General features: G+C 29.2%; 1 protein-coding gene across 1 annotated transcript; it reads left to right on the top strand.

The window, feature by feature from the left end:
* The first annotated feature begins 6,231 nt into the window (after positions 1-6,231).
* LOC136982338 (nose resistant to fluoxetine protein 6-like) lies at positions 6,232-59,330 on the top strand. Its single transcript, XM_067278812.1, has 14 exons — positions 6,232-6,572; positions 24,462-24,703; positions 27,963-28,083; positions 28,162-28,249; positions 30,430-30,524; positions 31,958-32,125; positions 34,120-34,213; positions 42,878-43,049; positions 43,128-43,207; positions 52,538-52,657; positions 53,232-53,355; positions 56,928-57,114; positions 57,226-57,372; positions 59,239-59,330. Exons 1-14 carry the CDS (start codon positions 6,269-6,271, stop codon positions 59,328-59,330), a joined length of 2,034 nt encoding a protein of 677 aa, XP_067134913.1. The 5' UTR covers positions 6,232-6,268.
* Positions 59,331-72,089: the final 12,759 nt, after the last annotated feature.

Below are 72,089 nucleotides of genomic sequence, written 5' to 3' on the forward strand. Positions count from 1 at the left end.
TACTTGAAAACTTATTTTATTATACCTTCGTGGGTATAATAATAAATATTTTATAATTTATCTTAATTTCAATTTTTCGTGATAACCTGCCACTCTACTAAGTATATTAATGACTATTACAGGTTATTCTATTGTAAGATTAAAATTTAATTTATTTAGGCAAATATATCATAATATTTAGAAAAGTTATAAAGTTATCCTGCTGTTGTTTTCGGAAAAACAATACATATGCAAATACTGTACAATACGATTTTTATATTCATAATAAAAGAACAATTATTTATTGTGACATAGTTTTACCTCCGGGTTCAGATTTTTAATTTATTTAATTTAAAATATATGGTTTGTACCCGATATTGGCAGTGCCTTGCTCCTGTGTATAATATTTATCATGGTAACAACGAAATCATGGCGGTCATTTAACAACTTTCAAGAATAATATTTCAATTAAAATCACGTGACTTTCTGTGCAAACAGGAAGTTCTCGTATAGTTAATACAAGCTTACTCTCCCTTCTCTTTTCATACCTTGTCTCCACTTTCACTTATCTGACTGGTTTTCGAGAGTAAGTAAGGACAAAGAATAGGAGTTTATAAGTCTAGAATTTTTTAAATTTTTTCAAATTGCAGCCAAATAATATGTAAATAATGTCTCAAATAATATTAAATCGTAAAACATGTTTGCATTTCATTCAAGTGATTATGAATTGATTTGTTGAGAGATTTCCGAAACGTTAAAACACTATGCGTGTTTTTTACCTACATACGAATTATTTTCTACGACATATTCTAAAACATACAAATAATTTAACAGAAAAATATGCACATTATCTCAAATTCTGAGCGTAGTTAAATATAACTATAAAGTTTTCTAGTAACTGTTTATTGGTAATATTATGAAATCGTTTTTAAATTGATTTTTTATTCTATCCAAGAGTGAAGAACCAGTACGCAATACAGATACATTGAGAGTATAGCTAAAATACGTTAAAAGCCTTCAGGTATATTTTACGATATAGATAGAACCCTAAATTATAATTTTAGTAATATAACACGAATTTCAAATATTTAATAAATTCACAATAAAATATAAAATCAAATTCTTACATGTACAAAGTAATTAATGGGAACCTTCGTAAGCTTTATGCTTTACGTGATCGTCTCTCTTATCTTTACTTTTTTTTATATAAAATTGCCGAAAGGTTGAAAAAAGACAATGGATTTATATTTTATTTGAAAAATTGTTCGTTCAATCAAACTGTTATAATCGGTTCAGATTTTCGGAAAATTTCGAAAAGGACAAATGATTATATTTTATAAACCAAAGAATAAACTATTTATTATCCGGTGACATTACTTTATTGCTGCAATGGCTTGGCTTTTCATTTATAATGTTTTAATGAAATTTTCTATATAGTTTGTTTAATTAATTGTTTTATTTTATGAATTAAAGTAATAAATTAATATCCTAGTAAAAACGCTGTGGTGAAAATTCAGTAGTAAAACGCCGAATAGTAATAATAACATGCCTTGATATTATAGACAAGCTAGCAGGTAAACCCGGCGTTGCCCGGGCAAAAAATAAAACAAACGTTAAGATTATTTTGTATTTTTAGCTCTTCTATTATCTTATATTTTAGCATTTTATTTATATAACTACAAAGATCATCTTATGTAAGAGTTTACACTACCAATTGACATACCTAACACATTTCACAAATTATTTATTCCTCTACTGTAAACAATTAAAAAGTCTTTTTTATGTGTTAGGTTAGTCACATTGTGTGCCAAGTGACCAATCTAACATATTGAAACATTTTCTTGTGATAAATTCTTATGTACGATAACCGTTGTAATTATATAAATTAAGCACTATAATGTAATATAACAGAAGAATTAGAAGTACGAAAATAACCTTATTCATTATTTTTATTTTTAGCTTGAGAAACACCGGGGTTAGCCGCTAGTTTGTCTATAAAATCAAAGCATGTTATTATTAATATTTGGCATTCTACGACTGAATTTTTACGACAGCGTTTTTACTAAGATTTTAATTCATTACGCTGACTTTAATTCATATAATAAAGTAATTAAACAAACTATGAGTAAAATTTCAATATAAAATTATAAATTAGAAGCCAAGCCATTGCAGTAATTAATGTCACGGAATAAAAAATAGTTATATTGTTTCGTTTATAAAATATAATTATATGGCCTTTACGAAATTTTTCCGAAATTTGAAAAGATTATATCAGTTTGATTTAACAAACAATTCGTAGAATATTATGTAAATCCATTGTCTTTTCTCGCTCTTAAAATAATTTTATATAAAAAATAACATAATAGATTGAAAAGTCACGTACAACTGCGAAGGTTAAAATTACAATACTTATTTCGATATTTACTGTTTCTATAGACTTTCCTCTGTAAGGCCGCGACTCCACTAGCCGTAAAAGGGCCGTAAAAGCTTTTAATCACGTGACCATGATATTTTACGCCTGAGCAGGTCGTAAAACCAACGTAAAAGCGAGTTGAACACTGCTCAACTCGCTTTTAGGCGTAAAATATCATGGTCACGTGATTAAAAGCTTTTACGGTGAGGGGTTTTACGGCCCTTTTACGGCTAGTGGAGTCGCGGCCTAATTTATTTTAGTAGCTAAATATCGAAACATCGAAAAGTAACATTATATTATATAATTATATATCATAAAATTTATTTAAAAAGATTTCAAAATAACAATGAATAATTTAATTATTTTATGATTTATTTCGCAATTAACACAATTAAAATCAGTCATTTATATTATTATTTGCTCCTAAAATTAATTTCCCAAGCAATCATTGGCTCTTACTCATCAGGTAAAATTTTCGTTTTTATTTATCCAGCTTCAGAATCGATATGTAATTATGAAGCAATCAGAAAAGTTACTCATTATATCGAGCGATGCGTTTTTTCTGACATATAAATACAAATGTCATTTTACTTTCTCAGCTGTTGCGAAAAGAAAAAAGTGGAATAAAGAGTTGCGAAACTTTTCCGGCTTTTGTGAAATTTTATTTAAAAGATAACTTTTATATTATAAATTGTAATAAATGAAATTTTGTGGCGCCACTTGTTATGAAATTTGTAATGTAAACCTAATTTTTGAATAAAAATTTTTTACATGTTATTTCTGGATTTTCATTGTAAGAAAATTGGCTCTAAATATCTGGCATAAAAGTTAATACTTTTTCGCAGGGAATTGCGATTTTCGTCATTGAAAAGCCTACTTTAAAATATCTTCTCAGTTACACAGAATATAATGTATAATTATAATCATATGTTCTATGTGCTCCATCTAAGTAAGTTTTGTAAATTGAGCCTTCAATATTTAACAAGCATTTATTTTTGAAACAGTAATAATAATTATATTAGAATCAGCACCGTCAATCAAACCTGACTCTTCTGATTTACCTTGTACTACATAATACGTAAGAGTTATTTTCTGTTTTTCTGCATTATCTTGGAATCATAATTTGAAATTTAAAACATTATATTCATTCCTTCAAATAAAGTTACTAATATTTAAATCTTTATTTATGTTTTGTTTGTTGCTTTTTCCTAGTAATTTCGCAAGAGCTTTTGCATCATTAGAATTTATAACGTTATGTAAAATTCTACCTTCACTTATGCCGTTAATTAATCGAATTAAAGGTATAAATCATGTATCAATATTTATTAATGCTGTACACTGTTATATAAAAAAAAACCTTAAACTGAAATTTGGAAAAATTGCAGATCTATAAATTTACGCTGTTGTCAGTCTGCTGTTTGCTCTTTCCTAATCTCGAAAACGCAGTTAGGATAGATGGAAGTCGACACCAGATGTAGAAATCGTAATAGAAATATGGCCAGATTAATTATATACCAACTTTTTTTAAATACCGAAAGTCATGTCATTTGTATTAAAAAATTTTTTCCCATACGGAGTTAGATACGTAACCGGCACCACTCTATCGCTAACGGAAAAAGTATGATGTACAGGGGCAAAACACGGTTATTGTTACTTATGGTTCCAAAATGGCGGCTCGTCTCTGATTCCAGCAAATAGTAGAAAGGAACACAGTTGGGACACACGTTCTAACGTAACCTAACCTATTCTAATGATTTTGTTGGTAATAATTATGGTAATTTATTAGAATAAATTAGGTTAGGTTAGAACGTGCGTCCCCACTGTTTTCTTTTTTCTATTTGCTGGAATCAGAGATTAGTCGCCATTTTGGAACCATAGGTAAAATTAACCCAAGACACTGCGAAACTTCACGTAGGCAAGTGCTACCTGTCGCGGTAATGGCGTAATGGCGAATATATTTCGCGCTATATCACTATCGCTGTAATTTAATGAATACACTGTATATTATTTAGAATTATATCCTTTTTGTAAAAATTATATTCAGATAATTACTATGCTAAAATTTTTTTTAACAGATCGCGCTACATGTACAGCCAGCAATCGAATGTAGATAGAAATTAATCGATATATATATATAAAACTAATCAATTTTCTGGAGATGTTCTAAGATAAAAGTTGTGAACGTAACTTGTGAGTTTCGTGACAATCGCTTGAACGGCCTAAAAGCGTATACCGAAAAAAGAAATAAATGTTCTCATTTATATATATAGACGATCGACTAATGTTGTCTTTTTGGTAAAAGATTACCTTGGCAACGACTGTACTAATCCTTGACACCTTGTAAACTTTTAAAATGCAGACTGTACGATCGCGTGTAATATTCTGATAGTTTTAGAAAGCAAGATTGAAGAAAGAAAATAAATAATAATTTAATATAAACAAAAAAAAATATTGCAATTTTAATTTTCAGATTTTATAAAGTTTGTAATATAAATGTTTTAGTAAAGTAACGAAGACGTTAAATGTTCAATATCCACTCGTTGATATGATTCTATTAAATCCGAAAGTGCACTGTAGACGTTTGTAACTGATTTGTCTGCTGAGGTTTGTTAGGAATTTGTAGCCACACTCGTGTTTTCATCTCGTTGCGACTACGATTAATCATTTTGTGCGTTTTACTTTTATAAAGTTTGAAGATATGTTAATTTTTTTTAAATATTATATTTCCTCGACTCCTAACGTCTCCTATAATTATAATAAGTTTCAGATATATGGATTGATCTCCTCGAAAATCTTTTAATAATTTTTCTGTATGCTCGTGGGCACTAAAAGAGGTTTTTTTCTGGCAAACATATGCTGTCCCAGGCCACATATTCGGCGTCAGGGATCCTCACATGAAGAAATTTGGGGTTCATTTCCTAGACTTGATCCAGGATCCCGAGTTGACTTTATTTTAACAGCCTTGAAAATTTCACACCTTAACATCGTATATCAATATCTATTAACTTAGGGCTTAAGTGAAACGATGCAACATTACACATGAAAAAAATTTAATGGGATTTAAGGGAAAAAATAAAAAAGTTGCTTATAAACCAACGTCAGTTTATGAAGATATATTTTCTAAACGTTATGTATTAATATACACAAACAAAATTACTTGAAATATTGAAATTATAAAACTTTAAAGTATATTTTTATATAAAATAAATAAATAATACATAACTGTTGTAGAATTTTTCAAGAGTTTACACGAAACGATTCTAAAAAATGGATAAAAAATGATTAAATTTAAAGTTGTATTCTGTGGCCACTGCATCTCTAATAAGTTTTAAACCACTATTTCGATCTTTTCAAAATTTCTTGAAATAATTTTCTCTAAAAACTAACCGTCCGTGAGAAATGCAGAGATTTTTAGTATAAAGCACCGGACACATTAAGCGAAAAATTAGTAAAACAAAGTCTTATAAACACACTAACAACCATACATAAACAAAAAAAATCTAAACGTTTTTTTGCATTTATTGACGTTACAATATCCGCTGAGACTGGAAGATCTGTCTGTTAAAGGCGAGAGTAATATTTTTGAAATAGTTAAATTATCTTTATTTTTTAGGAGTAATATCAGTCCTACTTGTAATTTCATGCGCATTTGCACACAGAAAGATAATATCAGTAATTATCAGGTATAAAAACAACTAAACAATGCCAGGAAAATACAGCACAACGATGTCACCTGTCTTTATAGAGTTATTTCACAACACTTTCCTCAAAAATGAAAAAATAGAGATTAAATTTACAGTTGTATCGTAGTCGCCATTTAATAAAAAGCACTTGAACTTAACGTTTGTTCCAATCTGAAATCTTATGTTTTGAGCGATGAAGAAAAGAATTGTTCTATTCGTGTTATTTGTATTCATAATATTTTGCAAATCAAACGAAGTTCTTGAAAAAGAATCAGGATATATTACAGAAAAAATGGATTCGAGCGAATTAGATAAAACAGTAAAATTTCTGAATGCAGCAGAAAAGAATTTGAGAAATTTGGCAAAATCGGTGGTCAAATTCGCTCTTCCATATTTAATGAAACTTTCCGAAAAAACGAATTTAACGTCGTCATGTGTTAAGAGTGGAGTCATGTTCATGAGAGATTTAACACAGTTGAAAAAATGGCCATTACAAAGTAAGAATTTTAAAATATCTATTGTTTGTAGTTTGATTATGTCAGAAGTGTGACTGGAGGGTCGCACCCCTTTGGTGTCTCGTGATGTGTGACACCACCGAATCTCGTTTGATCCGGAATCCGCGACGGCGAGGTTTGTTTTTAAAAGTAGATCACGCGAGCGGCTGCGTGCATGGGCGATCGAATTAGGGATGGAGGAAATATGAAAGACGTCGCACTCACTCGGATGCCAGGTTAATAACCAATAATGATTTAATTTAAAAAAAAAACATGATATAATTTACAATTCAGGAAAACATTATATATAAATGGTTCGAGAAACGGACGACGACTGCATCTATCGAGGGACTGGCGACAATTCCTTGACTGTCCGTTTGGTATTATTTTAAAATGATGAAATCGGGACAGCAGGTAGGGAGGTTATGAGAAAGCATCGTCTCTGACGCTGGAAACTAAAAAGACGATCTTCTTCCAGTTGTGAATGTTGACAGAAACTTATTATTAAAAACATTACGTTGTGATTTAGTGACGTTGTTAATAAGTACTGATTTCGGATTCTCACAATTATTTTAAATAGAATTATTTAAAATTTAATTATTTATAAGTAAAATGTGTTCAATTAAATGCTAGATAATAAGAAATAACACTATTTTAATATATTTTAGAAATTTAAAATAAAGAAAAAGGTTTTATGGTCGTATGTTTCGAGAATGGGAGGGCCGGTGGAATTGTAGCTTTATCAACACAAACTTCCATACAGATTTATACATATATATAGGCCTAATGATTAAACTTTACATTTGATTATGTTTCGTAATGTTGGTATTGAGAAGGCAGAACTGTCCCCATAATATGATTAAAATTTATTGTCATCAGACTTAGGAACCTTCTTACGTTTGCCTTCCTTAATTAGAACTTTGTGAGATTTAATTCGAGAATAATTCGGGTCGTAATATTATACAAATTTGATAAAAACGTTTACTTATCTACAACAATACATAACGTGTTATATAAAATGTGTCGTTTTATAAAACAGGTTTGAACAATTAAATATTTTTATAAAATAATTTCTTAAACTATTTATGTTGCTGATTTTTGGTAGTAATTTATTACAATTAGCAAATTAAAAATTTATTGTTTTATGCAGAAATTAATTAGTAAATAACTTAATTCTGACACAATAAACCATACAAACATTTTAATTTTCATCTGTTTTATTAATATAGAATTAGTCAGTGAAATTAATGATACTCATTCGGTTGAGAAGAAACTGAAATCGAAATTGTTTACAATCAAAAGTATAACATTGCATGGGCATACCCAGGCATGGCTGAAAGCGTCGTCTTTTTCATGGCCTTATTTTACTCTCCGTAATTAATATTTGTATTTTATATGTGTATCTGTGAAATGTTTCGACAAAAATTACACTGTGGTTTCAAACGCGTTTAAGAAGATCTGTTATTGCACGGAATTCTCTTTGCTTTTAGGATGAAAAGGTTTTTTTTTAATTCTAGCGACACTCATAAATGCTTTTATATTTCTTCGAAGCTATAGAAGTAAGAAAGCTTCTAATTTTTATACTTTTGCTTTTTTGCTGACAAATTTTTACGTCATTTATATTATTTTATATATTAAATATTAAGTAGAGATGATGGGATAAGGCAAGGCAACACGTAGGGAGTTCCTTCCAAAAATCCTTTTAATGAGAAAGTGACTATATTTAGGTGTTACTTCGAAGTACAGTGTTAGAAAGAAGACACTCTAATAATCCAATGCACTAAAAACCTGTAGGCATTTTCATGGTCTTCTCATATATATCAGAGCCTGTTTTTAGCTAATCGTTTCCCGTTGTTCGGAGTCTGTCAGAGCAGTTTCATGATAACGTTGATAGGGGCGAGGTAACAGGCAATGAAATACTATGTATTACATGTGTTAAGAGTTTAAAAAAGTTTACAAAGTAATTTACTCTCACATTATATCTTCCAAAAATCTATAAAACTGTGATTGTGTTTAACTGTTCTCGAGAAAATTTATCGTTTTTTGCTATTAAAGATATAAAATAGTAAAAATATGCTACCTTCAAAAACTGTCTTTGCATATATGAAGCTAACTGCGTTTAAAGAAAAAAAGCTTCAGTGTTTATAATGGAATAATTTCATGTTAGATGACAATATTTTAATATCAATGGACATAAAAATAATTTATTTTTGAAATTGCTACTGAGTTTTATTTGAAACATCTAGTAATCTACGAATAATAAAAATTTATTTGTAAATTATCTACTTATATAAGCCATTTATCCGAGTGTTTGTATATCTGTCATCTGTAATTGTAATATAATGCCTAGACCGCTACACTAGGGAGCTTCCCTACAATGACTTTCAGCTATTATTTAAATTATTAGTATAATTTTTCTATTAATAGTATATATAATTATTTTTATTTATAATAGGAATTTATTGTGTATATGAATTTTATGATTTTTACCACGGAATTACACCATTGCTGCTAGAATGCCCACTAAGCGGCGTCCCGGGCTAATAGTTATAATAGATTTCACTATTGTTTGGCGAATAATTAAGTGTAATTTAATTTAGAAATTACTCCTAAATTACTAATTATTTTTATTGCGAAAAAAAATAATTAATTTAAATAATTTTTTCAAATTTTGAGTTTTGAATTTTGAGGCCTATCAATTTATTCGGCCCCAGACGCGTGCCTAGTGTGCCTATGCAGAAATTTGACACTGTCTCCATGTATTATCTTTATCACAATATTCCAACTTACCTGTCATTAGGCTGCGGCAAGCCTCCTTTGCCATCTTCGCTTGATACGTTATTTATCCATTCTTTTTGTATACAAAGGTTGCTGCAAAGGGAATTGATAGGATGACACGCCAGGTGTGTTCTCTTTTGTCGATTTGCAACGTAGTACAAAGCAATATACCATACCAGTATATGTAACTTATATATCCTTAATTAATGACACTATTATCTTATTTGCTTTTGCGCTTATACGAAGAAAGTTATGCAAAATAACTTCACGAGAGATGTTTTTAACTACTACAACGCTATTGAAATGTGAAGATGAGAATAGCCAGTATCAGCGCTTGTAGCGTCAAAATCGTGCGAAATGGCTGGCAGATAGTTTTCGAGTCTAAGAACAAGCCCTGACATATCAGAGAAGACCATAGCATACCTTTTTATCGTTTGAGTAGAATTTGCAAATGGTGCAATGTATTATATTGTATATTTTTCCATGAAATACATTTATGTAATATATATAATGCTATAGTTATGTAGGAGTTTTGTTTGAATATACTAAAAACATAATCGTAAAGTAAATGAGTATTTTGCAGAGAAAGCTCGAATAATTTGAAATAAAATATTTTCTGTTTTCAATCATTTATTTGTTTACTGATTTATATCTACATTACAATAAAAATTTACTACGAAAGTATCTTTGAAATTATTTTTTTCTGTTGGTTTTCAATTAAAGCAAATAATTTTTCTGTTTTGCATATCAACGCATTCTCAATACAATGTGATAACGAATCATGTAAGCTATCATGTGATCTTCGTGTTATTTACACGGAAGTTTCAGTGCCTCGATACATAAAATATCTTCTGTGCAGTCTGTCTTAGCTAATTCTTCTTCACGACGTTTTACGAAATATTTGTTACAATTTCACATTTGTTGCCAAGATTGAAGTTTTGAATAAAAAATTTAAAATGATTCATTAATCGCCTCATGACTGCTGTTAAACATTGGTTAAAAATGCACAAACTTATGCATCTTTTATTTACATATGCATCTGAATACAAACGATAAATTAGGCTAAACATATTTGTGCAGCTTTAAGTAATCTTATTTCAGCAATCCTAAAGTGATAAGCGTTTGATAAATTAAAAATGATTTCTTGCTGCTGGTGTGATACAGATGTTCTGGATCAATTACTCAATTTACTTATAGCAATTCAAGGTGGAAAATAGTTTTACATGTAGAAAATGCTTCAATGCACACTCGACATAGAGTTTCAGTGGAAAATATTTACAGAGAAACTGACAGACATAGTACATAATGCTTATGAACATTTGATTTGTTATAATCATGTTTAAAACTAGCATTATATCTGGAGAAGTTTGATTTCAGCTTTTTCAATGTTATTAATATGAGTGACTTTTTATTATTTGACTGTTCCACTTTGAACGACTGAAATTCTATCAAATCCAAAACTGGTTTTCGTTCATTAATAATGCAATTTTCAGCTGAGGATGAATTTATCAAAGGTAAATCATTAGCGGTTGGTACAAGTGTATGACTGTTGGTTTGATGGATGAATATTTTTCTCACCAGCTTGACAAATTTTACCAAAGAAGCGCAACATAAAGGCAAATTTGTATAATTGATACAGATTCTTTAATTTATCTTCTATGCTTACTAAAAGTGAATCTTGATCACTTTTCTTAGATAAAACATATATGTAATTGCAGTCATATTGAAAGCATTAAAGCAGATCTATAGCTGACATGTAAGTAACTCTTAGATTTTCTTTTGTTGAGAGAGTTAAAAACTTATCTGGTAGGATTTGTTGTCTTTAACATTGTTTTGTAGGTGTTCAGCATTTGAACTTATCTTTATATAATCAACAAATCATTTTGTTAAGTTATTAAAACCATACAATAAAAGTCACAAAACGCAAGATCATTTGCACTTTCTGTGAATACAATTGTTAAATCTACATAAGTAATATTGACTGCAACAAGCAGAAAACTCTAGTCCATTTGTAATTGAGTTGCTAAATACTGACAAGACAAATAGAACTAGTTTAAAATAAGTCTAAAGATAACTAAACCATATCAAGTCCATCTAATTTTTAAGATAAATCTTTTGTTTTTCATTGAACGCTTATTATAATAGAAACATACTTGACTGGACAACTTAACTTTAATTTTTTTAAAAGAATTTGAATAAATGTGTTTAGGTATTAGTTCAAGACGAACTTTTAAGCATCTTGCTCTGAAATCCTGCAAAAGAAAAGCTTGATAATGTTACCATTTCATGACTTTATCATTATTAACCTAAATAAATAAGTTACTGTTAAAATATATAGCCTTTAAACAATTTTATACAAAAACTCTGAGTACATTGAAATTACATCTATTAAGACATCGATTCCCGGCTGTTTTTTTATAAGATTAGTATAAGTAATTATACGCCACGTTTGTAAAATTGAACGAGTTTAACGAGAATGAGTAGTAGTGATTTGTTACACATTGGGGTATATTTAATTTTAACAATAATATTTATAAATTTTCTGAAAATATATGTTTTTAAATAAATTTTCTAAAATATGAATTAAATAAAAAATTATTTTTCAAAGGAATGAAGATTTTTTGTAAATAGGAGTTAATTTTGAAAAACCACTATCAAGCATTTAGTTCAAATCATAGCATGGGATAAAGAAGTATTTTTCTTATACTCTTATACTATAACTGTTATAAAATGTTAAAAATTAATTTAAAAAAGATAAAAAAAACAACTGTAAGACATTAGAATTTTGTAAATTTGTTATTTTTAACTTACAAAAAAATTAAAGACCTATAATGATCTACATGTTCATCATAATATAATATTTCTTATATTAATATTTATTTTTTTAAAAATAATAATATTATTATTTACTATATAAAACTATAGAATATTTTCGTTTTGAAAATTCAAAGAAGAAAATAATTCTTAAAAAAATGAAAAAAAATTCTAAACAGAAAGACGAAAACTATTTTAAAAAATGCAAAAAATCATTTATATATTTTAAATAGATTTTTATATTCTTATTAAAGTACAACACTGATTATACGTTATTACAGAGGGTTTTTATAAACAAAATTATTCTTAAGAATTTTTTTACAAATTCTAATGGAATAAAATTTTGTCAGATACACTTAAGCTGATTTAAGCCAACTTCATGTTTAAAAAGTTAATTTATGATACATTGATTTTTCTTCATTTCATACAGAAAATGCAAAGAAAAATATCTCCTTGTTAACAAATACAAGTTTCGGTCAATGATATTATTCCAATAACAACTTTTCGAATTTTGTTTTATAAATTTTATAATATTTTTTTGTCGGTTTTAATTAATAATTATCGTACTAAGAAAAATTTTTATTTTGCATAGAAAATACAGATTCGAAAGGCTTCCGAGCTTATTTTTGCTGTCTAAATTATTGGCAACTAGCAGTGAAAATTGGAAAATGGTGGAATAGGAAAACTTCACTAAAATTCCTTTACATTTTCGGATCGCTTGCAGCGAACCTTTACGATGTGATGGTATTCATTAAATAATTGACAAATACAGTTAGTCTATCACCAATTTCTAAAGTATTATTATATTCTAGCAGACAAATAATGTTTACGGTTTCTGGAATTGCCTTCGAAAATTAAAATTCTATTGGAATATTTCTTTTTGAATAACGCTTATATGCAATTTTGATGCAGATAGATTTGGAGAAAGATCAAAACAATATAAAGCATAACTATCTTTATATTTGTCATATTTGAAAATTTCTGATGCTTAATTTAAACACTTGCATGCACAATGGAGAGCAACTAGAGTGAACGTTAGTAGCCGAACCACATGCCAAAGATTGCATGGTACAAACTTCAACTGCCATGTTAGCAAGATAAAACAATCTCTAACAAAAAAAAAACAATGACAAATCAATGTAAGATAGTGCAGAGAGTGGCTTACTTGAGAATGAGATGAATGGAATAACATTTTCTTCAGAGAGGAATCCCTTGTCTCTCCTGTTGTGACCAAGAGCCATGAGTATGGAGAACAACAAAAGAAACTTTCGAAAAAAAATTTATACATAAATCTGTGAAGTTTGCATCGTCTGTTATGATCTCGGAATGCATGAGTGCTAACAGCGTAGGACAACTGGACATTATTCGGGAAAGTGTCAATGCACAGACATATCGAGACATCTTACGAACATTTATCCATTGACAGAGGATTTAGTTGAGAAAACATTTCTATTTCAACAAAACTAGAAATCCTTTCAAACCACGAAGGTCAACGATACATTGGTTACAAGAACAACAGATTGAAATCCTGCCTTGGCCAAGCAATTCTTCAGACGTAAACCCCATTGAATATTTCCGGGTATTCATGAAACGATAACTTAATGAACGGTGCCCAACTTATAAAAATAAACTACTGACATGCATTCGAAAATTTATAACTGCACCATCATAATTTTTTAGAACTTGCAAAGAAACTGGCTGCATGACTGGATCTCTTAAAAATAGTTTATCTAATTCTGCTATGTAACAGAACTTTCTCGTGCACGAGCCACTTTTATTAATTTGAAGCCATTTTCCAATGCATTAAATTTATTTCCAAGTTAAAATGCCATTAATGATAGTTATAACTTTCAGAATTGTTTAATATTTTCTTCTAAGCTTTTATATTGTCGTGTTAGTTGTAAAGCTCAGACAGCAAGTGTGTCATATCAGCATTTCAATAAATGTGACAAAACCAGCAGATGGACTTGTACACAAACCTGTATCTGCAACTTGTCTTTTGTATGGATCAACTAAATACATATAAATAATTTAATTATATTTGTATTATCCTGTTCAACTTTAAAATGTATATAACTTTAATCACAACAGGCAATATAAATTTAAATTGTCCAAGGTAAGCTTCGACTACTACTGTATATAACTCGAAATTAAAAATGTATATTTTACAAGCTAAATGTTTAGTTACATAAATTTAATCTTTATATCTAAATGATCTTTTAATATACAAATATAAGTAGTATAAGTTTGGGCCATACTGATTACAAAATTTATTTTCTGATTACAAATTTAAATTAAATTAATTTACTTTTACATATTTAGACAACTTTTTAATTAAGTTTAGTTTTCATATTGAGAAAACTTTTTAATTTAGTTTAGTTTTCATATTTAGATAACTTTTTAATTCAGCTTAGTTGTTCATATTTAAAAAACTTTTTAATTCAGTTCAGTTTTCATATTTAGAAAACTTTTTAATTCAGTTTAGTTTTCATATTTAGATAACTTTTTAATTCAGCTTAGTTGTTATATTTAAAAAACTTTTTAATTCAGTTCAGTTTTCATATTTAGAAAACTTTTTAATTTAGTTCAGTTTTCATATTTAGATAACTTTTTAATTCAGCTTAGTTGTTATATTTAAAAAACTTTTTAATTCAGTTCAGTTTTCATATTTAGAAAACTTTTTAATTTAGTTTAGTTTTCATATTTAGATAACTTTTTAATTCAGCTTAGTTGTTATATTTAAAAAACTTTTTAATTCAGTTCAGTTTTCATATTTAGAAAACTTTTCAATTTAGTTTAGTTTTCATATTTAAATAACTTTTTAATTCAGCTTAGTTGTTATATTTAAAAAACTTTTTAATTCAGTTCAGTTTTCATATTCTAGAAAACTTTTTAATTAGTTAGTTTTTATACTTTTAGTGTTTTCATATTTAGATAACTTTTTAATTCAGCTTAGTTGTTATATTTAAAAAACTTTTTAATTCAGTTCAGTTTTCATATTTAGAAAACTTTTTAATTTAGTTTAGTTTTCATATTTAGATAACTTTTTAATTCAGCTTAGTTGTTATATTTAAAAAACTTTTTAATTCAGCTTAGTTGTTATATTTAAAAAACTTTTTAATTTAGTTTAGTTTTCATATTTAGATAACTTTTTAATTCAGCTTAGTTGTTATATTTAAAAAACTTTTTAATTCAGTTCAGTTTTCATATTTAGAAAACTTTTTAATTTAGTTCAGTTTTCATATTTAGATAACTTTTTAATTCAGCTTAGTTGTTATATTTAAAAAACTTTTTAATTTAGTTCAGTTTTTATATTTAGAAAACTTTTTAATTCAGTTCAGTTTTATATTTAGATAACTTTTTAATTCAGCTTAGTTGTTATATTTAAAAACTTTTTAATTCAGTTAGTTTTCATATTTAGATAACTTTTTAATTCAGCTTAGTTGTTATATTTAAAAAACTTTTTAATTTAGTTCAGTTTTCATATTTAGAAAAATTTTTTAATTTAGTTCAGTTTTTATATTTAGATAACTTTTTAATTCAGCTTAGTTGTTATATTTAAAAAACTTTTTAATTCTAGTTCAGTTTTCATATTTAGAAAACTTTTTAATTTAGTTTAGTTTTCATATTTAGATAACTTTTTAATTCAGCTTAGTTGTTATATTTAAAAAACTTTTTAATTCAGTTCAGTTTTCATATTTAGAAAACTTTTTAATTTAGTTCAGTTTTCATATTTAGATAACTTTTTAATTCAGCTTAGTTGTTATATTTAAAAAACTTTTCAATTTAGTTCAGTTTTTATATTTAGAAAAATTTTTTAATTTAGTTCAGTTTTTATATTTAGATAACTTTTTAATTCAGCTTAGTTGTTATATTTAAAAAACTTTTTAATTTAGTTCAGTTTTCATATTTAGAAAACTTTTTAATTTAGTTCAGTTTTCATATTTAGATAACTTTTTAATTCAGCTTAGTTGTTATATTTAAAAAACTTTTTAATTCTAGTTCAGTTTTCATATTTAGAAAACTTTTTAATTTAGTTCAGTTTTCATATTTAGATAACTTTTTAATTCAGCTTAGTTGTTATATTTAAAAAACTTTTTAATTCTGTTCAGTTTTCATATTTAGAAAACTTTTTAATTTAGTTCAGTTTTCATATTTAGATAACTTTTTAATTCAGCTTAGTTGTTATATTTAAAAAACTTTTTAATTTAGTTCAGTTTTCATATTTAGAAAAACTTTTTAATTTAGTTCAGTTTTTATATTTAGATAACTTTTTAATTCAGCTTAGTTGTTATATTTAAAAAACTTTTTAATTCAGTTCAGTTTTCATATTTAGAAAACTTTTTAATTTAGTTCAGTTTTCATATTTAGATAACTTTTTAATTCAGCTTAGTTGTTATATTTAAAAAACTTTTTAATTCTAGTTCAGTTTTCATATTTAGAAAACTTTTTAATTTAGTTCAGTTTTCATATTTAGATAACTTTTTAATTCAGCTTAGTTGTTATATTTAAAAAACTTTTTAATTCAGTTCAGTTTTCATATTTAGAAAACTTTTTAATTTAGTTCAGTTTTCATATTTAGATAACTTTTTAATTCAGCTTAGTTGTTATATTTAAAAAACTTTTTAATTCAGTTCAGTTTTCATATTTAGAAAACTTTTTAATTCAGTTCAGTTTTCATATTTAGAAAACTTTTTAATTCAGTTCAGTTTTCATATTTAGAAAACTTTTTAATTCAGTTCAGTTTTCATATTTAGAAAACTTTTTAATTCAGCTTAGTTGTTATATTTAAAAAACTTTTTAATTCAGTTCAGTTTTCATATTTAGAAAACTTTTTAATTTAGTTCAGTTTTCATATTTAGATAACTTTTTAATTCAGCTTAGTTGTTATATTTAAAAAACTTTTTAATTCAGTTCAGTTTTCATATTTAGAAAACTTTTTAATTTAGTTCAGTTTTCATATTTAGATAACTTTTTAATTCAGCTTAGTTGTTATATTTAAAAAACTTTTTAATTCAGTTCAGTTTTCATATTTAGAAAACTTTTTAATTTAGTTCAGTTTTCATATTTAGATAACTTTTTAATTCAGCTTAGTTGTTATATTTAAAAAACTTTTTAATTCAGTTCAGTTTTCATATTTAGAAAACTTTTTAATTTAGTTCAGTTTTCATATTTAGATAACTTTTTAATTCAGCTTAGTTGTTATATTTAAAAAACTTTTTAATTTAGTTCAGTTTTCATATTTAGAAAACTTTTTAATTTAGTTCAGTTTTCATATTTAGATAACTTTTTAATTCAGCTTAGTTGTTATATTTAAAAAACTTTTTAATTCAGTTCAGTTTTCATATTTAGAAAACTTTTTAATTTAGTTCAGTTTTCATATTTAGATAACTTTTTAATTCAGCTTAGTTGTTATATTTAAAAAACTTTTTAATTCAGTTCAGTTTTCATATTCAGAAAACTTTTTAATTTAGTTCAGTTTTCATATTTAGAATAACTTTTTAATTCAGCTTAGTTGTTATATTTAAAAAACTTTTTAATTCAGTTTAGTTTTCATATTCAGAAAACTTTTTAATTTAGTTTAGTTTTCATATTTAGATAACTTTTTAATTCAGCTTAGTTGTTATATTTAAAAAACTTTTTAATTCAGTTTAGTTTTCATATTCAGAAAACTTTTTAATTTAGTTTAGTTTTCATATTTCAGAAAACTTTTTAATTCAGTTTAGTTTTCATATTTAGAAAACTTTTTAATTCAGCTTAGTTGTTATATTTAAAAAACTTTTTAATTCAGTTCAGTTTTCATATTTAGAAAACTTTTTAATTTAGTTCAGTTTTCATATTTAGATAACTTTTTAATTCAGCTTAGTTGTTATATTTAAAAAACTTTTTAATTCAGTTCAGTTTTCATATTTAGAAAACTTTTTAATTTAGTTCAGTTTTCATATTTAGATAACTTTTTAATTCAGCTTAGTTGTTATATTTAAAAAACTTTTTAATTCAGTTCAGTTTTCATATTTAGAAAACTTTTTAATTCAGCTTCAGTTTTCATATTTAGAAAAACTTTTTAATTCAGTTCAGTTTTCATATTTAGAAAACTTTTTAATTTAGTTCAGTTTTCATATTTAGATAACTTTTTAATTCAGCTTAGTTGTTATATTTAAAAAACTTTTTAATTCAGTTCAGTTTTCATATTTAGAAAACTTTTTAATTTAGTTCAGTTTTCATATTTAGAAAACTTTTTAATTCAGCTTAGTTGTTATATTTAAAAAACTTTTTAATTCTAGTTCAGTTTTCATATTTAGAAAACTTTTTAATTTAGTTCAGTTTTCATATTTAGATAACTTTTTAATTCAGCTTAGTTGTTATATTTAAAAAACTTTTTAATTCAGTTCAGTTTTCATATTTAGAAAACTTTTTAATTTAGTTCAGTTTTCATATTTAGATAACTTTTTAATTCAGCTTAGTTGTTATATTTAAAAAACTTTTTAATTCAGTTCAGTTTTCATATTCAGAAAACTTTTTAATTTAGTTCAGTTTTCATATTTAGATAACTTTTTAATTCAGCTTAGTTGTTATATTTAAAAAACTTTTTAATTCAGTTCAGTTTTCATATTTAGAAAACTTTTTAATTTAGTTCAGTTTTCATATTTAGAAAACTTTTTAATTCAGCTTAGTTTTATATTAAAAAACTTTTTAATTCAGTTCAGTTTTCATATTCAGAAAACTTTTTAATTTAGTTTAGTTTTCATATTCAAAAACTTTTTAATTCAGCTTAGTTGTTATATTTAAAAAACTTTTTAATTTAGTTTAGTTTTCATATTCAGAAAACTTTTTAATTTAGTTCAGTTTTCATATTTAGATAACTTTTTAATTCAGCTTAGTTGTTATATTTAAAAAACTTTTTAATTCAGTTCAGTTTTCATATTCAGAAAACTTTTTAATTTAGTTCAGTTTTCATATTTAGAAAACTTTTTAATTCAGCTTAGTTGTTATATTTAAAAAACTTTTTAATTCAGTTTAGTTTTCATATTCAGAAAACTTTTTAATTCAGCTTAGTTGTTATATTTAAAAAACTTTTTAATTCAGTTCAGTTTTCATATTCAGAAAACTTTTTAATTTAGTTTAGTTTTCATATTTAGAATAACTTTTTAATTCAGCTTAGTTGTTATATTTAAAAAACTTTTTAATTCAGTTCAGTTTTCATATTCAGAAAACTTTTTAATTCAGTTCAGTTTTCATATTTAGAAAACTTTTTAATTCAGCTTAGTTGTTATATTTAAAAAACTTTTTAATTCAGTTTAGTTTTCATATTCAGAAAACTTTTTAATTTAGTTTAGTTTTCATATTTAGAAAACTTTTTAATTCAGCTTAGTTGTTATATTCAAAAAACTTTTTAATTCAGTTTAGTTTTCATATTCAGAAAACTTTTTAATTTAGTTTAGTTTTCATATTTAGATAACTTTTTAATTCAGCTTAGTTGTTATATTTAAAAAACTTTTTAATTCAGTTCAGTTTTCATATTCAGAAAACTTTTTAATTTAGTTCAGTTTTCATATTTAGATAACTTTTTAATTCAGCTTAGTTGTTCATATTTAAAAAACTTTTTAATTCAGTTCAGTTTTCATATTTAGAAAACTTTTTAATTTAGTTCAGTTTTCATATTTAGAAAACTTTTTAATTCAGCTTAGTTGTTATATTTAAAAAACTTTTTAATTCAGTTCAGTTTTCATATTCAGAAAACTTTTTAATTTAGTTTAGTTTTCATATTTAGAAAACTTTTTAATTCAGTTAGTTTTCATATTTAAAAAACTTTTTAATTCAGTTTAGTTTTCATATTCAGAAAACTTTTTAATTCAGTTCAGTTTTCATATTCAGAAAACTTTTTAATTCAGTTCAGTTTTCATATTCAGAAAACTTTTTAATTCAGTTCAGTTTTCATATTCAGAAAACTTTTTAGTTCAGTTCAGTTTTCATATTCAGAAAACTTTTTAATTCAGTTCAGTTTTCATATTCAGAAAACTTTTTAGTTCAATTCAGTTTTCATATTCAGAAAACTTTTTAGTTCAGTTCAGTTTTCATATTCAAAAAACTTTTTAGTTCAGTTCAGTTTTCATATTCAGAAAACTTTTTAATTCAGTTTAGTTTTCATATTCAGAAAACTTTTTAATTCAGTTCAGTTTTCATATTCAGAAAACTTTTTAATTCAGTTCAGTTTTCATATTCAGAAAACTTTTTAGTTCAGTTCAGTTTTCATATTCAGAAAACTTTTTAATTCAGTTCAGTTTTCATATTCAGAAAACTTTTTAGTTCAGTTCAGTTTTCATATTCAGAAAACTTTTTAGTTCAGTTCAGTTTTCATATTCAGAAAACTTTTTAATTCAGTTCAGTTTTCATATTCAGAAAACTTTTTAGTTCAGTTCAGTTTTCATATTCAGAAAACTTTTTAATTCAGTTCAGTTTTCATATTCAGAAAACTTTTTAGTTCAGTTCAGTTTTCATATTCAGAAAACTTTTTAGTTCAGTTCAGTTTTCATATTCAGAAAACTTTTTAGTTCAATTCAGTTTTCATATTCAGAAAACTTTTTAGTTCAGTTCAGTTTTCATATTCAGAAAACTTTTTAATTCAGTTCAGTTTTCATATTCAGAAAACTTTTTAATTCAGTTCAGTTTTCATATTCAGAAAACTTTTTAGTTCAATTCAGTTTTCATATTCAGAAAACTTTTTAATTCAGTTTAGTTTTCATATTCAGAAAACTTTTTAGTTCAGTTCAGTTTTCATATTCAGAAAACTTTTTAATTCAGTTCAGTTTTCATATTCAGAAAACTTTTTAGTTCAGTTCAGTTTTCATATTCAGAAAACTTTTTAGTTCAGTTCAGTTTTCATATTCAGAAAACTTTTTAGTTCAGTTCAGTTTTCATATTCAGAAAACTTTTTAGTTCAGTTCAGTTTTCATATTCAGAAAACTTTTTAGTTCAGTTTAGTTTTCATATTCAGAAAACTTTTTAGTTCAATTCAGTTTTCATATTCAGAAAACTTTTTAGTTCAGTTCAGTTTTCATATTCAGAAAACTTTTTAGTTCAGTTCAGTTTTCATATTCAGAAAACTTTTTAGTTCAGTTCAGTTTTCATATTCAGAAAACTTTTTAGTTCAGTTCAGTTTTCATATTCAGAAAACTTTTTAGTTCAATTCAGTTTTCATATTCAGAAAACTTTTTAGTTCAGTTCAGTTTTCATATTCAGAAAACTTTTTAGTTCAGTTCAGTTTTCATATTCAGAAAACTTTTTAGTTCAGTTTAGTTTTCATATTCAGAAAACTTTTTAGTTCAGTTCAGTTTTCATATTCAGAAAACTTTTTAGTTCAGTTCAGTTTTCATATTCAGAAAACTTTTTAATTCAGTTCAGTTTTCATATTCAGAAAACTTTTTAGTTCAGTTCAGTTTTCATATTCAGAAAACTTTTTAATTCAGTTCAGTTTTCATATTCAGAAAACTTTTTAGTTCAGTTCAGTTTTCATATTCAGAAAACTTTTTAGTTCAGTTCAGTTTTCATATTCAGAAAACTTTTTAGTTCAGTTCAGTTTTCATATTCAGAAAACTTTTTAATTCAGTTCAGTTTTCATATTCAGAAAACTTTTTAATTCAGTTCAGTTTTCATATTCAGAAAACTTTTTAATTCAGTTCAGTTTTCATATTCAGAAAACTTTTTAGTTCAGTTCAGTTTTCATATTTAGAAAACTTTTTAATTCAGTTCAGTTTTCATATTCAGAAAACTTTTTAATTCAGTTCAGTTTTCATATTTAGAAAACTTTTTAATTCAGTTCAGTTTTCATATTTAGAAAACTTTTTAATTCAGTTCAGTTTTCATATTTAGAAAACTTTTTAATTCAGTTCAGTTTTCATATTTAGAAAACTTTTTAATTTAGTTCAGTTTTCATATTCAGAAAACTTTTTAATTCAGTTAGTTTTCATATTTAAAAACTTTTTAATTCAGTTCAGTTTTCATATTTAGAAAACTTTTTAGTTCAGTTTAGTTTTCATATTTAGAAAACTTTTTAATTCAGTTCAGTTTTCATATTTAGAAAACTTTTTAATTCAGTTCAGTTTTCATATTCAGAAAACTTTTTAATTCAGTTCAGTTTTCATATTTAGAAAACTTTTTAATTCAGTTAGTTTTCATATTTAGAAAACTTTTTAATTCAGTTCAGTTTTCATATTTAGAAAACTTTTTAATTCAGTTAGTTTTCATATTTAGAAAACTTTTTAATTCAGTTCAGTTTCCATATTTAGAAAACTTTTTAATTCAGTTCAGTTTTCATATTTAAAAAACTTAAGTTAACAAGTTTTTCAAATATGAAAACTGAACTGAATTAAAAAGTTTTTTAAATATGAAAACTGAACTGAATTAAAAAGTTTTTTAAATATGAAAACTGAACTGAATTAAAAAGTTTTCTGAATATGAAAACTGAACTGAATTTAATTAAAATTTGTAATTAGAAAATTAATTTCGTGATTAGTATGGCCCAAATTACTACTACTAATATAAACAAAAAAGAAATAATTTTATAATATTGTAATTTAGACTGAAAATTTATTACTATGAAATTATTTGAATGATGCATGCACAATGGAAGTTTTGAATGATCTTATACTGTCATTTATAACTTTTCATATTTTGATGTTTAGATTTAACAGCTCATCATGATACAAATTAGTAATTACACACATAGTTTTAAAATTAATATAAATACATCGGTTTTCATCAAGAATTTTTCATTAATTATTTATCAGATTAAGTTAAATAGTTAAGAAAGAACTGCACTATAAGATTCATCAAAAATATCATTCGGAATACACACAGGAAAGATCACAAAATTTCTTACTTTAGCTTTTCTTGACAGGTAAAAAAAAAATAAGAAAAGATTTTTTTTATCATTTTCATTTCTACAGTATTCTAAATTGTTTGTTTTTTTTATCTTACTACCATACAATCTACAATGTGCATACATGTGCATGACTTCAGACAGATCGATATCATTCGACATCATTTTTTTGACAAGCTAATGATTGTAACAAAATTTGTTCTTTGTAAACTTGGTTAGAATTTCATTTAAAATGTCATCACTACAGAGCACGCTCATTGAGCGAAGCTACTATTTTTTTGTCGACTCGTTTGTCTCGTGTTTTACTCGTTCGACTTTAAGAACGTAGATATGAAAATGTTTTTGTTATCATTTAAAGGATGCACAAAGTAATGTTCAGCATCAACTAAAACAAAACTTCACGAAAGCTTTGTAAAACAATTTTGACAAACAAATTCAAATCATATATTTAAGTTTACCTAATATATTATTTAATCCCAGAAATTTCCACATACCTCTGTTAGAAGCATTTCTGTCTTCAATAATAAACTGGAATGGAAAGTGTCTTTTTCAAACAAAATCTGTTCACTTGTAAAGTCTATATTGTATATGAATCATTCGCTGTCAGTTCTTTAAAATAATTCTAGATTTTTATGTTTTTTAAATAAACTTTTCTTCTTTGAATATATGACGTATTCAAAATGGCTACCAGGTGCAAAACATGTTTTCATCCATGGCAAAACAGAACGTTTTGAAGTAATTTACTGAAAATATCACTTCATTACAAACAAATGAATCGAATATTTGTATACAAATACTTTATGTAAATATTCGAAAATTATAAATAAACGAAACAAGTATGTTAATAAGGCATTTTAATGTTATAGAACATACAAAGAAACGAGAAAATAGCTAATTACAAGCATTGCTCCCTTTTGTAGATATAATGTGAACAAATAAATAATTATACACCATTATACGACAGAGTTCCCTCACTTTTCCTTCTCACTTCGTTCTTCAAATAACCTAAGAAACTCCACGTTTGCTGTTTATTGATGAATCTATCTAGCAGTGTCCAGTGGTTATGTTTATTTGACAACTGCTTGGTATTGTATAAAAATAAATTTAATAATAAACGAATTTTAAAAAAACAAAGTTTATTTGAGATAAATATAATAATTTTGTTCACCGTAGTACATTATATATTTTACCTTATTTTTGGAAACGAAAACTTTCAGAATTTGATTTAGAATATTTGATATAATACAATATGCTGTTACAAATACGTAGTACATAATTTATTGAATTTTTTATTATAAATATGATAACTCAGTATCATAACATTTTATTAAAATTATGTACTACATATCTGTATAATTATACTGTATTATACATAAAAAAATTTAAAAGCTAATTGAAATATTTACATTATTCTATTTCAGTGTTGGATTCTATGGGGAAACCCTCTGCTGGTATGTTAGGCCTGACTTCATGGATTAGGGGCGATTATGATCAGTGTCTGAACATTGATAGTGGACACAGTTCTAAACTCAGGAATTCTAAAAATATTAATGGAATGTATTGCGCAATCAAGTTTGAAGTTCCTAAAATTAAGCCTGAAACTGCAGAATTAATTTTAAATTTCAGAAAAAATACACTCCTTCACTTATTGGAAAATCTTGTTGTAAGTATACGAAATTTATTTAAACTTTAAAAAATTACTTTTTATTTAAATTTAAAACTAATTAGTTTTAGCACTAATCAACTATTTTCATAACTTACTTTCAACTTAATTATTATGTTTTTAAATATAAATACTCGTAAAATTGAATTTTATTCTTTGATATTCACCAAAAAATAATACTTATGGAACCACAACTCAGTAACTTGAATTCTGAAATATACATTTTTGAAAATCGAGCCTGAAACGATTTCTTTGTTAAGATGAGTTTATTTGTGTTTTTTATAATAGTGTATAGTAAAATACAACTCAATTTAATTACAGTCAAACCTGTTTTTATGCGCTCTTTTTATGTGCGATTTTTATTTGTGCGATTTTTTTAATGCGAATGTTTAATTTGTGCGGTATAGTTGGTGACTAGTCTCGTGTGATTCGTCATGTCTTACGTTGACTTATTATAGCTAAATAAACTTATTATAGCATAAATGCACTTATTATAGTAATATTATTGCATGAATATGCGAAAAATGAAATAATTTATTTTTTAAGTCAACAAAACACCACCTGGACAAAAATATGTAAAACAGACGATAGACCAGACGATGCAGTCAACTGCTGACATCTGTTGTCAATAAATTCTATTTCGTACGGTTTCGAGTTATTTTCTATGTGAAACTTTTTTTATGCGGTCCCTGTTGACCGCATAAAAAAATATTTTTTAATTGTGTCGCGAAAACTATTATTTACAGCCATTCGTGAAGTTTCGTGAGATTTTTTTTCATGCGTTTTTTTTAATGCGGTCCCTATCCCCCGCATAAAAACAGGTTTGACTGTATTTATTATGAAAGTTACAATAGTTGAAATTATAAAATATAAATAATAAAGTAAGAATTAAGTCATTTTAAACATTCTTACATATGAATTAACATTTTTCTCTGGTTAAAATGTATGCTTGGATTTTATATATTTTATAATTTATTTAACTTGCAAGGTAATAGAACGGAAATAGAAAACTTTATTAAAAACATTATACAGTTTCTAATGAAATCTTTCTTGCTGAATTTCTCGCGAAACTTTGTAAAAATTCAGTAAATATTACATTATTTTTATTTTCAAAGAAGTCGGCAGACACATTATTCAGCTAATTTCTTAGTTTATTTTTTAATAAAATTCATGTTCGAAAATGTCTGTTGGCAAAAACATGTCGATCCGAACATCGACAGAAATCCAAATGCATAAGTTTTCATTTCAATATAAGTATCAGACAAACTGTTTCACGTATCAAAAACAACTATATTTCTCCTTTAAAGATTTTCTATCTCAGACATAAAAAATTATTTTTGTTGCACAAAAAATAGATTTTTGTCTTTCTAAATATTCTAATTCTCTTTTAAGTTTTACAAATTCTGAACCTCACATATCCTTGATTTTTAAATTTGCTAGTTCTGGTTGAAAAACTCCTTGATCAATATTACAGACAGTTAAAATAATCCAGTGAAAGCGATTTCGAGTGGTCTGAATAAAAAAATAAAGATGCTCTTTCCTTTTTTCTGTCAATCTCTGACAAAATTCTGACTTTATATTTACCACTATTTGTGCGATATATGTTAAATACAGTAGAAAGTCCTTAATCCGAACCCCAGTTATCCAAACTATTTTCAGTCGGACTGTGTCGTGCTGAATCGAAACGTTTTTGATACTAGATTTACTTCTAAAGTATAATTTTCATGTTTTTATATTCTTCAATATATTTATTTTGTTTGTACAAAATAAAGAAATAATTTTTAACGGTACGATAGCCTCGATTATTATTATAAAAATTTTTGTTAGGCTTAAAATCGACGAAAATTCAACACGAAGTCGACACGCAACAGAGAAAAATTTTAACATCGGACAGGTTAATATATTTTTCCGTACACAATCGGTTATCCGAACAAATCACTAATCCGAACAACCCCAGTCCCCAGCTGATTCCGATGAACGACTCTCTACTGTATATTAAAATATGATGCTGTTGATATTTCTTTAACACAGGAAAATGTAGTAATGTGTGTTTTTGTTAAACTGCAGTAAACAAACAATTTTTGTTCAAAAGAAAATACTTCTGGAAGGAAAATACTGCATTTTTCTTCCATTGCAGTTGCTTGTTTTGTGTGTTCAAGTTTAAGGTCATGCTCACCATAAAATAAAATTTTTGTAATCAATCGCGACTATTGAGATCAACGTATTCAAGATATTTTTTGGTTAAAAATAAACAATAAATAACGATAAAGTGCAGTCAATCAGACACTGGGCGGCTTTCTTCCTTTTTATTTTATTATTTTTTAGTTGATACGCGTTTCGGGCTCACAATGCCTCTCCTCAGTCAACTATTTTAAAAATGTATACGATTACTACATACCGTTAAATTGTTAAGATAACACATATAATTAAAGACATACCTTCTGTTTTGTATTTCCAGTTTGCCAATTTAGAGTGATGTTTAAACATAGTTTCTTAGAATATGTGTACACACGATTACAGATTTTTTTCTTTTCAGTCTGTCGTTTAATAAATTATACAAGATTACGACATAGTATTAAACGTACAAATTAACATTTAATTTTAAAAGTTAAATACTATGTCGTATCTATACTGGTTTCATAATTTGTTGAATATTTTAGTTCTTTCCACATATTGAGTTCTTACATAAACAGAAATTTGGTGCCAAATCACATTCGTATATAAATACTTTCTTGAATTCACTTCTCTTAAGAGATCAACGAAATAAACTGAAAATTTTTATCTGAAATTCTGTACATGAAATGTTTAATATATTAAAGAAATATTTAATACAGATTAGCAGTATTAGCATCATCTCTCAACATCTTAAATTTTTTACTTATACTTCCGTATGAACTGCAGTGTATTGCATAAATTCGATGTATCATTTTAGCATTATTATGAGATTTGTCAGTTTTATTTATTGAGATAAATTAGAATGTTTGTAGACAAAATTGCAATTAAATCAAAACTGGCAAGAGCTCAATTTATCATGTCTAACCAATATGTTTGTCTGATAAATCGGTGTTAATACAGCTGGATAAGCGAACCAATGACATAGTTTCTTTTAAAATATTGTTATTAGTTTACTCATCCAGTTGTGTAATTGAGGTTACCGTGCAATGTATAACATGACTTTCAAAAACAAACATCTATTTAATTTCATCCTCATGAGAAATGTAGATATAATTCTCATACTATTATATCTCTTTTTTTTCAGAAACCATTGACAGTTTTGAATTCACTAAAACAATTAAGTTTTCTTCAAGTAGACTTACGTTTCGATATTTGTATTCCAAGCGATTGTCACGAAGACGATTTAAAAAATATTTTAAATTGGTGTAAGTATTTTTATAATATATGGTAACTTAAATACATATTTTATCAGTAGGTTTACTAATCATACACATACCTTTTAGTGCTCGATAGTAAACTATCAGCTAGAGTTGATTATTGCAAAGAGAAAAACCAGAAAGTTGTTTATTCCACGGCTCAAGTAATATGTTTGTAAGTTATACTTGATAATTTCGATTTTTTTTCTCATAAATTAAAAATTGTCTTAAATAATTAAACTTATTTTGAATGAATGACAACCTTACATCAAGGTGTTGATCAGACATGCATTGGATTTAAAGTTTCGGGCTCATAAAATAAGTTTTATGTGTATTTGTCATTGATCTTTCTAGACAAAATAAAAGTGCTTTTACGTTTACATCGTTTACTCCACTCTTAAAATCTTTATTTATACGTGAATTTGCAAATACACTTACCAAGTAAAACACTTCTTAAATCTAAAAAAAATTCTTATAACTATAAAGCTACAACATGACTTTTCTACATATTTTTACTATTGTGGGTGCCGGGAGGCGGCCAAAGTCTCGTTCCTCCTTTTTGTAGGCTAACAGGTCCGTGAGACCTGCCCACGTCAAGATGGCGGTTCGGATGAGTTACGCGTTACGCGTGTCGCGAGTGGAGGAAGTGGATGGGTTCGACGGTAGAGCGGCGGATGATAATATTCGAATAAAGGACATTACAAACGGATAAAACAATAACAAGGATTTATTAAGACTGACATAATCGATACACTGATTACTATTACTACTGACATAATCGATACCAGTTGGGCGAATTATAGTCGCCAGAGCGCGTCTTCGCGGTGGGAGAGTTTACACGATTTTGGGGGTCATACCTCGTAATTGGCGTTAGTTTGAAGACGGGTCAAGTAGTCGTCGGGTTCTTTCGACTTCGGCGTGGACGCACCTTGTCTTATCGACACTACGGAATCGACCCCTCTCTTCCTCCCTCGTCGCCCTTTTATTGAGGTGGTCACGTTGTTCGGGCCCACCAATCCGGACTTTTTGTTGGTTGTTCCTTCTGTTGCAATTTCTTTTCCTTTTGATTCACATCCTTTTTCTTGCCATCCGCGCGGGAAAAGGATGTCTTACTACCGGTGAACTTCCGGTGGGTCCGAATTCTCACACTATTTTTAACGTGGTTGCCTTTTTGTTTCGAGCCCATAGGTTGATATCTTTATTACTCGAGCACACAATCTACTGTATTTTTAGTTCTATCTGCCATCATTGCATTCTATTCATAACTCCTTCTGCTCTATGCGCAATAGAAATACATTTTTTTAAACACCTATCGTGTGTCAGACAAGCTAACAATTAGGATCAACGTGATAATAAACAGCTCTCGAGTTAGCCTTGACAAATTTCTTCAATTTTATGCAGTTATTCGATTTCAGACCGCATTTAATGTTGTTTTTATTATTATATATATTATTACTAAAATCACAAACGGATGTAAATTTTTTAAGAACATTGCAACTTTCTGCATAAATGCAGAAAATTGACAAAGGAATTACAACTTCCTACAACTTGTAAACACGTGTACTGTACCTTACACTTTAATGTGGCATTGGAACCATGATTGGTAGTTATAATTTTCATAATTTCGGAACGATAAACCCAACATAATTATAAAAACAACAACACAACAATTACTTCAAGGAAAATTTAAAATTTATCATTATATCATACAACAGTACATCAATTTAAAGTTTTAAAATACAAAGTGCAGAAAGTGAATTAACTTCTATTTACAATTAAAGTAATAGATAAAAATTACATTACGTTTTTCATAAAGACATTTTTGTGTAGTTAATGATACCATCACAGATAATCTCCATGACAAGCATAACTATTCGAAATAAGTACAGCAGTGTTAACAGACCATTAAATAAAATTAATTTATATTAAACATTTTTCAAATTAAACTAACTTACGTAAAACTCGTATTACAAAAGCGATAGTAATTGTTTAACTATAAAATTACTAAAAACACCTAGACAAAGAAGAATTTGTTAGATTAATTTGTAATTCAAATTTAAGATAAACAAATAATTCACATCTTGCATATTGTGTCTGTGCTTTTCAAACTGACATTTAAACAGAGATAACTCGTGGCTTATCAGAAGGAAATCAAGGTAGTTATGAGCAATTGCCAAATCATCCTGTCATTATTTAAATTGAAAATTAATTACAGATTACTTTACTGGGAAAATATATTGAAATACAAGAAAATAAATAAGTATTCGATACAGCAGAGACGACTACTTTTAAGTGATTTTCGGGTTATATAATAATAATATTTTAAATTTGCATTCCATGTACAATTTTTTACAGGTCGATCTTCGGTTTCTTGTCAAGTTGGGTTGTTCTCGCAACTTTTGTCGAAACTTTGATGGAATTAAGCATTATCTCCTCAAGTGGTAAACGAGGTCAGAGTATAATCGTTAATATTACTTACAATTTATTCGTTTTATACTAGTATGCAATTGTTATTTTATTAGAGAAAACGAAATAAAATTTTTCATGCATAGTAACACGACGTTTCAATAGGAATGTGTATAAGTTAATTTTTTAATTTATTCTTTGAAAACAAAATGTGACCAAATGTTTGAAATGGTGATTGAAGTTTCTCGCGAGTTATGGAAAGCTTAATTAGGTGATGTTAAATCGGGCATTTTGGATTTAAATTCATGATGCAGTAAATGTATCACGACTTTAAATATATTAAAAAGCATAATGAAAAAACAATTGTTATTATTTCTTATTTTAATCTCAGATATTTTTGGAGATATCTCACATTAAAGTGTCAATTTTCAGTGATATAATCATGCTAAAAATTCATTTCAAAATTTATCATGAAAGATTTTCATGAAAAGTGTAAAAGAATGGCTATTTCATCTTTAGCCGCAAAACTGATGTTTTTATACAACTACCTGTGAACGAATAGGTAGTTCTATAATGGTAGTTGTTTTTTTTATTGAAGAAAAGTTTAAAAGAAAACAATTTAATACAAAAATCTCTGAAGATAAATTATTTCAAATTTAATTACAAAAATACTTAGTTAGTTATGATTAATAAACAGACTTATTACAAACCAGCTTATATTATTAAATTAACTAGAAAGCATTTAGGCCTTACTAAACAGTAACACAACAATGCTAATCTTGGTTTTAACTGGATTTGTTTAGTATCGTCGTTTAGTATCATCTCCTAGTGATAATTTAGAATTTTATTAATTATGTGCATCTAACAATTGGTAACAATTGTACTATTAACGTACAGTACGTTGTAATGTTAGCAATTGTCACTGAAGACTCTGTTTCATTAATTTCATGCCAGCATGTCCGAAATGCATGCTTGTGTGAGATTAATGCCAGATAAGAGCCAGATAAGTTAATTAAATACGCTAAGTGTGTAGTAATTCTATTCATTAGTCAGAATTAACAGAGTAGTGTTTATTATGAAATAATACGGGAAAGAATTTTGTTTAATAAATATCGAATGTCTTCATTTTTGAAACAATGGACTTTCTAACATATTACCTGAAATGGAAAAATTGCAGAAAGAAATGTATTATAATTCAAGTCTAATGTTTTGAAGAGTATTAAAAAAGTTTCTTTAATTCCTGAATTATTTTAATTCTTGACCACTTTCTGAGACTATTTAAAGAAAGATTTGTATCTAAAAATAATGTTTATGATTATATCTATAGTTTTATAAGAAATATTGTTTTGCAAAATTCAGTGCTTAGTTTTGTTATATGAAATGAATGTAATATCTTTACTATATTTATTAACTTCAGATAATTTTTAATTTTTTCTGAAAATTCTATTACAACTAATTTTGAATATTTTATATTTAGATACTCCCACAAGAAATTTAATCTTTGTTTCTTTGTATCAGTCAATTCGTAAACTTCGTTATCATTGTATAGAAGAAAGAACTGCTGCATTCTGTGGAATTAAATTTATTTTAATGTGTATATTGATTTATCTGCACATTTTATATACTCTCGCTAATGAAACAGTAGGTAAGATTTTTGTGTCGCTTTTTGGCTCAGTTTTGAAACTTTTTTTAAAAAAATTATTTTTCATATTTCGGTATATGTTCTTTTGCTTAGCAAGTAGAAAGTTCTTTATAAAAATATTGAAAATTATATGCAAAAGATCCGTAGTTACTGCACGAGGGGTAGAGGAACTGCATTGTTAAAAAGTGCAGAATTGTGTTGAAAGTTTTTACCATGCAGCCAACAAGATGCAAAGCAGAGAATTACACAGGACACTGATGATGAAAGAGCCCCTATAACATGATCATTTTCATTTACCTTATCTACTTTAAAATAATAATTCACATTACTATGGTGTCTTCAATCGGTATTTTGTTCTTGTCTGTACTTTCTGGCAATTTTGCAAAATGCATGAAGAATAGTAAATTTCTGTACTTATATATTACAGTTAATATTTTTTAAGCACGTTGCATAAAACACTTCACTTTTCTGTTGACTTAACTCTGTATAAAACACGTTAGCAATGCCTGCTTATCGCAAATTTTTGTAAGCATGTAAATCGTACTTAAAAGTGCAAAAAACGTTTTCGAAATATATTATTAAATTGATAGGTATAGGAAACTACAAAGTTTTAATTAAAAATAGAAACTTCAAGAAGCACGTTCGTAAAATAGATAGGCTTGTCATAATATATCTTTCTCAAACCGGGACAATTTTTAAAAAATAAAGCCTACTAGGATAAGTACAATACCTATGGTTGAAAACGCTATATAAAAAGTTATTACAGAAACAAAAAGTTAAAAGCAATTTTAGTAAGTCAACTGAACATATATTATTATTAAAAACTTAATATTTATGACGTGTGTGAACTTTCTTTAAAAATTCTTTGCCACTTTCGGTACATTTAAAATATGACAATATATTTTTAGAAGGTTTCTCTTATGATTCGCACATTTCAAGTGATTTTTTATGTCCGAACCCCCACCATGAGTTACTGAAAATTCTAAGAAGTACAGTTCGTATTTTATTTCGTAAATACGATCACAGACTTTTTCAAAACGAGATAATCGTTTTTCAGTCATCAGTAAACACACGGTGTTTTAGAATTCTGGAAGTTGAATTTATTTAATGTACAATACAAAATAATCGCAAATGCCAAGTAGCAATTTGAACTCCACTAAAATAGGACATGCCCAACAATGACGTGGACAGTGTAAGTGTTGTCAACTGTAATTGAAGCAAAATATCTAAAATATGAAATAAAAATATCTGGATTTCATAAGCTACACGCTATTATATATTCTATAAAAAATATTTGGATGAAAAAAAAACATCTAAATTCATTAGACCATATGCTATAAATTATGTAGGAAAACGTCTAGACAACGTACTTTAAAAATACTTAGATCTAAATACAAAATATTTAGATTAACAAGAGTGGGTGTAACAGAAGAGATTATTTAGTTGCCAAATTGCCATTTTACCCAAGGCTACACTATTTTTACTTCTTGTATATTCGGCACTTTTTAAATTTAACCCAATAACCGGGACAAAATGACGAACTGGCCGGGTTGCCGGGACACATCATCAAACTGGGACAATCCCGGAATGTCTGGTAAGCTTACATACAAATAACACTAGTAATGTTAGCTTGCATTTTAATAAATCCGATGAAAAGAAATGATCGCATGTACTAAAAAAAGGTGAAGTAAAAAGAGTTGATAGCTTTGTAAAGACTGCACAAAAGATAGACGTCGAATTCATTTTTCCCGATTACTGTTAAAATTAATGACTAATTATCTATTAATGCCGGACAGTTCTCTCAAGCGAAAATATGAAAATAAACCAAAATATGCGTGAAAAGGGAGTAAAAAACATGAATAATGTTTCTGTTTATACACGAATCGAAAAAAAAATATATATATACATTATTGATTTACAATGGAAAAACCGTCGTTCACACAAAAATAATTGTTTCTTGATTTTAAACTGTTTTTAATTAAAAATATTACTTTTAGAAAAACAGAAGAATATTTACGAGTTGTTTGAATATATTCATGTGGAAATAAGTACTGCTGCTATGGCAATGATGGAAATTTTTTTCTTCATAAGGTAAGTATCTTCATATTAATATAATTTCTTTCACTGAAATTAATACTTCTATACTAGTTTTCATGGTCTTATAAAATTATGTAAATTGTTTAATTTTGTATATGACCATCAAAATTATATAAAAATTTATATATACTGTAAATATTACCGTAGTAATGTCTAAACAAACGTCATGGCAACGTTTATGGCAAGTTTATAAAAGTTTTAAAAATTCTTTCAAATACTGAATTATTCTACAAGATTCTTAGAAGAATTTACATTTAATAGAAACTTAATAGGTAGTTTTCACGCCGACCACTGAATGGTGCTACTCATTGGCGCAACCAAGCTGTCAGTGTGAAAACAATGTGAAGATAGGGCAATTTCTCCTGTTGAAATTGTTATAAAGTGATTGTATCGTATAATTATATAGATTAACTTTTTTACATTCCACATGCTTAAACAAAACCAGTCTTCATACAACTAAATGGTCCACCTGAATTATTCTCTCAGTCGTGAGCAGGCCCTTCATTGTGAAATGCATCATTAAGAGTTATTATTGACTACATTCTGTAGTATACATAATTTTATGCTGCAGAATTTGATAAGATATTAATATATTATTACTATATAATTATATATTTAATTATAATAATTACACTTTGAATGATTCAAAAGGTTTTTAAAATAATTTTCAGTGCTTTTCTTCTCTCGTATTTTCACCAGAGCAGTGTAAAATCAGCAATGGATATTTTTGTTTTATGGAGAAAGAAATTCATCAGGTAAAATATTTTTTATATATTTAAAAATTTAACAAGTATTTATAATATATATATATATATATTGATAATTTGTTGTAATACATGAAGCTGCAGATGTTGATGATAAATTTTTCTAAATTCAAACTTTACTTAGACTTTATAATGAGGACGGTATCAAGTTATGTTACTGATTTCGATCAAACTTGATGAGTTTGTAGTGAATCTCCAACGATTTGCATGTGCTAAGCAGCTTGGAAGCACTTCATATTCACCAAGTTCGATGAAACTCGGTGACTCCAGCGTCATTCAATCCCATTGTAAGATATAAGAAGGCACATTAAAAAGTAGTAACGTTTAGAGTAAAACTAAGAAAGAAAAAACATTAAAATGTTGATAAAAGATCATCTAGGAGTATACGCTTTATTGGTAATTAATAGCACTCAAATGTAAATATTTTTAGAAGTGTTGAACACAAGATCGTGTTAATAACAATCACATGGCTTTTTCCACTTTTATTTAGTTGATACGGTACACGTTTCGTATCGTAAAAATCGTAAATATTTTTTTCGAGAATATGAAATAAATATTTGAATAAATGAGAACTACGTGAGGATTGCATATGATATCAAAAACTTTTTTAAAAATAAAAAAACGAGTGGCTGGCGCCATCTGTTATCATATTTCCTTTGGAAAAGTTTACTTTTTAAGTAGCAGATGAGCCTGGCCTTGCTCAGGCAAAAAATAACATTAGCAAAGATTAAGATTATTAGATTTTTTTATACCTCTTTTCCTTCTTCTATATTATATTATAACTTAATATTTCATTTAGGTTTTCATGGCTTATCTTAAGTGAGAGTTTATCACACTGAGAACCTACAATAACAGATTTAAATAATTCTCTAAGCTCTCTACAGTAAAAGAGTAAAGTTTTAAAATGTGTCAAATTTGTCATTCGGTATGATAAACCCTTATGAAAAATAACCTTTAAAGTTATATGGTGTAAGATTTCCCCTGCTTTTTAGAATTTTTCACTAATATGTTAATTGCTTTTTCCTCCTCTCTCCGACTTTTTCTCTGGAGAGGTCAAGAGAATGACCTTTTTGTTTTCCCTCTTTACTATGATGCAGAAATGAGGTGACCTCTTCTTACATGAAGACGTCCCAGGTGGCAGGGATAATTCCTCTCCTCCCACCGCGGTTGCAACTATACGTATCCACCGTCGTAGGACGTCTTCTTTAACCAATTATCGTGTCATGAACCAGTCCCTCGGATGAGAGTAGGAAAGGGATCACCTTGTTGAGAGGTCCGAACCGAATATTCATACCTGTTTCCAAACCGATGATTCATAAAAAGAGCAACTATCAGTGTATAACTCCCAACATAGAGCTTAACCTCCTGACTTTTCCATCCGGTCGTGGAGAACTAGAAACTTCGATTTGGGACAGTTGATATCAACAATTCTTAGTCATACGTGCACACATCACCTGATGTGTTAGTCACTGTCCATGCAGTCAGATAAAAACAGGGGTCCGATCACGGCCTCCGGGCGGATATCGACAGAGCGGACATACACAGGAGACGTCAACCGCCATACACAAAGCAGACGTCAACAGCGCGGACATCGAGTTCGGTCATAAGCAGTGGACATCGACGACAGATCCTCCAGCCCGCCTCTGCCATACTTCCTAAGGTCTACGAACTTTCACCCTACGCTACTGCAACCACCTACAGCAAGACTACGGCCTGTTCGCTACCTTCCATAAAGAAAGCTACCCCTACGATAGGAGAGGACTTATAGATTTAAGACTCTCTCTCTGAGGTATTGACATATTTATAAACTCGCTTTCTCTGCGACTAGGTTTAGCAAACTCGCAATCTAGTGGCATACGAAAACCTTGTCGCGCATTTTGTCTCGTGTGTAATTATAGCGTATATTCATATTTAACGTTTACTTATATATAATCTCCTGTATCGTAAGCTGTATATATTAAATTGCTTTTCAATAAATAATCGTGCTGTTTATGTTAGACTTGTCTCTTGCCTGAGTACGGACACCTAGGCACTTTTACCCCCCCCCCATTCACTTTTTCCGTCCTAGCCATCCATCGACCCAGAGATCGGGTTTTGCCAGCCCGTGCCGATATGAGGCAAAAGGGGTACCCCTCTTGCCCTGGCTTATCTCACAATAATCGATCTGACCATTTTCAACGGGTGCAAGAATTAATCCCCTCCTCTGAAGCTAATTAGAAAACTTTTAGATGAGCTTAAAAATATGTTTGAATTTCTGCAAAAACACAAAAATCTGCATCTGAAATATTACAGTAGAAGACGAGTCATTCAGGGTAATTTTCAATTCTCTCCATTTTACCCATGAAGGAAATTTCCAAAATTCCTTGTTAGTGTGCATTCTTATGGTGTATCCTATGTACCAAATTTCAACTTTTAACTTTTAACCGTTTGGGCTATGCGCTTACTATTATTATATTGGATTTAGTGGGTTATACTTGGTTGACACCAGAGGCTGTGTACTATGACCGGAGTCAAGGCATAGGAACCAAAACAAAACTAAAATTAAATAAGTGTGTCAGTGTCAGTGTCTGTATTCAAGGATTTCCTAACTATATGACATGTATTCGATACAGTGGCGTTCTGTAGTGTAATGTATGTGTTTCTATTCAATTGTAATATTCCCAGGCTTTGGTGTAGTGTGTGTGGTATGAACTTGTAGGAGATAGAACGACAGGTTCAACAAGCACTCTATTCATCTACGATAGATGCCTTATTTTTTGGGCGAGTTTAGTGCAATTGCTAAATTTTTGAGTGCATGTGTTTTTTATACTGTCAGTATTTAGAACAGATATGTTTATAATGTATGTGATTTTACAATGTTTGTCAATGAGTGTTATGTCTGGTCTGTTGTGGTAAATTGTTTTATGTGTAATTACGGCTTTGTCATATACATTTTGAGCGTGTTGTTTTCCAATACTGTCTGTGGAATGTATTTATAGTATGGTTCGTGGATGTCTACTAATTTGTGTTTTTTTGCAAGCACTTGATGTATTATCTTTGCTACTTGATTATGTCTATTTAAATAATCCGTCTGTGCCAAGAGCTTGCAACCAGAAGTGATGTGTTGTATAGTTTCTGGCATGACGTGACATTTTCTGCATGTGCCATTTATTAGTGTCGTATCTTTGAGTACTACTAACATTAAGATGATCATAGAAGACATTCATCACCTCTTGAACTCATACAGAAGATAAACTTATCCTAATAGGAGGTGACCTCACTGCTAAGTCTGCAACCTGGCCTAGTCTAAAATATGACCTTAGGGGTAACGTAATTGATGAAACCATGGCTGAACAGAACTTGAACACCAGCACCCTTCCAATGTACTCCTGTAAGTTGGATCGACCTAACGTTTGGAAACAGTCACATCGCCCCTAGTGTCGATTACTGATATAGATTCTGCCAGTAACCTGGGATATATTTTTACCGAACTGAACACAAATTGTAATACTAATAATCATAGTTTTCATTACACTCGTACTAACTGGGAATTATTCCGCGACACCTTCAAAACTATTGGCTGGTACTCCTCACCACAATCACTATAATCAAGACTCCTTAGACCATCCTGTCACCAAGATTAAAAATATAATCAATAATTCTTACGTTATTGCCTCTGAGCTCAAACATTGTAAACACGAAATGGTTTTTTGGTGGACCACTAAGCTAGAAACAAGTAAAAATATAGTTAGGAGATTAAGGGGGCAATTTAGGAATGAACAAGACCCAGACATTATCGTCACACATAGAGAGCAGTACGGGCACGAACACAACGCTTACAAAACTTTCATTAATGAAACAAGGACTAACACTTGGAAGGATTTGTGTACCAACACTTGTGGTCGCCTCCTGGTCTGAACCACAATACTTAGCTTGTAAGGAAAAACACTAACTCCAAACCGCCTCCATTATCCAGTTTCCTAATAGTCGCTACGTAAAGAACACACAGGAAACTACCATGCAGATTCTCACTAATCCCCTTCAAATTAGTTTAGTTTAGTTAATGAAGTTTATCGATTTTCCGAAACCGTGTTTTATAATTTTCTATGATCCTCAAACGCAAGACTGTGTTACTATTAAACACTTGGCGTGTTTTCATCTTCATTCAGTTGGAACGAGTATTACAACACGTTTCGGGCACTGCCCCTCATCAGTCAACATTACATTTTTTAAAAACGAAAAATGTACACATGTATAATAGTAATGTACTTCTATATACCTGCCTTAAGTTTTACAATTATACTACATTTACTAGCGAGACTCAGAATATAGTTTTCCAACAATAAAATCAAAAGTAGGCTACACCAACAGGAAATTTACGTACATCTTTCACTATATATGCTATCCTGTTGTTGAGTTATATGCATGATGACTGTCCGTGATGACTTTCTGTGATGAAGTTCGCCGTTTTAAATTCGCAATAATTTGTTGTCAATTTTCCGACTTAATAAACGCTAAGTGTTTTAATAGTAACACAGTTTTGTGTTTGAGAATCATAAAAGATTAAGTTTATGTCTAAAAGGAAAAAATAAATAATAAACTAAATAAATAAAATTTTAAAAAATAACGGGGTCTTAATGCTTGTTTGTCTTCTGTCGGTCTGTTTATCTTGTCTAGTTTGTCATTATTTTCGTTTGTTTTTCGCTCTGTCTGTCTAGCTGTTAAGTAGTATTAAGATTCGCGCTCGAGTTCAGTTTTATTACTGTTAAGTTTTTCTACTAATAGCCACTTTGCACTTAGCTATTTGTGGCAGTACTCAATTACTGGTGTTCGCTACATCAGGTATTCTCTTAAACTCTTCGTGAGACTATGGTCATGCAGTCTAAAAACTGCTTGCCAACATTAAACATAGAGGGTACTGTAGCCATACGCTCGCTGTTCGTTGAGATCCTGTTCGTTTCTCTACTGTCTATATCCTCTCTCTTCTTCTTGCCCTTATCTTCTTCTCTGCTGGCTAAATACCTCGTGTACGGCTGAAATCTTTTTTCTATGTATTTATCTTTGAGTATGTTTCTGTTGTTTTTATTATTTACGACGTGATACTCTATGGCAATCATGAACCCTTCAGAGGCATCCTTGAGTTAACCAGCTGATTGAGACAGTTTTGTCAACAAAATCAAGGGCCACGTCATAGGGATGCCTGCCAAAGAGTGCCTTTTGAACCCACAATAGCTCAATAATGTCTATACTGTTTGTATGTTGTGTCGTGTTTATATATTGTGAGTGTAAATTTTGTGGTTGTTATTCGAGCCTGCTAAAGTTACTGTTTAATGTAACTGTGATGTTTCTTGTTTCATGTAAAAATATCTCTTGCAGTGTCTGTATTTGTTTGTAGTGAAAGTTAACTATGTCGATCAGCTCACGTTCGCCATTTTTACATAGAAGGGTTAATCTTTTTGTGGCAGATATAGGATTATGTTGTTTATGTTTAGTAAGTGTTGTTTTTGTTATCGTTTGGAATTGCTCTAGGTTCGTGTGAGTGTAATGTATAACTCTAAAAGAATACGTGAGTACTGGGACAACATATGTGTTTATTGCTTTAACTGTGTGTTTTATATTTAACTGTGTTCTGAGAATAACATTTAACCTAATTTGGTATTCTTGAATTAATCTTTGCTTTATTTGTGTATACAGTCAAACCTGTTTTTATGCGGTGGATAATAAAAAAATTGCACGAAACTTCACGAGTGGCTATAAAAAATAGATTTCGCGACACAATTATAAAAATATTTTTTTATGCGGTTAATAGGGGCCGCATAAAAAAGTCTCACATAAAAAATAACTCAAAACCGTACGAAATAGAATTTATTGACAACAGATGTCAGCACTTGACTGCATCGTCTCGTCTATCGTCTGTTTTACATATTTTTGTCCAGGTGGTGTTTTGTTGACTTAAAAAATAAATTATTTCATTTTTCGCATATTCATGCAATAATATTACTATAATAAGTTTATTTAGCTATAATAAGTCAACGTGAGACATGACAAATCGCACGAGACTAGTCGCCAACTATACCGCACAAAAAAAATCGCATAAAAAATCGCATAAATAAAAAATCGCACAAAAAAACCGCATAAAAACAGGTTTGACTGTATTTTGTTTGTTAGGTTTGTTGAAATCCTAAATACTTGTAGAACTCGCCTTCTTCAATGATGTCAATCACATCTCCATTTCCAAGTGCAAAATTTTTTTTTAACACTCCGTTTTCCATGTAAAATGTTGTACATTTGTGAAGGCCAGACTCTATTTGCATGTCCTTGGAGTATGAATTGAGATTTGTAGGCGTTGATAAAGTTGTTTTTGTGTGGATGCATAAAGTTTTATGTCGTTCATATGCATGAGATGTGAGAGAATTAACTGTGTTGTTTTTTCATGTTTGATATTGTAGCCATATTGTCTGTTGTTCAACATGTTAGATAATGGCTTCAAGGCTTAGCAGAACTAGATGAATCTGTGAAAAACTTTCTCACCTAATGAATATTTGGTTTGTTTGTTTTGTAATTTCGTTACGTTACGTTTCTTGTGTAGCTTTAAAGTCAACTTTTAAGCTCTATGTCGGCTTTTCTCTTCTGCTAGACTTATTACATCATCATGCAAAAGAGGACAAGCTATAGGGAATTACATCAAAACACAACGTGATTTTACAAATCCACTTATGTATTTTGTGAAATACGGTGTTTTTTACTATAATGTTACAAAACCACGTAATTTAATAATGCAATAAATCAGATAAGAAATTTACGTGTTTCAATTAATTGTTGTTCAGAATATCACATATTTTGAATATATAATAAAAGTATTTAACTAAAAATATCACGCAGTCTTTTCACAAATATTTAACATATACACAACGAAGCGAATTGTAATGTATTTTTTAACGCACTGCAATTCGTGTCATTGTGCATACATCTATTATATTCGAAGAATCACAGTATCTTTTTTTATTTGTTGTTCTATCACAAAATTCTGATAGAAGTAGAAACACTGTATCACACGTTATCTTGATGTCAATGATTAGCTTTGTCGTTTCTACACATTTAATTTATGAATATAAACAACGTTAAAAAAGAATTCTTTTCGAAGCATCATTCGAATGGCCTTCAAACACGTGTTTATTTCAGGGGGATATAAATGTGTTTTGAATGTTGACCTTTTTTGACAATTTATTTTTTTTTTTTCGTCAATCGACCACTTCATGATTATTTTTATTATGTGTTACACATATTCATATTTATATAACAGTGGATTTATATAATTTTTAAAGGCATCTTTTAGAGCGAAAGGACGTGTAAAACTTTTAAAGGAAAATTTTCATATTTTCAAAGTTTATCGAACCTTACTGGTCAATTCCAACATAGTTGAAATGTTCTGATTAGCAATTGTTTGGTTTTCGTTTACAATATTTTTTTTTTATCATTTCTTATTTGTTGTATAACTTGTTGACAAATGCAGTGGCTTAAATAATTACTTTTAATTCAGCAAGATGTGGTCCGGTTTGCTGGGATACAGCAACACAACACAGGAGCGATGGGCATATGCCATACACAATGACTTTATATGAGCTCCTTTTAACGAGTTAGATACGTGAACTGAACGTGGCTGGCAGTAACTACAGTATTTCATGTGGTGAGACATGAATCATTGATCAACTGCCAGTGTCCAGTTTTTATCCATTTGAGCACAAGTAAGCTTCGCGCAATATCTCCTAAAAATGATAGTTCTAATCTTATAAATTTAAATAAAATTAGTTGTTCGTTCAGAAACGACTACTTTAAAACCGGTATCTGATTAACGTTGTTTTATTTGACATAGACTTTTTGATTAATTTACTCAGCCTATAATTTTCTATTGCAGATTTACAGTGCCAGTATCTTGTCTGTTAGCAGCAACGATTATCTTGCCTCTTCTAGGAGATGGTCCTCATTGGAATGACCTGTTAAGCGACGTACATGAAATTGTAGAGAATTGGCCCAAACATGTTTTTTATTACATTAATTTCATAGAATACAATGATGGAAATTCCATTGTAAAAATAAAAATATAATACATTATATAGTATTTTAAAGTATATAATTTATTAATTAAATGTTATTTACATTTACAGAGACTGCAGCATTTATGGTTTATAAGCGCCTTGTTTCAGCAAATCCTTGTAGCTGTACCATTACTCTTCATAAACAACAGGTTTGTTTTTTCGTTTTTATTTTTAATTTTGACACTCTACACTTCGAAAACTAAAGGGCCTCAAAAAGTGTTTATTTTGTGTTCAGACTTTGGTTACAAAATATCAATATATATTTAAATATATATATATATTATATCTATAATATTGATTATATTTAGATACAGTGGATAATCGGTTAACGAACAAATCGGATAACGAACACTTTCCCAAAAGCTTTTTATGATCGGACAACGAACACTTCACTGAACAAACATAAAAAGAAGTGACGAAAATAGCAAATACCGATTGATTTTCCCTTGTCTTCAGGTAACAATTCGAAACCTTTCGGAGCGCGGGAGACGTCGACATCGACGCTCAACTTGATATATACTGATCAGATAGCATTCTTCGAACTTTGAAATACTCCCTTGTAATTCTAGTTTATTATTTTTCTGACAGAAACAATTTTTTTTATAGTATTCGCGAGACTGTTGACAGGCACTCGTTAAGTTTTGCGTCGGTTTTTATTTTCGAAAGGTGAGAGTATAATAGCGAAGGTAGAGAGTGGGAAGAAGTTGTCTGATGTTGCTAAGCAGTAAGGCTTGAACAAATCTACAGTAGAGCGCAGTTCAATCTTATACAGTAAAATCAAAAAGACTCAAGAAGCTAAAGGAGTAACAAAAATTACATCTGAGAAATAAAGAACATTGAAGAGCTCATAATGGAACCTGAAACGGATCTGAGGACAAAAGAACGCCAAGAACTCTTGAATGAAGAATACCAAGAAACTCGGCAAGATGTGTTTTATTATGAAAAAGAGGATTAATGCCGATATCTGCTATTAATTAAAGATCTTTAAAAGAAGTTGGAAGGTCAGATCAACGGTTTTAGAATGGCATACCAACCAAGTTGAGGTTAATAGGCTCGAGAATCTCTACAATTACAATGCTATAAATTACTTCTGAAAATCCTGAAGAAGAGAGAAAAGCAATCGACATTAGATAGATTCTTTAACGCCAACAAACAGAAAAAACATAACTAATAAAAATGCAAGATTGTGTGTATATGTATTTTTATTACATATAAATAAACGTAGTAAGAAAGTATATATTTTTATTTTGGGGGTCTCCAGAACGAATTAATCAAATTTCAATACAAACCTATGGTAAATTTATAACCGGTTAACGAACAATTCGGATAGCGAACAAAGTCTTGGAACGAATTATGTTCGTTAACCGATCACCCACTGTATAATCAATAAGTGACTTGTAATATTTTGAGAATTTCCAGGAAAGCTATACCTTCTAATATAATGAAAGAAGTCTGTCGTTTACGTGATTGATATGTTATCAAGGATTATTCTTCATACACAAATATAAAACAAGTAGTTATAGTCGATTCGACTATAACTACTTGTATTTCGTATATATTCCATGTAAATTTCTAACTATAACAATAACTTTGTTTAAATGTTATAGAAAAAGTTTGACTTTAGTACTGTTTAATGGTATTTACTTCAGCGATTTTTGTGCTTCAGCGTATTAGTGGCAAAATTCGTTATAGAAAAACATTTACTAAATATTGACTATATTGAATAGGTATATCATGTATACATATACAATTCATATGTTACCAGCGGATTTTCTTCAGGATTTTCTTCAGGGAGGCAAAAGTAAGATAACGTTGTTTATTAAAAATGGTTTTATTTCAACATTTGAAAACGCTAAAAGTATTTAGTTGCAACGCTATTCGAACTCATCGAAATTTCATTTCAGCACCAGCCTACAGGAGTTCTGGCTAAATCTTGTCAAAATTTCCTTCTCAAGTTTATTTTATCTTTCAGAACTTACTTTTTATGCACACTCATAATACAAAGACCGACAAGCCGATTTTCGAACGTATCCAAGTTTTTACTCTGCGTAAGGTGCTGAAAGATGTTTTTCGATAATGTACTGTACATTGTAGTAAGTGTGCAAGTGAGATAAGTAGCGCCCGTTTTATTGCGTTTCTTTAAGTAGTGAAGCTAGTTCCATCTACTTTCAGTTCGGTATTTGACACATTTTTTTTTCATTGGTTGTACCAAAGTTCAGCTTCACCGAGGAAAATCGTTCAAATTGTTGTAAATACAAAAAATTGTAGTTTTTTTTAAAATAAATCCTTATACGTCATATCAAGCATTACGTGAGGGTGCATCGTAAGCAAAGAAGAATGCACGCAACGTTTTCCTCAGAAAGACGGTGTTCCACAGACATTATTGATGAATTTATGTATGGAATAATTAGTGATTTTCTGAAAACTCGCAACGAGTCTGTGCTTGTGAATTCGCACGATGTTTTTAATAGTTTATGACTCGCGGCATATTGAAGTCTGTTCCAAGATGCTCGTTGATTCCTTCAGTCTCCGCTATAAAACTAACTTTCAACAACCGCATTTCTACGTGTTTTCTCAGGATGTCAGTAAGTTTTTATATGTGATTTGCACATTGAAGTAAGTCTACACTTTTTGACTAAAAAGCATTTACCACCGGTTGCAGGTACGCAGAATATTTTGCTATGAGACAAACACTAACAGAGAGTTCTGCTTTTGTAGCAGCGCAATGCCTTTGAAAAGCAAAAAGCAACTTTTTTCGTTGCAATATTTTGTGTGTTGATAGTTTTTCAAGCACTGTAACGATTTCCACATAACATTACTTGAATGTGGCAATATTTTAATATTTTTGAGATTAACGGGTTTCACAGAGCATTGGTATATTCGGTATGCATTTTCGACGAATGGCCGATTCTCGGAAGAATCTTATTATTTCTTTTATTGTGGAAATCGTATTTCGTTTAAGTCATTTACAACTAAGTTCAATTTGTGACTAGCACAGTGAAAGTATAACGCTCACGTATACTTTTCTTGAAGAATTTTCTGGACACAACCATCATACCCTGCCATGGTGGAACACCTGTCGTATTCTTGTCAGACACACTTTTCTGGATTAACGCCTATTTTTTTTTTCTACAAAGTTGTTAATTGCAGAAGCTATAGATTTTGCATCTATGTCAGTCAACTCTACAAAACTGAGAAATTCTTGTTTCTTTGTTTTAATGTAGTCGAAGGCGTTTTTGCACTTCGGATTCCAAATAAATTTATTTTTAATAATATATAAAAAATATAATACGGCGAAAAGAAGGACAAGACACAAAGTTTTTAACTTTGTAAATGTCGTATTATATTTTTTATATATTATTAAATGTAATAACGCCGGCCATGTTTTTTGTAAATAATTTTTACTTAAAATTTATTATTCTTTTTTAATAAATTGCGTAATGGATTTAAGAGTCTTAGAGCGTTGGGTATAAAACGATGATGAATAATTTATTTTTCTTAGAAATCTCTGTGAGGTTTTTACATCGTTTGGCATAAAAAATTTTTTAATTGCTGCAACATCGTCACTTATCGGACAGATTCGATTTGTGGTGGTGATATGCCCGAGCTTTTGTACTCATTTCTTCGCAAATTTGCATTTCGATAATTTTAATTTTAAGCTTTCATGTTCTAGAGCAGTTAGAACTAGTTTAATATGTTTAAGGTGGGCTTTAAAAGAGGACAAATATACTATGATATCGTACAGTTAATTGATACAGATATTAGTCAATTGGTGCTGATTTAAAACGGTGTAAATTTTTTTTTGAAATATGGCTGAGGCATTTTTATAACCAAAAAGGCATGATGAGCCATTTGAAGTGATCGTTTATCGTCACAGCAGCTGTTTTGTACGTATCATAAGCTTCATTGGAATATGCCAATATCCAGAACTAATATTTAAAGTTGTGTAGTACACACAATTAAACAATTTATCTAAAATATCATCAATGATATTTTAGATAAATTGGGGAATGGATAGTTATCGGTTATCGTCACTTGGCTGCGTTTTCTGTAACAATGCATAGCCTGGTATTTTTCTTCGTTTTCTTTATCAGCTAACGTCACTGAAAAATCGTACGGGCTCACTAATCTCCGAATAAATTTCTTTTAATAACATTTCTATTTATTATCTTTTTATCACTTAAGGAACAAGGATACGGTATTAAGTCAGTCAATTCAATCTTATAAATTTCCACTTTTATAGAACCAATGTCGTATCTATTTCTACAAGGTAGAAAATGCGTTTGATCTTCTTGTTAAACATTGTTCTATTAAATTTGTTCTTTCTTTCAACTCCCTTCCACGTAGTTTGTCTAGTTCTGTTGGTTTTAAGTTTTCGATTATATCATTCAGATTTAATTTAAGTTCGTTGAGGTTACTCTGTAAACATATTATGACTAGATTTTCGTCCTGTGAATTTTGTGCTGTGAAGATTGGATTTTTTCTGTTAATTCACCATTTTCACCTGACGAAAAAAATTCTATAAATTTGAAGTTTCAGCCGAACCGGTTTATAAGGTCTAAGGCTACTAGCAAATCATAATGGCCATTATTCACTACGATTATATATTCTTCCTTTGTTATAGAACCGAATGTTAAATTAACGGTTATATGACTAAAATATATTTGTATTAAATTAATGGTTTTGAGCTATAGGCATTCTTTGTTATATTTGCAGACTTTTAAATTTAGTTCGCAAGTAATTTTACTATCAACACACGAAATGTTTGCTCCAATATAATAGATCGTCTTTGTTAATCTCTCACTATTGATAATAGAGTTATAGTTGGGTCGGTCCATTAGTTTAAATTAATATTTTCTAATTCGTTGTTAATATACATTACCGTGTTGTTGTTTTCTACTTCAGCAAGATTTATTTTTCTCTTTCGTTCAGGTGACTTTCGCTTATTTTTAGTCTCGAGCCCGATGGAACCTATTTTGTTATCCCAATCTCTCACAAATCCTACGAACGTTTAGTTTTTTTTTATGTTCTGAATTAAATTTTCTCATTCCGTAACAAAAATTACTCCTTGTAAATTTATTGATTTGTTATTGTTTTAATTTTTTTTTTGCTTCTCAGGCTTATTTCATAAAATTCCACGAAAGTGTTTGCTCTACTGGTTACGAAAAATTTTTCCCATTTCTCAGGGTAACCCTTTTATCATTAGCAGTGTTATCTGGATGTCTTTCAATTGCGATAACTGCCCTAACCTTTTCTCCCTTCTAGATAATTTTTAATTTTTATTTTAGAATCATATTTTAACCTTTCGAAATTCACGATAGGCTCGTTGGCTTTCAATTCAAATCTCCCCAGAAAAGTTGGTTTTAATTCCTTCCAGCTTTGATTATCTTAGTGTTCAATATACAAATTTAGGGCTTTGTCTTCTAGATAATCTCCCATTAACATTATTTTATCTTTTTCGTTTCAACTTATATATTTAACCACTGTCTGAAATCTCTTCGTCCGAATTTCTACCTTAATTATAAGGTTATTGCCCCTAAATATTTGAAATTTTGGTTTACGTGTTTTTGGGGTTGCGTATCCTGTTTTTCCTAATAATCCGTTCCTAATTAGATTATACAGACAATGAATCCTTTTGTTTTCATCTAGTCGACATGTACAGTTTCTTCTTCTCGTTGTAAAGTACTATTTTTAGTATCTTAGGAAAACGACACTAACTGTGGCCGGTAAAACTTCCGTTAACCTAACGGGTACTTTACGCAGATTCGAGATTAGTTTGCTAGGCCTGGTCTTTTACGCGTGCATCGAAAATATTAGTAAGAATAACGACAAATATCATATTTGAAACTTTGACTTATTTAATTAGTAAATAGAATTTACTATGTACAATTGTCTATAATCCAAAACAAAATTTATTAACGAAAAATCAACAAGTCAACCCGACAATAAACTCAGCTACTTAGCTTAACTTAATATTAATTCCCCTTTGAAAATTCGACAAATCAAATACTTAGGAACTATGAACAGAATCTCTTATGAACTAAACGTCTATCCGTCACCTCACTATACTAGGAACCTGTTTCCTCACTCTTTTCGCTATCGTCAAATCGAATTCCTCTTTAACACCTTGGATCGCCTAATTCTCAATCTGGACTTCGACCAGGAATCACCTCGTTCTGGAATTCACCTCGCTTACTTCGGTTGACGTGCTGGTTTTATGCTGTGAGGTGACGTCACAACTCAGCTGGGTTTCTCCCCTTATTTACATACTTAGTTTTCTAACATTAAGTTTCTTTCTGGCAGCTTTAATTTTCCGACACAAGCTTATAAACCGTATACAAAGTATTTAGCACAATTTTCTGAGATGTTATGACGGTTTAGTAAGTATTTCTTTGCTAGTGAGTGTGGGGATTCCCCCTCCATTTTTTTTCTGTGCGGACTGTTTATTTTCGCTGGGCAGCGCAAGTGCGCAAGGTTTTTTTCCTACCGCGCTCATTCCTTTGTGAGTTGGTTTATCTTCTTTTTTTCGTTCTAATAAGAGAGTGGTGGGGAACTTTCGTTCTAAATGAACATAAGCCCCAAACAAAAGATAATAAAACGAAAAATAATAATAAAATAAAAATAACGCTCGGACTCAGTTCCTTACATCGTTTTTCAATTCCTGTCGTTAAAACTTTAAGTCTTCTTGTCTTGCGTTTTCGAAGTTTCTGTTTACTTCTTCTTTTGTTCCAAACGTGTTTCTTTTGTTTCAGTCTTTACACCGGTTTTTACGCACTAAGCCGTACTTCCAATTTTGGTGGTGGTTTGTCTCCACCTTTACATCAATATCTCCATTTATAATCTTATAATATTATAATATAATACTACATTATCTCTATTTATATAAATATATATGCCTGTAAAGGCAATATAATAATATATATAATTTTATATTGTCTGTATAGGCATTTTTATGCATGAAATACAGATAAACTTGTAAAAAATGTTTTGTTTTGAAACTCACAAACAAATCCGTTTTATATTGTGTCTTTTGAAAAGACACAATATAAAATGGTTCAAACAACTTTTAGGAAACAAAAAGATTTGAAACCCGGTGTAAGATTGTATTCATTAATACCTTAATCTCAACTTAACCAGATAGAAAAATACCAGAGATAGTAAAATGCACTAAAAAACCATTACCATATAGATTTTAAAGGAGAGAGTTCAGAATTTTACTTTGCGAAACTCCAATGTTAATGCCAAAGCAATCAGTCGTTTTAGCTAATATCTTTGCTCTTGCAGTGGTTTTGGAATATATTTATCATAACGCTAAGAAACTGTTTATTCATGTCCACTTTTTCTATTTAAGACCATAAAACTTTAACAGTTATAATTAACACTATAAATGGCTGATGTAAAGTTCACGAAAGCAACAAAAATTTGTCATTTTTTTGCAATTTTAACGAAATCAATGTATTTAGCACAATTTGATTTTGAAAAAATCGGACAGGTCGGAACCTGCTTGCTCCTGAAATAAAATAATATACTTAGTAATCGATTCTTATGGTCTTTTATTAAACGTAGTCGTAAAAAGTTTTTTCTCGATTATGTGAGATTGCGGATTTTAGCGGGAAAATTTGTGTCAATGAAAGAAACTTTCATTTTTTTGTTCAAAAATTATTGTAAACAATCACCGATAGAAAACACTTGCGGAGAAACGGAGCAGAGGTCTCCAGTAACTATCAACAGTTAGGTGGGAAAGTTGACACTTAGCTGTCAAGAATTCGACAGTCATTGTCAATAACCAACCGCTTCCCACACTAACGCTATGAAAGCTCTCGCCACCGGAAACTTAGCGCGCTCGCATAGGGAGTTATTATTGTACTTGTGTCCGTCTCCATGCCCAGGAAAGAAGTCCTGTCGGAAAAGACCTACAGACACTCTTTCACATCATCGGCGACCGCCATATATCGAACTATATCGTCCAATCTCACACCAAGAGGTAGTTTGTTAGAACCTTTGTAAACTCTCTCCCGCAACGGCAATAGGCTTAGCTCATAGCCTCCTGTTTTCTTAGAACTTGTAGAGCTGTATATCTAATTTCACATAACCGCATTTTATCGCATAGTATCGTAGAATAGTTGTAATCGCCTTGTATTTTATTATAATTATCCAATAAATGTTTTATTTGTTAACCTCTCAATTCAACCCGCCTGTCGAGTTACTGACGACCTCCCCACTCAATTTTTCGCCCTCCTAGCCATCCAACGACAAAGAGATCAGGTTTTGCCAACCCGTGCAGTGTAAGTAATCAGTGAGGATAAACCCCTGACCTCTGTTTACCTCACAATTACAAAAACTAAATATATGAAATTAGAATGTTCGAGATCATAAACGTCACCTTTTTACATACTGGAATCACCATATATTCAATATAACATAAAGTGACATAGTTTTCCTTGCCATCTGATCTGATCATTATAATATTAATATTATAGATATTGGCAGGTATATTCTAATACAAAAATGTTTTAAAAAGTCAATCCAAAATCAAAAGCTGTAAAAAACAGTTTATGATGCTAGTGTTCAGGAAGAACTGTCTGCTGTTTATTCATACAATGATCTGTTTTTCGTACTGTCGTTATTCGTGCAATGATCAAAATATAAACGAAGCAACTTTAAAAAGAACAGCAGTGGGAATTGTTTTTCTAAATAGCAGATAAGTTAGGCGAAAAATCGCCATGCAAAATTTTGAAAGAGATTGCTAAGGATCTAGACTTAAAGATAAGTTGTAAAACATAATAATTTAGAATTTCGAGTCCATACCAAATACCTACTGTTGATATTTGTGGATATTATATATCCTTTTCTAATCACAAATATATCTTTTCATTTAAACACGGAAAGTTCACATTTGAAAATTCGATAATGTTTACTATTACCAGAGTTAATTCATTTCTTTTATTAATGAATGTGATTGTGATTCATTTTATATATATGGAAATATAGATAAAAAGAAATTATCTACGAAAAGTAAACTATACCCTGCAATAAACGAAGAATGTTTACTAAAGATATCTTTTTTCCCTATTCTTGGTATTAAATTTAGAGTAAATTTAAAATTGTGCAACATTTTATATCGTTATTGCCATATATTCTTAGTTGTGAAAAGCGTCTTCGTGAAATAAGTCAACGCAACACTTAAACGATTTGAGAACAACGTTTTTCATGAGAAATTTGTCTGAAAATCTCGCACTTATTTAGGTGTACATATGTCACTAAAACACGGTAAACTTTACGAGATCAGCATGTTGACTAGCACGATCTGACTACCATCTACTTGTGTTTCGTGTGATGAGTTATACCTATAATATAACTCGGATTACAAGTGTAATAAAAACAACAATTAATTACAATGTATCAGGGAGTTTAATGTTTAATTCTGTGTAATATCATTGCTATAAAGACAGAAATATATTTATATTTTTTAATTTTAGATGGCCGAAGTATGGAAAAATTATCACAGTGATGTTAATCGTGGCAGGAGTTGTATCGCACATCATTAATACAATTGTATACAAAGATCACACAATGTTTGGTTATTCTTTTCTATATACGTAAGTACTTAAATTTTATACAAACTTATTTATAAGACATAACACTGTAAAGTAAAAATCAGATACACATTTTTCAGGCAAAATCAGAAATTATTAAAATTTCATTATTACACAGAGAAAACAATATATATACACATTTTTAATTAAGTTTGTTTTATTGAGTTATGGCAACGGGACACATTTTATAACAATATAAAAATTCTCCAGTATAATGACGGAAATTATTTATTGAATAATTTTTCCTCCTGTGGGCACAAAAATGACATTTTACCAGGCCCATCACGAGTTTAGAAGGCGCACAGTGAGGCGGTTTTCTAGAATACGTGTTGCCCCGGCTATATGTATACCAGTACACATAATAAAATAATCTATCTCCGAAAAACTGTTGAATTTTTGACCAGTCTTTATAGTATGCTAAGTTTACACTGCCAGTATTTTAATGTGTTGTTTGAATTAATATATTTTTTTCTATAGTTTGTTGTTTTTAATGTAAGAAATTTGCAAATTTATATTAATTCTGTTTCTAATGCTAACATATTAATATTTTTTATACTGCTTTTTTCAATATTTTTAGAAAAATTGTGAATTATATGAATCACAATTATTTTAAACCTTATTATGCACATCTCAACTCATTTTTCACTGGATTTTTGTTCGGGTGCTTTCTATCGAAGAAAAAAGAAATTAAATTTGGATATGTAAGTATCAGTATTTTTATAGAAATTCATACAATTTTACAAATTTCATTTAATCAAATAGCGAAGTAATTGTAACTAATAAAAAATAATATTAAATGATCGCTACAGACAGAGTTGCAAGCCTAAATTTGTAGTTTAACATTTCAGGACATGCGAAAAATATTTTGGTTAGTAACTGCTAGGCCTACTAAAACTGGCTTCTAAGGCACTTATCACGCTGATTTCAAATGACGACTGGATAATTACAGAAATCTGATATTTTTAATATTTAATAAACTAAATGAGTTCTACGACAAAAATGTTACCGGCTGGAGGCTGCTTTGAACATATTGGTTAAAAAAGCGTACGAAAGAATATAACCTGCAGCATAAAAAGCATAACCTGTAATTTATAATATAATATTAAACTTTCAATGCGAGTTGTGAGCTGAATTGTATATTTTTTTAAGATGGTACAGTGTTTTGACTATGCTGTTACTTGGAAATAGCCTAGCTGTAATGAAACTTCTTGCTGCATAAGAAGTATTGCAATTTCTACAATTTATCGCTATTTCTTCTTGTCTGTTCAATTCAAACAAACACTTTAGGTTGAGATGGTTGCATATACAATGAGATTCTGCATTTCTACTGTGGTGACAACATGCATATAACTGCTAAAATATATACTTAGTGTTTCCACAAATGTAGCTTACTTTCAGTTACTTTCAGCACCAAAAGTGCCATAGCGATATGTTATGTTACGAATATTTATACGAATATGTCTTTCGCAAATAATTAATGTTTACTACAACAAACTTGCTTGTATTTGAATGCTAACTTTCTCTCCAGAGATCATTGAATAACGTATTTCAATTTCGATTACCCAATGTTTATTCAAATGTTACTAATTGATTGTTAGTATTTACTTATTCTTTAAAGTTTAATAATAATGACTCTTACCAAACCTATGAGATTATTTTAGTAATTTTTTTCGTTATGATCAAAGTTTATTCAACATTTATCAATTTAAATACATAATATAAAGACTTAAGGATATTGAATGAGAAAACACACATATCGATAACTGCATAAGTATTCTAAATATCTAATATACCAGTAAATACAGAAACAATACTATCCAAACGAAACATCAGAGATTTAGCAAACTTTGCTAAATAAAAAATTTATCGCAGTTTAGATCCATGGTTCTCAATCAGTGGTCCGCGGAATACGGGTGCTCCATGAAATCACTTCAAGTGTCCTGCGTAGAATCAAATATACAATTATAAATTGTTGCAAAAGAAACATCAAAACAATGTAAAATAATTTTTTATATGGGAATGTAATCAGCAAATGCCAACGTCGTCATCTACTAGACCGAGTGCGCTTGATTTCAAAAAAGTTTGCCACCCTGCGTTATAGCTGATGAATTGTAAGTGTTTCGCGGAAAAAAGTGTCAAAGTTTAGTGGACCCCGACTTCAAAAAGATTCTGAACGACTGGTTTAGACAACAGTCGAAATTTTTGTTATCAGTTTTTTTCTTCTTTTTCTATTTTTGTTAAAAATAAGCTTGGCGCACGGAAGCGGTAACCGCAAGATTTTTTACCTGTATTATTGATTTCTACAACTGACTTCGAAGCGTTAAGCTTATCTTCATTAAACAAACTGTTAAGAAACATTTTGACTGTTGTCTAAATTGTCGTAAACTTCTATTTGCTCAATACCTTCACATCTGAGATGTTTTTGTTTAAATTTTTCGCATTAAAAGATGGAAAACAGCAAATATAGATCATGTAAGGGTTAATAACACTATTAAAACCCATGATAATAAATTCAAAAATCTAAACAGTAAAAGAAATACCGAAATACTGCATAATAAAATGAAAATTGTGTTTACTTATCTCACACCGCCAACTTCCGAATTATAAACCTAGACGTAAATCTGCGAAAAGTGTAACGCTGTCATGCTTCGCGATGAATGTGTTCATCTCAATAGTGGATATTAAAACCTTTCTCTTAAACTTCATAGCTTTCACACACTTCTCAGATGCTATTGTTAAAACTTAATAATTATATTATGTTTAACAAAAACTTTTTTTGTATTTTTAACTGTTATACACCTATTCCTCGATTTACACGGGATAGGTTCCTGAGAAAAACCTGTAAATCGAATTTGTATCTTTGTGAATGTAAAACCGTGTAAATCAAAAAGTATGCAAACAACGCATAATATCGTTGTTTAATAATTATAAATTTTTTTCAATTTTTTAAAGGTACACAAATCAAACAAAAATATTGAAAGGCAAAAAAATATATTCTTTTATTAATTAAATACAAAGTACAAAGGAACAAAAAATAAAATATGAAAGATTCATAAAAATGTAATGTAATTGTGTAATGTAATGTAAAAAATGTAATTAAAAATAATGTAATCGTTTGTTACTTATGAATATGAAAAATTAAAATTTTCTGGTTTAAAACTATGTGCAATGAATGCAACTTCATGAGTATGGGGGAGTACCCTATATCGGTTTATCGGTTACTATTTGACGGATTGAAATAAAACTGTCACCTAGTATCCTAAATATCAACTATAACATATAATTAAGGTGGATTGGAATATAGATGTAGATTAGAGTTAAAAATTGTTCCTTTTGATCATAGCCAGTTTATTTTCTGCATTTATTTTTTAAACTGTGTAAAAGCGAAAACGTGTAAAAGAAGTACCGTGTAAAACGAGGGATAGGTGTACTTACAGAAACCTAGGATTTAATTATAACAGTTGTGAAATTTTACACATACTTGCTAATATTAAACTGCATTCTTTTTCACGAAGCGTATTGTAAAAAGGCTTGAGACGAATTAGAAACACATAAGATTGCGTTTGCGTTTCGAGGACATTTACATCACTGTACTGGAGTTTGAACTCTGAATAAAAGTTTCTGCAAGTTCAACGTTCCTACTCTGAAAAGTTCGAAATTACAGTCGTTCGAAGTATGAAGTACCTCTGTACTATAATTTCTACTACGTACACAAAAATATGTTGCATGAAATTATATACTGTATAAAGTTTAACCTCTGTGCACTGTATATGAAAAAGCTTTTTGCTATAAACAAACACAGAAGCAAAAGATCACAGATGATTTTGTATCGATAATATCAGCGCTATTAAAATCATGTTAATATTGCAAAATGTTTTTGTCTTATTAGATCTCTAAAAATATGAAAATGTATTTTAATAATAATTACAGGTATCCTTGATTAACGGGGTTAATTAATCTCTCGATCCTATGGCGTATATCAAAATCGCGTTAATCGAAATACGGTATCTATGTTTAGTAAGGGCAGGTGGTAAACCTGAATAAATTAATATTTGTGCCTCGTATATGAAAAAATTGCCACAATTAATTTCGCGCGTTAATCAAATCCCGACATAGAAAAAGAATACCTGTAATTCAATCTTTTAACATCCAACCTGCTTTTCTCTCTACACACTGTATACACATGTAGCCTTATATAGATATCTTGAATTCCTCGATTTTTAATGTAATAGTAATATTTGATAGTTTAAAACAGTTTTAAATAATATTACAGAAAACCCTTCTGGTATTTTGGGTCGGAAGTATTATATTGTTAATGCTGGCAATATTTGGATTGCACGGTTATAAAATAGAAACGTCACCAAACGACACTATAGTGTATTTACATCACACGTTATCTCCATTTGCATTTACTGTGGCTACTGCTTGGATTTCTATTGCATGCATTACAGGATATGGTGGTAAGTAAATGAGTTTTAGAGAAATTTCACATAAAATTTTGTTATTGTTTAAGAATTTTATTTGTAAATTTTCATTTATTAATCCATATTAAAGGCATAATTTCATTACAGGTATCTGTAATCGAATTTTTTCATTGCGAATATTTTGTATGTTGGATAAATTAATTATTTGGATCTACATGCTTCATGTACTGGTTATAATGTACATTTATGGTCATTTGCGGAAAGGTGTTTATGCATCAGCATTAACTTTGGTAAGTTTAGTTTAATAATAAAATTATGTCTAAAGTTGCTTAACTTTCTAGCTACATTCAAAAGCTGTGCATGTGACGTCACCTCATGATGTTTTATTACTAAAACTTTTTATGTTTTTGATTATTATAAAATGCCAAAAAACAATTTTGAAGATAAGAATGGGTTCTATAAATATTGTACACGCTAATAACGAAAGAAATCATCATAATGTACGATTTTAGTGGCGATATGACACACGACCTGCCTATATTTCTTACGTTCTCGACCATTAACTATCGGAAGTGAATAGCATGAATCGCTTAATAATAGACTTCCTTGAAAAATTTTATAAAATGCCAACAGAAAGCACAAGAGTTTTTAAGCTAAAAAAGAGTAATCAATATCTTGCCCTTTCACATACAAACACTAACATTTATAGATACAGAAAATCCCCCTGATAATTTGTATTTTTCAACGTTCAAATGTCTCCTCAGTCCAGATATGTAAAAGTCTTGAAAAGTTATTGTTTAACCGATCGTTATACTTTTTTTCTGTTATAGATAATAGAGCCGATAATGTAAAAATTACACGATTATGGTGAAATTTTCATATCCAATGGTAAAGATTGCTTCTTGTTTATGCGCTGTATGGTAGATTAAAAAGTTGGTTTACATTACCGAGGGATCAAAAATGGCCTAAATGACTTATTATTTTTAAAATGAGATCAGTTATTTGATATAATCAGACAGGTGGTTGATCGAAAAGTAAAATTCATGTTAGATTCATAGAGATATAGGGATATGATATGATGTCGGCAGATATGAAACGGACATATGGATCGAAAGTATTTTTTTTAAATCCACGGTAAATGGTGTCCATTATTGTTAAATTTTGAATTAATTGTGGTTGCAATACTCTAAAGCAGCGGTTCCCAAAGTGGAAGCTATCTCCTCTGTGTGGACGGCAGGGAGCGCTGTAAGCAAGGAGCTAAATGGTGACCAGAGATAAATATTGGGTTCACTGACAATGTTTTTCTGTCTTCTTTTAAAACAAATGTTAAGAAACATTGCATTTAGTGGTTTTCAGATTTGGAGAACAAGGTAACACGCAAAGGCACAAAGTGTAAGTTTCATAGAAAGGTTTGTCTAAGAATATTCCCAACCTTTTCGACACAAGAGAAAATTGCTTGGGGCATGGGGGTACGATTGGATGTGTTAGATATAACTTTACGGAACAAAGGGGGTAATGGATCGAAAATGTTTGGGAATCACTGCTCCATAGTTTACTGAATTCGTTTCATAAGGTGTCACTGTTTTCGAAGACAATGCTCGTCTTCATATTGAACATAGATAGTTGAAAAGTGACAAATTTTTATTAGTTAAGATACAGGCCTACTTCACTCCAAACACACCCTTCTGTGTATAGTTTTATATTGTATTAAACAAGGTTTGTTGAGTAAGCAGGAAAGAGAAAAGAATGTCTGCGAATTAGAGATATGTAGGAAAGTAACTAAAGAAGGTGGGAAAGTTTTCCTGTGATATATTGTCACAAGTGTGTAAAATACAGTATCATATCGGACTTCAAAAACATATATGTTAAGCACTCTTGCTATAAGATAAAATTGAGATGATGCTCTTATGTCCTTAGGTGAAATAGAGTAATTTGGAGAACTTTTCTATCCTCTAATAAAACCTGATAAAAATATATAACATAGAGATAAGTCTAAATTCAGAGGTAATTTCTGGCATTTTATACAGAAGCATTTATCGGGGTTTAAATGTAAGCTTTTTAAACATTTAGATTATTAAGTGTTTAAAAACAAGAATTATTGTTATTTAATAAATATCAAAATTTATTTTTTTAAATTAATGCATATTGTTTCTTTGTTAGTGGATGTTGTTCCTAATGGTGATGTTCATAACATTGATAGCGTCATTACTCATGCATTTATTTGTGGAAACACCATTAAATTATCTTATTGAGAAAGTAACCAATTTTTTCTGTAAGAAAGAAAGAGTGGACAGAAAGAAAGAATGCAGAATTGATAATTTGCGTAAAAATCAAACCAACGACAATGAAGTCTAATAATATCAATTATCTTTATATTATTAATATAATATAATATTATAACAGATATTATACTAATAATATATAATTTATAATATAAAAAATAATATAATATAATATAATTATATATATAACCCATTGAATGTGTGTCTGTTCGTTCGTCAACGTGGCTCATTGGAATTTGTAATGCTGCTAGAACGCCCACTAGAGGGCATCCCGGGCTATTAGTATAATATAATATAATATAAAATATTATGATTTCAAATACAATTAAAATAATTTGTAACAGTATTGCGCTAAATGTATCCTTTTATGTATTCAAATGTATTCAATAATTGACTTACAACTGTATTAAATTCAAATAAAAGTAAAATGATTTATAATAATATATGCAATATGTTCTAAAATTAGAACCTGAGAGAAAATCTTTTCAAATTTCGTATTCGCTTCTTTGTGTTTGCATGTATTTGAGAAAATATATTATTTTTTTGTTTCGTCGTTTAATACAGGTGTATATGCAAAAGTATAGAAGTAGAAATAATTTTTCTTATGATAGAATTAAGGAAGATAAGTAAATAATTATATTTCTTTAATTATAATACAAACAGCAGAAGTAGAATTCGAGTAGCCAAAAATACATATTATTTGTGTCTGCAAACTACTTGTGCTCAACACCATTCGTCAAATTCACTGTTTATTCTAATTTCAAGTTTTCGCCACTTCAACATTCTTAAGTAAGAACTAATTTGTATATCTAATGTTATACGCTTTCAAAAATCTTCGGAAGTTCTGTATCAAAATTAAAATGCCATTATAACTGACTAACAAATTACAATTCCATTCATGTTGTAAGAATATGGAAAAAATGTGTTCTTGTGTTCTTCTGCAGTTATTTTAAAATTCTTGCATTTTTTACACTTATTTATGATAATTTTTGTTGTGAGAATACAAGGGAAGCAATTTATTATTCGCTTCATCCTTAATCTACATGTGGCGTTTGGACGGTTAGGCTGCTCAGCTTGTCACTGGATGGCTATTTATTGTATTTGTCTTCGGGATCGCAAGCTCTGTCAGAATGTCAGAATGTCAGAAGTCAGTCTCCTGACACCAGTTAAAAAATAACGCATCTTAACTCAAGATAAGAAATATGCTCTATTTATACATTGAAATTAGGATGGGTTTTAGTATGAATGGTAAGGGGTCGGTGCGTTCGTCAACAGGGTGACCGGCAATAAAGTAAATCTGACTGGAGACCAGGTTAACAATTAACAAATGTTTAGTGAATAACATAGAGGTTAACTTTTCCGTAGTTCAACCGAAATTCACATACTTTGCAAAAACATCAATCAACCGTATGACTTTATAATCCAGGAAACAGCACCCAAAAATGTCAAAACACTTTTTTGTTATGAAGTGTCAAAGAGACAAAAGTCGACACTTTAATTTTTTTTAAAATATCTTTTTTTACAGTTAATTGAATTTTTCAAAAACTAATTTATACAAATACGAGAGAGACCTACATTGCATTATGACGCCAAAATCGTCAAAATCTGGCGTGCAAATGTTTTTTTAGAAAAGTCGAAAAATAGAGAGAAAATGTTACCCCAGTAGCTTGGGCTATGCCCAGACAAATATAATAGAAGCGCGAAAGAATCTGATAATTTTATTATTGTCATTTTTTGCCCGAGCAACGCCCGGATCATCCGCTAGTATACATATAAATAAGAATGTTTATTTGTTTGCTCGGTATACACTTCTAGGCAGTTCGAAAAAATTGTTACAAAACTTTAGTGTTATGTTCACATTCTTCTAACTTAAATCATACCATACATCTTACATCAAAATATTGATGGATTTCTAGATATCGATTAATTTTTATTAAGATTCGATTTTTTATCTTTACGGGTTATGCCATCTATTTAAAAAATTTGATTAACTAATAAAGTAAATATAATTTTTATTAAAAAAAGATATAATTTTACAAATATACATATTATTGTTATTGTGTTGTTATGTTTATTGATTTAAAATTAATTCTTACAATGGAGGAACAGATCCACGTAATAAAAATTTATCGCAGTGAACTTCGAAAAAACGAGAAACACAAACACCAAACCGCACTCTACAAAATGCTGCCGCCAACTGATTCATATAGGATGCTTCTTTCAAAAATTTCATCACATGACAAAAAGTTTTTGAATAAATGCTGAAAGTTTTAAAAAATTCTTTCATGAAACCTGATGAATTTAATTAATACACAATAACTAACTCCGTTTAATAAAGGTTAATAATTTACCATTATAATTATGCAAATTAGATATAAAAAAGATCATTGCGCAAATTAAGTGTAAATACAGAAAAAACGAATTATATCAAAGACAGGACGAATAAGCTGACATCCCTCGAACAGAGGTCATATACTCATTGTCATTTTCATCCTGGTTCCTACTTCGACTGTTTTATCTTGGTATAAAGGTAATTTTTTAAGATAAAAGTACATTGTTCTTAGCGAAGAAAGATAAAAGTATCGAAATATAATATTCAGAAATAAAAATATTGATGTATGTCCATATTAAAAATGTATATTTTTCTGATATTTGAAATAATATCGCAAGAAAAACATTAGATATATGAAATATGGCCATTGACAATTTCTTTCTGTCAAATAAATTTCAGATTAAATAGGTTTATTTAGAAAAATACAATCGCGAATAACTGACGTTAAATATACAGAGGATACAGTATGCTTTTTATGTGATAGTATCTGCGTTTACAAATTAACAATTTTTAGTTTTTTACACATTATTATGCTATAATCTAGACAACTATGTTAATACAGAAGACATACTACGGAAAGGGTAAGAAAGGAATGTCAGTCACTGTAACTAATGTATTATTGAAAGTTCTATTCATATAGATAATTAATTTTATCAAGATACATTTTTCCAGAAGAAAATTGTCGATATCTAAATAAAAATCGTAAAAATAAGTATATTTTATTATAATTTAGATAAAAATACATTTTTTATTACGCATGGCTTCTTTCTCCTCCCTCTTACTCTTATACTTGGAATATTTCATTTCATAATTTGATGTAATAATAACGTTTAAAATTATTCTAAATAAAATATTGACACTCAAACTAGGTTAATATATATTGTCATTAGTCTCAGATGTATTCATAAAAATGTAATAATCGATACAATAACACTTTCTCACATGCTCTATGTATTAAAGTTTGCATCTGTAATTGAAGGTAATATATAACGAAACAAAATGTTTATATTATCAATAGTTATAAAAGATATCTTATTTTCACGTAGAAAAACAAAATAAGACAGAAGAAACCGACAATCCCACGATATGTCTATCCAGGACATTCTATAATTGATTTCAAATTTCTAATGTCGACATACTTGAATAGTTATGTGGGTGTGAATATTATATTTCGATACTTTTATCTTTTTTCACTAAGAACGTCTTAAAACATTAACTTTTTACCAACATAAAACATCGAAGTAGGAACAGGCTAAAAATGACAACGAATTATAAGCTCTGTTCTGGGAATGTATGCTTGTTTATCCCATCTTTGATATAATTCGTTTTTTTCTGTATTCACACTCAATTTACGTAAAAATTATTCTATAGTCCTGTTTATAATTAATAGCTTGTCTTTGTTTCTGTTTACTAAATGGAATTTCACAGTAAAATATTCAGAAACTAAATTATAAAGGCCAAACAAATTTTACAAACAACGAATTTTAAAATTTAAAATAAAAGATATACTGAAATTTTTTTTATTTACAATGATTACGTCACTTCTACAGAAAGTAGAACACGAGACGACCTTCACCCATATTTCAGTCTGGGGGGAAAGGCCGCCAGGCGTCGTAGTTGTAAACGTAACAACCTTTACATCATCTATTGTTGTGGATGAAATTCGTCAACTGTCAGTTACATTTTTTTGAATTTGATTCGAGATTGGAAAAAATCGTCATTACTTAAATGTTTAAAATTTTAAAAAATTATATAAAATTGAAAATAAATTTAAAACTTTTGAAAAAATCGTCATTACTTAAATGTTTAAAATTTTAAAAAATTATATAAAATTGAAAATAAATTTAAAACTTTTGAAAAAATCGTCATTACTTAAATGTTTAAAATTTTAAAAAATTATATAAAATTGAAAATAAATTTAAAACTTTTGAAAAAATCGATTACTTAAATTAAAATTTTAAAAAAATTATGTGACAATAAAGAACGATTTTTTCTTTACTAGACGTAACTTTAAAATTTTTTTTCTTGAACGGAAACGAAAAAAACGCGTGGGAAAATTCTTAAAAAATTTCTCACGCTTTTTCTTCACAACTAAGTGGTAGCAACACGTCTGACTGTTCCACTGTTAAGAGGTTAATCTTGTTAGAAAGTTTGAGTAATTCTAAACATATTTCATCAGGTAGGTGTATAATAAATTTATTTTTATATCATCCATACCAGGGTCTAATTTTCTTTTAAGTTTGCGAATTGAAGTTTTTAACTGAGAGAATTAAATTAGATCATCTAAAATAGGAGAGAAATTACAACAGTCAAAATCAAGAATTGAATCAGAACTTAGGTGGCAAAAGTTATATTTTAAAAAATGTTCCCAGTCCTGAAGAGGAATTTGATTATCGGATTTCTTTCTCCTGTTAAATCAACAATAGACTAAAACTGTACAGAAGATCGCGCAGACAGCAACTGTCTACTAATATTTGACCAGTAGTTCTTCTTTTTATTCTTACATAAAAACGAAAGATTGCTCTAGAATCATAGTATTTTATTAGATCTTTATTACTACGGAACATTCGAAACCTCCTCATCGTCTTGTTCTTCATTTTCTTCACTGTTCTACAGTCTCTGTCAAACCAAACTGAAGACGGTAATTTTTTCGTTCACAGGTATGTTATCATTCTACATTGTTCAGCTGATGACTTAATGAAATTCAGAATCGCAGAATAACTGTCCTCTATTCCATCACTTAAAACAATATTTACATATCTGGCCGAAACTGTTTCAGAATATAAACTGGATTTGTGTTCTTTCCAGATTCTTTCTTCTAGATCAGTTTTTTTTTCTTGTCAATCAAGTTAGATTTTCTATCCTCGTCAGTGTCTATCAGGATTTCAGAAATGACCAAATGATGATCAGACATATAATCTTCAGAAATAAAAAATTTATTTAATTTTTTTACCAGACTCTCGCTCAAGATCACTAAATCGATTACTGAAGCACCCAGTTTGGAAATGTAAGTAAAGTCTGCTGGTGATTTAGAAGGATATCGACCATTTATTATATATAAATTATAAGTCTTCACTAGTTCAATAAGTAAGTTTCCTCTTTTATTGCAAATTTTATCATTTGATAGTCAGATGTTTGAAATCGCATCCCCATGAAAAATAGTGTCCATACTCAAGCCAATTTGTGCATTAAAATCACTCATCAGCAGAAGATCATAATCTGAAAAATAACCAGAAATCAAACTCTCCAATTTTTCAATTAAAGTTTCAAAGATAGGAATATGAAGATATGCTAATATAACTATCATTTCTCGTAGCCCTTTATTTTGCTTCAGGTTAAATTTCACTCTAACTGCAATTATATGTTGCCATGACAGCAGAAAGTTTACTTCCCCCAGGTCTTCATTTATACCTAGAAGCAACCTGTCGGAAGGTTCACCTCTTTCTAAACTTTTAGTAGCCATTACCTCAAAAACTTTTAATCTACAGTTCAGGCTTTTAAATCTCGAACACAGTGGAGCTGTAGACCAAGTCTCGGTTAATCCCAAAATATCAGTTTCAGAAATATGTTTAACAAAACCACTATCATTTAGATTAGTCAGGAGAAAATTCCATATTGAAACTTTCAATATGGAATTTTCTGTACACTTGCTTGGATCGGAGAATGAAGATTTTGAGAATCTGCCATTCGATTTCCCACTAAAACATGAAGTTTCATTAATTCTCCTCTATCTAGGTCGTAAGTATATCTTTCATCGCCAACCCGACAAAACATAAGTCGAACTCTCCTGCCTTGCAGCTTATAATCGTGTAAAAAAGGCAGAAGATTTTCGTCTTAGTCTTGAACGCCAACATAAATCATCAAATATTTGTATATTCTTCAATGCATCATTTGCCTTTATCTTTCTAACGTTACTAAAAATTAATTTCTTGTCTGCAAATGACTGCAATTCCGCCAATACAGTATCCGATCGGTTAAATTTCACTATCTTAACTGTTGGAATTTGACTTTGTTTCACGTATCAGTTTAGAAAACAGGTTTTGCACTTTCCTATTCAAATCGGAACTGTCATCTGTTAAACCTTTAATCAAAATATTTTTCTTTCTCACTTCATTCGACACCTTGTCTATAGAATGCAAAATCAAACTGTTTTTTTGCTGCATGTCATTTTTAAGTTTGAAAATTTCTTCTAATATAACCTCCAACTGAGTTAATCGTTGGTCGTGTTCATTATGCAAATTAACCAACCAGTTATTTCTCGTAACAACTTCAGTTAGATTCGAAAAAAGCTTATCAAATCGGTCGTCCAAATCTAAAATAATCGGCACAATTCTAGATGTTTATGAGGGGGACTGGACCTTGACAGGGCGTTAGACAATATTAATAGGGACAAAGAAAGTCTAATAAACCATGGGTGTACGGGCGACCCTTCGCGAGATATAGGCCCCCAAAATGACTATCGACGTCGAAACTGACGCCGCTTTCTCCGCTAAGCCTATCGCGCGTTTAACAGGCAGCAAGCCCTATTGGGTGTACTATAGATTACTCCCTATGGAATTTCAGGACTTTGATTATATATTTGAACTCAGGGGACCGAGACGAGTTCAACGGTACCCTATTTTTGGACTGGAGACGAAAAATAAATGTTACTTATGGCAGTGAACATGGCGGCTTGACTGACCTCTCGTACGGGCGCCACCACACGCCGCCATGTGCTAAACTAGTGATCGATTCACGGTAGTTCTTGAAGGAAGTAAAAAAAAGGGGAAAAACGTCTTCTAAAAGCAATTTTAACGGCAAGTGACGCGACTCCCGATCGTGATAGCGAGGGCGGAACTGACGTAGTCGCATCTTTCAAGGGCTATATCTCGCGAAGGGTCGCCCGTACACCCATAGTTTATTAGACTTTTTTTGTTCCTATTAATATGTTCTAACGCCCTGTCAAGGTCTCGACCCCCTCATAAACATCTAGAATCTTGCCAAATAATCTCCCTAGGAATGGACTTACTTGAATCTATCTTTGAAGAAAAAAATCCTTCAGTCTCGCCGACTTCAAGGAAGGTTCGCTCGGAGAACGACGTCGCTTTACAGTGGATATGGGTGAATCTGTGAATGCGGCGAAGTACGATCAAAAATACCAGGATTTAATTCAATACCACTTAATATTAACAGCAACTCAAACACCATTATCCAAAACTCAATATTTTCCATAATTTTAAAATTCAAAGTAAGCTCATAAAAAAGTTCACCAACACTCTTTGCAGCAAGCAGCGCTCCCATACATATTATATATATTATATTAACTTATTTGCGACAATGATATGGTGCGCTAATACACCATTATTGTAACAAGTAGCACATAGTACTTGCCTTGTTTAGCCCCTCTTCATAATACTTTTCCTGATAACAATAAAGTCGAACCAGTTACGGATATAACTTCGTTCAAGGAAAAATTTTTAAATCTGAATACATGAGTTTCGTATCCGGTAAATATTTAAAGTACTTTTTGGAAGAATATTACGATTTTTGCCAAATTAAGTAATAGTGTCTTAATGAAAAACGACCCACCAGTGGCCAAGTGGTTCCGTTTTCTGAATACTCTAAGTTCAGTCGTGGTTTCGCGCCTCGCAAGAACGGGCTGGCCAATGAAGATTTCCGAATTTTCTCCAAGTCTGTAACGCCTAACTAGGAGCCAGTTACCTTTATAAAACCTTCTAGATGGCGACACCAAGGCGATCATCCTTGGGGGTTACCCCTAGGATGATTGCCTATCTGTCGCGTTGCCATAACTTAATAAAACAAACTTAATTAGAAATGTGTATATTGTTTTCTCTATGTAACAATGAAATTTTAATAATTTCTGTTTTTGCCTGAAAAATGTATATCTGATATTTATTTCACAGTGTTATGTTTTGAAAATAAATATTTATAAAATTTAAGTACTTACGTATATAGAAAAGAATAACCAAACATTGTGTGATCTTTGTATACAATTGTATTAATGATGTGCGATACAACTCCTGCCTCGAGTAACATCACTGTGATAATTTTTCCATACTTCGGCAATCGAAAACTAAAAAATATAAATATATTTCTGTCTTTATTGCAATGATATTACACAGAATTAAACATTAAACTTTCTGATATATTGTAATTAATTGTTATTTTTATTACACTTGTAATCCGAGTTATATTATAGATATAACTCATCACACGAAACACAAGTAGATGGTCGTAAGTTCGTGCTAGCAAACATGCTGATCACATAAAGTTCACCGTGTTTTCGTGACATATGTACACCTATGTAAGTGCTAGTTTTTCAGACAAATTTCTCATGAAAAACGTTGTTCTCAAATCGTTTAAGTGTTGCGTTGACTTATTTCACGAAGACGCTTTTCACAACTAAAAATATAAGTACTATAACGATATAAAATATTGCACGAATTTAAATTTACTCTAAAATTAATAATAAGAATAGGGAAAGAAGATATCTTTAGTAAACACTTTTCGTTTATTGCAGGGAATAATTTACTTTACTTAGGTGATTTTTTAAATCTATACTTCCATATATATAAAAATGAATTACAATCACATTCATTAATCAAAGAAATGAATTAACTCTGGTAATAGTAAACATTACCGAATTTTGAAATGTGAACTTTCTGTGTTTAAATGAAAAGATATATTTATGGTTAGAAAAAGATATATAATATCCACTAATGTCAAATTTGGTATGGACTCGAAATTATAAATTATTATATTTTACAACCTATCTTTAAGTCTAGATTCTTAGCAATCTCTTTTAAGATTTTGCATGGCAATTTCGACTTACCTTCTGCTAGTTAAAAAAACAATTCCACTGTTGTTCTTTTCAAAGTTGCTTTCTTTATATTTTGATTATTGCACGAATAACGACAGTACGAAAAACAGATCAATGTATGAATAAACAGCAGACAGTTCTTCCTGAACACTAGCGTCAAAAACTGTTTTTACAGCTTTTGCTTTTGGATTGATTTTATAAAACATTTTTGCAATACAATATAACTGCCTATATCTATAACCTTTATATTATAATGATCAGATCAGATGAGAAGGAAAACTATGTTACTTTACATCTTGTCTCTACTTTCAATTATGTGACTCCCATTTCGAGTGTAAGTAAGAGCAGAGAGTGGACGATTATCACGCTACAATCTTTTGTTTCGAATTGTAGCCTAATAATATGTAAATAGTATTTTGAAATAAAACTGAGTCGAGAAATATTTTTTGATTAATTTCAAGTGATTATAAATTTATCTGTATAGAAATTTCCTCAAACTTAAAATAATATGCATGTTTTTTATAAGCACACGAATTATTTCCTGCAACATATTCTAAGATATTTAAATAATTTAATACAAAAAAGTGTTCATCATCGGAAATTTGAGTATAGTTAAATATAATTATAATGTTTTCTAATAACTGTTTATTGAAATATTAGAAGACAGTTTTCAAATAGATTTTACATTTTATCCGAGAGATAAGGACCAGTACACAGTACACAGATATTTACAGTATAGGTAATAATATTTTAAAAGATTTTAGTTATATTTTACATAGAACTTTAAATTATAATTTTCACAATATAATACGAATTTATACTATTTGGTAAATCAAAATGAAATATCAAATATGCTTACATGTACAAGGTAAGTAATGTTAATTTTCATAAGCCTTACGGTTTACGACATTCCTTAACTTCATTCTTTTTTAAATAAAATTTTCAAAAGATTAAGGAAAGACAATAGATTTTATAGACAATAGGCAATAGAACCAAACAATGAAACTATTTATTATTCGGTGACATTAATTCCTGTAATGGCTTGGCTTCTCATTTTAATGCTTGATTAAAATTTTATTCATAGCTTGTTTAATTACTTTATTTTGTAAATAAACCTAAGCGCAATGAATTAATATTCTAGTAAGAAACGCTCTCTTAATACCAGTAGTAATATGTCATATAGTAATTATAATATGCTTTGATATTATAGACAAACTAAGGTAAGCCCGGCAAAAAATAAAAGCAAATATTAAGGTCATTAGATTATTTTGTACTTCTAACCCTTCTGTTATATTATAGTATAATATTTAATTTCTATAACTACAAATGGTATCTTACGTAAGGATTTATCGCAACAAGTGACATATTTAACACATTTTAGAAATTATTTATTCCTTCTCTACTGAGAAGGAATAAATAATTTCTAGAATGTGTTAATTTACACTTGCTGTGTAAAATTATGTAAAAATGTGTTAATTTTACACTTGCTGAAGGAATAATTTTTTAAAAATTTTAAAAAAATCTTTAAATGTTTCAGCTTTGTCATACTGTGTGATTACGTATTTCGTAAGATAAGATTTGTAGTTATATAAATTAAATACTGTAATATAAGAAACAACAAACATTATAACAAAAATCATATAAAGAGTTCCGTTTTCTCAGCTTTACTCTCACGTTTATCGCGATACTCGTATGGTACGAAAAAGCAAATTCACAAGTCAAGTAAACAGAAATTAAAAACACATCTTAAAGTTCTGTTTACTTGAATTCTGAATTGCAAGTGTATAATTAACACATTTTTACATAATTTTTACATAATTTTACATATCAAGTGTAAAATTATGTAAAAATTAGAGTTAACATTAGACAATGTTAACACTAAGAAAATTATCGATTCACAGTCAAGTATTAAACAGTAATCGGCGGACGAATCAAATTTCCTAACATACGGACGAAATATTTAAACTCTGCTTTTTTGAAAACCGCTTAAAACATATTTTGTCCTTGTCGGTCACTTTCTATTCTGTAAATATTTAGTCTAATGCCACTATACAGCTAAGCCGATGGAAAAAAAAAAATTGTTAAGGAAGGTAGTTGAAGTTAATTCGACCAAATGCAGCCGTTGACCTTCTCCCATAACAGAGGATAGTCAACGACTACTAATTAATACAGATTTACTATTAGTTAATATTTAAAGAGATTCGTTTTATATAGTTTGTAATGGCCCCAGACATGATCGAATTTGCTAATTTTAACGTCCGAAAGTCTTCATATAAAACTTGTTTAAATAGAAAAAATATTACCTTTATACAGGCTATATAAACTACGTCAGAAGTATTTTTTCGTAAATATTGCGTTTATAGAAAAATTATTGGGCTGGAAGTTGAAAAAATTTCAGACATGTAAACCTCGACTGTTGCCTTTGATCTTTTGTCTGTCTTTTATTAATCTTGAGAAAGTAGTTACATACATAAAATCGAAACCAAATGTTAAAGTTCAGGGGAATAGAAAGCCCAGATTAACTATATTCGAACTTCCAGTTTGGAACAGAAAAAGTATAATGACAGGAGCAAGACAACCCCTAAAAGAATTGAAAACATTCTGACGAAAATTTCTTGCCCGGCTTTGTGACGACGTCACGGTAAATATTCGCAAGTCAGAATTAGTTCGATTTATTTAGTTACCGCAACATGACACCTGAGTGATCTGCCAAAGATGGTACATCCCGGAAAGACTTTTGTATAAAGCTGGCATCTATTTAGGTGTTACTAACGCGAAGAAAACCGAGAAAACTCAACGTGGTCAGTCGGTTGGCCTTGCGCGAACACACGATCTACTACCGGTGTTCTGTTGTTTTACTCGGTGACTGGAGGGTACTTATTAGGCTAAAATTTGAAAAATTACAGATATATATATTTGCACTATTGTCTGCCTGTCTGCTGTTTGTCCGTGCTTAATCTCGAAAACGGAGTTAGATAAATAAAAGTCGAGACAAAACATGAAAATTCTAATATAAATAGGACCAAATTAACTATATACGAGCTTTTTTTTCTATTGCGAGTCACGTTATTTGAATTCAAAATTTTCTCCTCAACAGAGTTAGATATGTATCAGGCATCACTGTATTGCTAACAGAAAAAGTATGATGAACAAAGGCAAAACACTACTTCACCTCTCGCAAACAAGTACTTCGTAATATCTGTCGTAGTAGCCTATTTTGGTAACAGATTATTTGGCAACTACTGTATTCATTCTTGATACTTAGTTAATTTTAAAACACAGACAATCGCGTTTAATATTCTGATAGTTTAATAAAGCGAGATTAAAGAAAGAAACTAAAACAATAATTTAAAATAAACATCGATAAATAATATCGCAATTTCGACAAATATTATTTTGATTTTCAAATTTTATAAAGTTTGGAAATGTTTAGTAAATTTATGAAAACATTGAAGGTTCAATTTCCACTTGTTTCTTTGTTACCGATTAATTCCGAAAGTGCACTTTGGACGTTTGTAACTAATTTGTCTGCTCAGGTTGTTAAGAATTTTTTGTCACATTCGTCTTTCTTCTTTCT

Source organism: Centruroides vittatus, unplaced genomic scaffold (genome assembly GCF_030686945.1).
Source record: "Centruroides vittatus isolate TY-2023 unplaced genomic scaffold, ASM3068694v2 contig_821, whole genome shotgun sequence".
NCBI lineage: Eukaryota > Metazoa > Arthropoda > Arachnida > Scorpiones > Buthidae > Centruroides > Centruroides vittatus.

Bases quoted from the DNA above. Each gene is read 5' to 3' on its own strand.
- LOC136982338 (XM_067278812.1), top strand. From the start codon at position 6,269: ATGAAGAAAAGAATTGTTCTATTCGTGTTATTTGTATTCATAATATTT. The intron at 28,250-30,429 runs GTAAGTTATACT...AATTTTTTACAG, and splicing joins ACGGCTCAAGTAATATGTTT to GTCGATCTTCGGTTTCTTGT. The intron at 34,214-42,877 runs GTAAGTATCTTC...TTTCTATTGCAG, and splicing joins GAAATTTTTTTCTTCATAAG to ATTTACAGTGCCAGTATCTT.